This window comes from Lepidochelys olivacea (assembly GCF_965140295.1).
Source record: "Lepidochelys olivacea isolate rLepOli2 genome assembly, chromosome: 21".
Classification (NCBI taxonomy): domain Eukaryota; kingdom Metazoa; phylum Chordata; order Testudines; family Cheloniidae; genus Lepidochelys; species Lepidochelys olivacea.
This window is the reverse complement of record NC_140431.1, coordinates 16147785-16208732: the sequence shown is the minus strand read 5'-3', so window position 1 is coordinate 16208732 and position 60948 is coordinate 16147785. Positions and strand designations below refer to the sequence as shown.

General features: G+C 52.7%; 3 protein-coding genes across 4 annotated transcripts; 1 reads left to right on the top strand and 2 right to left on the bottom strand.

Annotated features, from left to right (window-relative positions):
• The first annotated feature begins 288 nt into the window (after positions 1–288).
• EPS8L3 (EPS8 signaling adaptor L3) lies at positions 289–29908 on the top strand. 2 transcript variants are annotated; one of them, XM_084611535.1, is made up of 20 exons: positions 291–529; positions 2213–2274; positions 2730–2803; positions 11100–11164; positions 11541–11699; positions 11986–12135; positions 12513–12589; positions 13103–13284; positions 13653–13738; positions 15492–15606; positions 16590–16654; positions 18066–18143; positions 19346–19494; positions 20193–20301; positions 21323–21357; positions 22572–22668; positions 24523–24642; positions 24993–25078; positions 25784–25916; positions 27173–29908. In XM_084611535.1, exons 2-20 carry the CDS (start codon positions 2237–2239, stop codon positions 27188–27190), a joined length of 1836 nt encoding a protein of 611 aa, XP_084467661.1. In that variant the 5' UTR covers positions 291–529; positions 2213–2236; the 3' UTR covers positions 27191–29908. The 2 variants fall into 2 exon arrangements, with proteins under 2 accessions (XP_084467662.1, XP_084467661.1); XM_084611536.1 differs by lacking the exon at positions 11100–11164 and having other exon boundaries at positions 289–529.
• A 4164-nt stretch (positions 29909–34072) lies between these two features.
• Positions 34073–42558, bottom strand: LOC311511003 (glutathione S-transferase Mu 1-like). Its single transcript, XM_084611210.1, has 8 exons — positions 42386–42558; positions 39151–39226; positions 37275–37339; positions 36956–37037; positions 36754–36854; positions 35962–36057; positions 35769–35879; positions 34073–34384 (listed from the first exon to the last, which is right to left on the bottom strand). Exons 1-8 carry the CDS (start codon positions 42419–42421, stop codon positions 34289–34291), a joined length of 663 nt encoding a protein of 220 aa, XP_084467336.1. The 5' UTR covers positions 42422–42558; the 3' UTR covers positions 34073–34288.
• Positions 42559–44661: 2103 nt separating this feature from the next.
• LOC311511192 (glutathione S-transferase 2-like) lies at positions 44662–56798 on the bottom strand (the record flags this gene model as incomplete). The annotated part of the gene is made up of 8 exons (XM_084611589.1): positions 44662–44980; positions 46141–46251; positions 46375–46470; positions 47110–47210; positions 47450–47531; positions 48005–48069; positions 53231–53309; positions 56481–56798. 8 exons carry the CDS (start codon positions 56796–56798, stop codon positions 44885–44887), a joined length of 948 nt encoding a protein of 315 aa, XP_084467715.1. The 3' UTR covers positions 44662–44884.
• Positions 56799–60948: the final 4150 nt, after the last annotated feature.

Here is a 60948-nt window from a genome sequence, read left to right as displayed (position 1 = left end):
AAAGCGATGCCGGGAGCTCAGCGCTGTGCGAGGAGGAAGCGCTGGAGGGCAGGATGTTCACAGGAGGGGGGCCGGCAGAGCTGTGCATGAGGGTCATGGCATTGTGGGAGGGGAGGGTCTGCTGTGTAGGGATCTCCGGAGCTGGGTTAGTCAGGGTGCTGACAATGAGGGTGGAGGTGCCCGGACAGAGCTGGGTGAGGGTCCGCTCTGAAGCTGCTGTAGCCTAGGATTACTATGCATCGGCAGGGGCCTGCAAGGTTGATGATTTCCCTATGCGAGAGAGCAAAGAGCAGCAGGCGTGGTCCCTGCGTCAGAAGCCAGACGAGATTATTATGATTCACTCCCTCTGGGTCCAGTTACCAAGAGAGTGAGTCCAGAGCTGGGGAGATCAAAGTCTGCAGTCGGAGCTGTAGATTGTCCAAGCCGCAGCTCCTGGCCCCCTCCTCTTCCCCTGAGTTTCTCCAGGAGAGAATGCCCCTGTGATCGCCCACTGGGAACTGGTAGGAGCCATCGCCCGACAACCTGCCAGGTAACCAACTTGCAGTATTCCCTGGACGCCAGCTTCCGGCTCCAAGCCTTAGCGAGGGAGGAGTAAGCAGCAGGCAGGTCCAGGTGATGATGGCTCCCCAGGGAGAAGACTCTGTGAGGAGCAGCTAAAATTGCTCGGGGAAAGGCCCTGCTCTCTGGGTCCGGCGGGCAGGCAGTGGTGGTGTGCTGCAACGTGCGGCTCTGGAAGGGGATCGATGTGAGCTGGGGTTAACCAGCAGCAACTCAGACACATGGTTACTAAGGGGGATCTCCCTCTCAAGCCAGGCGAGTTGCCCTCCCTCCAGCATTTCAAGCCCTGCAGGGAAAATGCCTGACCTGGGGCTTCTTAAAAGCAAGATGGCTGTCAAGGCCGTGACGCCACAAACTTCCTGGTGCTCTTCACCAGAGCCAGGGCGGTGGGGAGGCGGCTGGCCAGGAAGGGCTTGGATTGATCACAGCGCTTGTCTGATAAGTGGCATTGGTGGCTGTGAGGAGACAGGGCGGGCGAGAATGGAAGCCTGATTAGCCACAGGGCTCAGTCGAGACCAAGATTTGTGACACAGGAGCACAGGGATCAGAGCAGGGGCCCATCTAGCCTAGTCTCATGGCTCTGGCCCTGCCCAGCGCCAGCTACTTCAGAGGAAGGTGCAAGAAAACCCCCCTCCCCAGTGGACAATTGTGAAATAGCCTGACCCCGTTTGTTAAAGGGTAGCTCATGCCCTGAGGCAGGAGAGTTTATAGTCCCTCCAAACATCCAGGGGATCTATTTTCAGGAGGGGAGGCATTTGGGGTAATTGCGGGAGCTGGCCTCGTATTGTCCCTGCCCCTGCGGGGCCGATCCAGCCCGCAATGCAGCAGGTAAGAGTTTGAGGCGTGGAGGCTGGGGAAGAAGACAGGGAGAGAGTTTAGCTGAAGCCCTTTAGTGAAGGCTAAATCATAAGCTTGCCTCCCTGGGCTCCCCCACTGGAAAATGGTGGTTCCAGCCTCCAACCCTCCCGGAGTCCCCAAACCTCACTCTTTGGAAGCCCCTTATTCCCTGCAGCAGGGCTGCATGACTGGGCAGGATCAGGGTGTGCCCATGTACTGAGGGAGGTGATCAGTGATTCGTGTGCATTGGAGCCGAGGGGACAGGGGGTGGGGGGGAAGGAAAGCCGTGCAATTAGGGCTCTGACACTGGAACCAGCACCCCTACTGTGTAGATGACCATATTTCCCAACGGCAAAATGGGTCACCCTGTGGGGCTAGCCCGAGTCCTCTTGTGGCCCGAGCCACTTGCCCGAGACCCCCTCCCTGCATGGGGCTGGCGTCACTGCTCGCTGGAGCCCTGCCTGCCCCACATCCGAGGCTGGGACTGGTGTCACTGCTCACTCTCCCCCTGCCTCTCCCCCTGCGTGGGGCTGGCCTCACCACTCACCGCCAGGCACGTTCCTCCGCACCCACGCTTTTGACAGAAGTGGGCATTTGGCCCATTTGCTCTTGCCAACTGATCGGCTTTGCAAGAGCAATTGAGACAAATGCCCACCCTGGCCAGAAAAGTCAGGACGGCTGGGACAGGGCTTAAAAAAGGGGCTGTCCTGGCCACAATGGGACATATGATCATCCTACTACTTTCAGCTCCCTCTGCCTTGCCCTCCGGCAGCTGATCCCACCCTTGGGCATGGGCTCTGATGTTTCTGTTTTGCAGGGCCTGCCCTCTGGGACAACGGTGATGGAGCCCTTTGGCCACAGGACCGAGTCTGAGTACAAGTGAGTGCCCGTCTCTCTTAGGGCTCTGGGGGTGCCCCCTACCCTGCTGCGGTGAGCTCTGGGGGCTGTACTCCCCCACCCCACAGGCATACAGTACAATCAATGCTCCATCTGACAACTGCTTCTCTGACCATCCCCAGGGCTCTTGGGCAGAGCAGCCTACCTGGGAGACAGGGAGCATCTTCCAAACAGGGCCCAGGGACTGCTCTCTCTGCATCTCCCCATCTGGGTGAGGAGGCACCCCCTGAGATTCCTCACGGGCCAGTGGGGGCCAGGCAAAGGCCGACTGTCGTCAAACCCCACTCACCCAGCTCCGGAGCACAACCTGGCATGTGCCAGCAGGTCCCTGCACTGGGGAGCAAGGGCCCAAGCTCAGGGGGGAGGGAGGAGGGTCCTTGGGATCCTGGCAGATCTTATGACCCAGGTGTCTGTATGTTTGTCTGTCCTCTCTACAGTGAGTTCAGCAATGGCAGCCCAGACCTCATCAGAGCCAACAGCACATCCAGGCCCAGCAGCAAAGCCATTTACCGTAAGAACAGCGTCCCCCTCCCTTCAGCCTACCCATCCCCTTCCCCTCCCCCTCCCTCATGTCTCCACACCTCCCATCTAGGAGTGCAAGTAGGGTGGTACGCTCCAGTATGCTAGCAAGACTTTTAGCGGGTACGGGGTACCGGAAAGACTTAGCTAGCTAGCCTTAAAGGAGCAGAACGCAGCTAGGGAGAGCATTCATTCTTTATATGGGTTTAACAGCACAATACATATGCTAACAAACTTAAACAAAAGAAAAGGAGTACTTGTGGCAACTTAGAGACTAACCAATTTATTTGAGCGTAAGCTTTCGTGAGCTACAGCTCACTTCATCGGATGCCTACTGTGGAAAATACAGAAGATTGTTTTTATACACACAAATCATAAAAAAAATGGGTGTTTATCACTACAAAAGGTTTTCTCTCCTCTCACCCCACTCTCCTGCTGGTAATAGCTTATGTAAAGTGATCACTCTCCTTACAATGTGTATGATAATCAAGGTGGGCCATTTCTAGCACAAATCCAGGGTTTAACAAGAACTTCTGGGGGGGCAGGGCTTAGAAAAACAAGGGGAAATAGGTTACCTTGCATAATGACTTAGCCACTCCCAGTCTCTATTCAAGCCTAAGTTAATTGTATCCAATTTGCAAATGAATTCCAATTCAGCAGTCTCTCACTGGAGTCTGGATTTGAAGCCGTGACATTATCGGGGATAGTGTTCTTGACGGCTTGTAGTCCATCTTTGGGTGGAATGTTGGTGTAGAGGGGTTCTACATCCATCGTGGCCAGGATAATGTCACGGCTAACCTGGTGGCTGAAATTTGTGACTTTGTCCTTACCCATAACTATTTTACATTTGGGGACAATGTATACCTTTAAACCAGCGGCACTGCTATGGGTACCCGCATGGCCCCACAGTATGCCAACATTTTTATGGCTGACTAAGAACAACGCTTCCTCAGCTCTCGTCCCCTAACGCCCCTCCTCTACTTGCGAGATATTGATGACATCTTCATCATCTGGACCCATGGAAAAGAAGCTCTTGAGGAATTCCACCATGATTTCAACAATTTCCATCCCACCATCAACCTCAGCCTGGTCCAGTCCACACAAGAGATCCACTTCCTGGACACTACAGTGCTGATAAATGATGGTCACATAAACACCACCCTATACCAGAAACCTACTGACCGCTATTCCTACCTACATGCCTCCAGCTTTCACCCTGACCACACCACACGATCCATTGTCTACAGCCAAGCTCTGCGATACAACCGCATTTGCTCCAACCCCTCAGACAGAGACAAACACCTACAAGATCTCTGTCAAGCATTCTCACGACTACAATACCCACCTGCAGAAGTGAAAAAACAGATTGATAGAGCCAGAAGAGCTCCCAGAAGTCACCTACTACAGGACAGGCCTAACAAAGAAAATAACAGAACGCCACTAGCCGTCACCTTCAGCCCCCAACTAAAACCCCTCCAACGCATTATCAAGGATCTACAACCTATCCTGAAGGATGACCCAACACTCTCACAAATCTTGGGAGACAAACCAGTCCTTGCCTACAGACAGCCCCCCAACCTGAAGCGAATACTCACCAGCAACCACATACCACACAACAGAACCACTCACCCAGGAACCTATCCTTGCAACAAAGCCCGTTGCCAACTGTGTCCACGTATCTATTCAGGGGACACCATCACAGGGCCTAATCACATCAGCCACACTATCAGAGGCTCGTTCACCTGCACATCTACCAATGTGATATATGCCATCATGTGCCAGCAATGCCCCTCTGCCATATACATTGGTCAAACTGGACAGTCTCTACGTAAAAGAATAAATGGACACAAATCAGATGTCAAGAATTATAACATTCATAAACCAGTTGGAGAACACTTCAATCTCTCTGGTCACGTGATTACAGACATAGAATCATAGAATATCAGGGTTGGAAGGGACCTCAGGAGGTCATCTAGTCCAACCCCCTGCTCAAAAGCAGGACCAATCCCCAATTAAATCATCCCAGCCAGGGCTTTGTCAAGCCTGACCTTAAAAACTTCTAAGGAAGGAGATTCCACCACCTCCCTAGGTAACGCATTCCAGTGTTTCGCCACCCTCCTAGTGAAAAAGTTTTTCCTAATATCCAACCTAAACCTCCCCCACTGCAACTTGAGACCATTAATCCTTGTCCTGTCCTCTTCTAACACTGAGAACAGTCTAGAGCCATCCTCTCTGGAACCACCTTTCAGGTAGTTGAAAGCAGCTATCAAATCCCCCCTCATTCTTCTCTTCTGCAGACTAAACAATCCCAGTTTCCTCAGCCTCTCCTCATAAGTCATGTGTTCCAGACCCCTAATCATTTTTGTTGCCCTTCGCTGGACTCTTTCCAATTTATCCACATCCTTCTTGCAGTGTGGGGCCCAAAACTGGACACAGTACTCCAGATGAGGCCTCACCAATGTCGAATAGAGGGGGACGATCACGTCCCTCGATCTGCTGGCTATGCCCCTACTTATACATCCCAAAATGCCATTGGCCTTCTTGGCAACAAGGGCACACTGCTGACTCATATCCAGCTTCTCGTCCACTGTCACCCCTAGGTCCTTTTCCGCAGAACTGCTGCCTAGCCATTCGGTCCCTAGTCTGTAGCTGTGCATTGGGTTCTTCCGTCCTAAGTGCAGGACCCTGTACTTATCCTTATTGAACCTCATCAGATTTCTTTTGGCCTAATCCTCCAATTTGTCCAGGTCCCTCTGTATCCGGTCCCTCCCCTCCAGCGTATCTACCACTCCTCCCAGTTTAGTATCATCCGCAAATTTGCTGAGAGTGCAATCCACACCATCCTCCAGATCATTTATGAAGATATTGAACAAAACCGGCCCCAGGACCAACCCCTGGGGCACTGCACTTGACACCGGCTGCCAACTAGACATGGAGCCATTGATCACTACCCGTTGAGCCCGACAATCTAGCCAACTTTCTACCCACCTTATAGTGCATTCATCCAGCCCATACTTCTTTAACTTGCTGACAAGAATACTGTGGGAGACAGTGTCAAAAGCTTTGCTAAAGTCAAGAAACAATACATCCACTGCTTTCCCTTCATCCACAGAACCAGTAATCTCATCATAGAAGGCGATTAGATTAGTCAGGCATGACCTTCCCTTGGTGAATCCATGCTGACTGTTCCTGATCACTCTCCTCTCATGTAAGTGCTTCAGGATTGATTCTTTGAGGACCTGCTCCATGATTTTTCCGGGGACTGAAGTGAGGCTGACTGGCCTGTAGTTCCCAGGATCTTCCTTCTTCCCTTTTTTAAAGATTGGCACTACATTAGCCTTTTTCCAGTCACCTGAGACTTCCCCCGTTCGCCACGAGTTTTCAAAGATAATGGCCAATGGCTCTGCACTCACAGCCGCCAGTTCCTTTAGCACTCTCGGATGCAACTCGTCCGGCCCCATGGACTTGTGCACGTCCAGCTTTTCTAAATAGTCCCTAACCACCTCTTTCTCCACAGAGGGCTGGCCATCTATTCCCCATACTGTGCTGCCCAGTGCAGCAGTCTGGTAGCTGACCTTGTTAGTGAAGACCGAGGCAAAAAAAGCATTGAGTACATTAGCTTTTTCCACCTCCTCTGTCACTAGGTTGCCTCCCTCATTCAGTAAGGGGCCCACACTTTCCTTGGCTTTCTTCTTGTTGCCAACATACCTGAAGAAACCCTTCTTGTTACTCTTAACATCTCTCGCTAGCTGCAGCTCCAGGTGCGATTTGGCCCTCCTGATTTCATTCCTACATGCCCGAGCAATATTTTTATACTCTTCCCTGGTCATATGTCCAACCTTCCACTTCTTGTAAGCTTCTTTTTTATGTTTAAGATCCGCTAGGATTTCACTGTTAAGCCAAGCTGGTCACCTGCCATATTTACTATTCTTTCAACACATCAGGATGGTTTGTCCCTGTAACCTCAACAGGGATTCCTTGAAATACAGCCAGCTCTCCTGGACTCCTTTCCCCTTCATGTTAATCCCCCAGGGGATCCTACCCATCTGTTCCCTGAGGGAGTCGAAGTCTGCTTTCCTGAAGTCCAGGGTCCGTATCCTGCTGCTTACCTTTCTTCCCTGTGTCAGGATCCTGACCTCAGCCAACTCATGGTCACTGCCTCCCAGATTCCCATCCACTTTTGCTTTCCCCACTAATTCTACCCGGTTTGTGAGCAGGAGGTCAAGAAAAGCGCCCCCACAGTTGGCTCCTCTAGCACTTGCGCCAGGAAATTGTCCCCTACGCTTTCCAAAAACTTCCTGGATTGTCTATGCACCGCTGTATTGCTCTCCCAGCAGATATCAGGAAAATTAAAGTCACCCATGAGAACCAGGGCGTGCGATCTAGTAGCTTCCGCGAGCTGCTTGAAGAAAGCCTCATCCACCTCATCCCCCTGGTCCGGTGGTCTATAGCAGACTCCCACCACTACATCACTCTTGTTGCTCACACTTCTAAACTTAATCCAGAGACACTCAGGTTTTTCTGCAGTTTCATACCAGAGCTCTGAGCAGTCATACTGCTCCCTTACATACATTGCTACTCCCCCACCTTTTCCGCCCTTCCTGAACAGTTTATAACCATCCATGACAGTACTCCAGTCATGTGAGTTATCCCACCAAGTCTCTGTTATTCCAATCACGTCATAATTCCTTGACATCACCAGGACCTCCAGTTCTCCCTGCTTGTTTCCAAGGCTTTGTGCATTCGTATATAAGCGCTTGAGATAACCTGCTGATCGCCCCTCATTCTCAGTATGAGGCAGGAGCCCTCCCCTCACAGACATTCCTGCCTGTGCTTCCTCCTGGTATCCTGCTTTCCCACTTACCTCAGGAAAGTTGCGATATTACAACAGAAAAACTTCAAATCCAGACTCCAGCGAGGGACTGCTGAATTGGAATTCATTTGCAAATTGGATACAATTAACTTAGGCTTGAATAGAGACTGGGAGTGGCTAAGTCATTATACAAGGTAACCTATTTCCCCTTGTTTTCCTAACCCCCCCCCCCCCCCCGCTCAGACGTTCTTGTTAAACCCTGGATTTGTGCTGGAAATGGCCCACCTTGATTATCATACACATTGTAAGGAGAGTGATCACTTTACATAAGCTAATACCAGCAGAAGAGTGGAGTGGGGGAGAGAAAACCTTTTGTAGTGATAAACACCCATTTTTTCATGATTTGTGTGTATAAAAACAAACATTTTCTGTATTTTCCACAGTATGCATCCGATGAAGTGAGCTGTAGCTCATGAAAGCTCATGCTCAAATAAATTGGTTAGTCTCTAAGGTGCCACAAGTACTCCTTTTCTTTTTGCGAATACAGACTAACAGGGCTGTTACTCTGAAACCTGTCATTAAACAAAAGCTTTGTTTAAGTTTGTTAGCATATGTATTGTGCTGTTAAGTTGGTCAGGAGTCATAGAATCATAGAATATCAGGGCTGGAAGGGACCCCAGAAGGTCATCTAGTCCAACACCCTGCTCAAAGCAGGACCGATCCCCAATTAAATCATCCCAGCCAGGGCTTTGTCAAGCCTGACCTTAAAAACTTCTAAGGAAGGAGATTCCACCACCTCCCTAGGTAACGCATTCCAGTGTTTCACCACCCTCCTAGTGAAAAGGTTTTTCCTAATATCCAACCTAAATCTCCCCCACTGCAACTTGAGACCATTACTCCTTATTCTGTCATCAGCTACCACTGAGAACAGTCTAGATCCATCCTCTTTGGAACCCCCTTCCAGGTAGATAAAAGCAGCTATCAAATCCCCACTCATTCTTCTTTTCCGTAGACTAAACATCCCCAGTTCCCTCAGCCTCTCCTCATAACTTATGTGTTCCAGTCCCCTCATCATTTTTGTTGCCCTCCACTGGACTCTCTCCAATTTCTCCACATCCTTCTTGTAGTGTGGGCCCCAAAACTGGACACAGTACTCCAGATGAGGCCTCCCCAGTGTCGAATAGAGCGGAATGATCACGTCTCTCAATCTGCTGGCAATGCCCCTACGTATACATCCCAAAATGCCATTGGCCTTCTTGGCAACAAGGGCACACTGCTGACTCATATCCAGCTTCTCGTCCACTGTAACCCCTAGGTCCTTTTCTGCAGAACTGCTGCCGAGCCTTTCGGTCCCTAGTCTGTAGCGGTGCATGGGATTCTTCCGTCCTAAGTGCAGGACTCTGCACTTGTCCTTGTTGAACCTCATCAGATTTCTTTTGCCCCAATCCTCCAATATGTCTAGGTCCCTCTGTATCCTATCCCTGCCCTCCAGCGTATCTACCTCTCCTCCCAGTTTAGTGTCATCTGCAAACTTGCTGAGAGTGCAATCCACACCATCCTCCAGATCATTTATGAAGATATTGAACAAAACCGGCCCGAGGACCGACCCTTGGGGCACTCCACTTGATACTGGCTGCCAACTAGACATGGAGCCATTGATCACTACCCGCTGAGCCCGACAATCTAGCCAGCTTTCTATCCACCTTATAGTCCATTCATCCAGCCCATACTTCTTTAACTTGCTGGCAAGAATACTGTGGGAGACGGTGTCAAAAGCTTTGCTAAAGTCAAGGAACAATATGTTCACTGTTTTCCCTTCATCCACAGAACCAGTTATCTCGTCATAGAAGGCAATTAGATTAGTCAGGCATGACTTGCCCTTGGTGAATCCATGCTGACTGTTCCTGATCACTTTCCTCTCCTCTAAGTGCTTCAGAATTGATTCCTTGAGGACCTGCTCTATGATTTTTCCAGGGACTGAGTTGAGGCTGACTGGCCTGTAATTCCCAGGATCCTCCTCCTTCTCTTTTTTAAAGATGGGCACTACATTAGCCTTTTTCCAGTCGTCCGGGACTTCCCCCGATCGCCATGAGTTTTCAAAGATAATGGCCAATGGCTCTGCAATCACAACCGCCAACTCCTTTAGCACTCTCAGATGCAGCCCATCCGGCCCCATGGACTTGTGCACGTCCAGCTTTTCTAAATAGTCCCGAACCACTTCTTTCTCCACAGAGGGCTGGTCACCTCCTCCCCATGCTGTGCTGCCCAGTGCAGTAGTCTGGGAGCTGAGGGGAAAGGTGAGGGGACGGAAGGTGTTTAGACAGTGTTTTTGATTCCTGCTCCAGCCTCTGGACTATGAACATATACTGATGGGAGCATTCTAACCAAGGGACTGAAGACTTTAAGGTAATCTGGAGCCTTCATATTTCCTTGATCCTTTGCAGATGGACTTATGAGTTGGATATGGTACAGAGACTGTTCTAGCCTCATTGATTGCTGATTTCTCCCTTGCAATGGACAAAGATCAGATCTCTGCTGACTTTCTCACATGAGTCAGCAGCCTTTGACAGCTGTGATATAAGCAACATAGCCCTTGCTTGAGTGATTTTGTTCTTTCCTCTCCAAATGTCAAAGCCTGTTCCCATTGAACTCAATAGCAAAACTCCTTTTGATTTCAGTGGGAACAGGATTTGGTCCCAAGAGATTAGAGAATGTACTTTTGATCAATTGCTTATCTGTCCAGAGATAGTTCTCATGCACGTCCTGCCAGGCTGATTTTGATTGCCCATCCTGTACGTCATGCTGAGGAAAATAATAAAACAATTTGGGCTGTAGCTCTATCAAGATGTACGTGGCACACAGAGTTCTGTGCCTCTTTTGCATCACACCCAGATGGTGCAGCATCTTTGCTTGCCTAGTGCCTGGCAGAGAGCAATACTTAGGCCTTGTCTACGCTGCCACTTTACAGCGCTGAAAATTTCTCACTCGGGAGTGTGAAAAAACACCCCCCACGAGCGATGTAACGTAGACAGTGCACCAGCGCTGGAAGCTACTCCCCCGCAACTACCCAGCCACGTTAAAGTCACATTAAAGGGAAAGTGGGTGATTGTCCTTCCTATCCTTCTTTCATTAAAAAAGTTTTCAGTTTGGGGTGCTGCTGGAAGTACAGGGGGCACCAGCGGCCCAAAGCATCATTTTACAATCGCATCTGTTTAATGGAGTTGTAAAATTTTAGACAAGTAAGGGGGGTGTCGGAGGGGACGGGGAGAGCGTGGGGGCCCCGGGCTGGGGGTGGGGTGGGGAGGAGTCACATGGAGGGTGTTACGTGGGGAGGTCACGTGACACCCCCGTTGTGTCCCTCCCATGAGTGCAAGAAATGCTTTCTCCTTGCACCACGTCTCCTGTCAGCCAGCCCCTTCTTCTCCCCAGATTTCTGCCTCACCCTTTCATTCCTCTTGCCCCTCTCCGCCTGCAGGCCAGCGCAAACATTACACCCTCTCCACACTGAAGCAGCAAAGCAATTTCCAGCACCGCGTGGAGGTAGGAGAAGCCCAAGCGGCCTGTTTTCCCTCCCTGGAGAAAATGCCCCGTGCACCCCTGCTCATCAGAGCCCGACCAGCTGCCCCCGCGCTGTCACCTCCCCTCAGCGGGGAAGGGCCTTCCCAGCATGCTCCGGTGCGCCAGGATGGGCAATGCAGCTGCATGCTGCTTCCTCTGGGCTTGCACCGTGGCTGGGTTCCCCACCGCCCAGCAAAACCCTGATTGCCGACGAGACATCCCAGCCTCGTGCTCTGCACGGGCCAGTACCACCCACCGCCACCTCGGTCAGCCACGTCACGTGGTCCCCTCTCCTGTGGTCAGGGGCCGGGGTCGGGGGCACTGGGGAAGGCCTGGACTCTGTACTGTGTGTCCCCAGCACCTGCTCACCGCCCACGTGGACTCCAAGGACATCTGTGGCGTGGACGACTGTGTGGCACAGCTGAAGATGATGGATGCGCAGGGACGGGTCTGGGGACAGGACATGGTCCTGCAAGTGAAGGGCCCCGAGCTGCTGTTGAGCGACATCGAGACCAAGGTGCATGGGGGTCTCCCAGCCCATCTCAGCCTCCCATCCTCCCAGCAGGGCCCCGCCCCACCCTGCAGCATGCACTCTCTTTAGGGTCCTGGGGGAGATAGCAGAGTGCATCGGGGGGCTTGCTCTTTTCCTGCAAGCCCTATGGGAGGGGATATGCTGCCTCTGGCCCATTGGGTTCCCCTCACACCCCATGTTCATGGGAGAGGAGCTTGGATCCCCAGCAGAGCAGAGACACCCACTGTCCTGCTGATCGGCCCCTGTTTCCTCCCCCTCCCCTCCGCTGCAGGAGGAGTTGGAGAGCTACCCCCTTGAGAGCGTCCAGGCGTGCGCTGCCATACTCAGCCCCTGTGTCTACAACTCCATCCTGGCCGTCACCGTGAGGGAGCAGAGCCAGCATGGGAGCAGCATCCTCCTCTTCCAGTGCGAGCAGCTTGGGGTGAGCAGCATGGGCCGGCTACACAGAACCACCTCGGGGGGGCGGCGGAATGGCCTAAGGACGGCTTCAGCCAGCGGCTTGGCCCCCTCCTCGCAGCACGGGAATGGGAGACTCGTTAGCATGGGGTGCCATGTGACACTGCAGCCCTGTGCTGGATGGAATCAGGACGGCGTTTCATTGTCCCCACACTGCTAGGGAGAGTCTCCTATAGCTCCAGTAGCCGTTGCTTTCAGAACTGGATGCTCTGGGGTCTAATCCCCACTATTGGCAGGAAGTTCTGCGTGGCTGCGGCATGCAGCGTAGGGACTGCAGCTCTCGACTGCAGGGCTGTGGAGGGGAACTCACGGTTCTGCTGTTTCCTCTTCCCTTCCCACCAGGCAGAGCTGATGAAAGCCAACCTGGAGAAGGCCATCAAGGAGTGGAAAGGGGAACGGGAGAGTCAGGACATGCTCAGGTAATGGGGTGCAGAGAGCCTGTCTCCAGCAGGGTAAGTTAGGTGCAACCCTCCAACCACTGTCTCTTGATGGGGCACTTCCAGGTCTGACACAGTCCCACAACCCTGGATTCCCAGGAGCCCCCCTCTCCCCTTCCACACACCCCTGGATTTCCAGTAAGGATCCCCCCATAAAGGTACAAAAAAATTCCCCACCTTCTGAGGTCCCCAAGGGATACAGCCCACACCCCAGCTCTAGACAGGGGCCCTCAGTCCTTCCATAGAGTTGGGGTGCTCCTAGGGTTGAGCCACACAGAGCCCTCGTGGATGGGATGTATCCCCCCCCCCCACCCCTCTTCCTCGGGGACACCAGGGATTTCTCTTCCAGTGTCCCCAGGGGGTGTAATGCAGTCCCTTCTCTATGGCAGAAGAAGCCTTCTCCCAGCCCCCAGTGACCTGATCCCCCACCCCGTCTGCAGGGATAGCACTCAGTGCTGCATGACTAGAAGACGCCCTCCTTGTTCCCTTTCTCAGGAGCAGTTTGGAGACCATGCTGTCCCAGCAGAGCCGAGGGTCCTTCCACAGCAGCCTCCCACAGATCAGCCAGGATAGGTGGGCTGGACTGTCAGACCCAAACCCCGTTATTCCTCCCACACCACAGGAGTGGCAGAGCCAAGACCAGGTGCCCCGGAATCCTCCAGCCTTCATGGATTATGGTAAACAGGCTCAGGTGTGGCAGGGAGGGGGTGGTGAGTGGGGGAGGGTTGGCGTGGAGGAGGGGCAGGCCAGGGAGGTATAGGTTCGGAGCAGGATTTGGACTCAGGACTCCTGGATTCCCTTCCCAGCTCTGCCACTGACTCTCTGTAACATGGGGCTCCTGATACTGGCTCCCCTTAGCCAAGCTGTATTCACTGATGTCTGCAGAGCGCTGGAGGTGCTGTGGGAGGGTGCAGAGGGCAATGGAGGGGGACAGGGTTGGGGGAGGAGCTGTAAGTCTGAGCCCTGACGGAGGGGGCCATGGAATGGAAACCCCACCACAAACCCCTGCCTGCTGTGACTGACCTCAGCCTCCTGGGTATTGCAGGGCCTGGCCAGCCGCAGCCCCCAAAGCCGAGAGATGAGTGGACGGATCCCAGCTTGCAGGCAATGCAGGACTTGGACAAAGACACTGTAAGTGCCCCAGGACTGCTCCAGCTGCTTCCCTGACACCAGCTTTTCCTGGGACTGCTGCAGCCCCCCTCATCGCCTGGTGGAGCCTGCCCCCAAGGATAGGCTTGGCCCCTGGTGCATCACCAGGCAAACGTGCAGTAGGGCAGAGCTTGTTTGGGTTTGGTATTGACACGCTTCTGACCCTCTCGGGGGCTGCGGTGTTGGGCTGGGACCTGCATGGGAAGGAACTCTCCAAGCGCCCTGCCAGACCCGAGAAGAATGGCCTCTGCCTTAGAAAGGCCTAGAGAGCAGCTGGCAGAAGAGGGAGAGGAAGTAGCTGCCAGGGGGTAGCTGGGTGGATTTTTAGCCTCTGCAGTTCTGCTAGCTGGCTTAGGGGACAAGATGTGTCCCAGCCCTGCCCAGAAGGAGCTGTGGGCCGGCCAGCGAGTGGAAGTGGGGATACAGCCAAAGGAGGAGCTGGGGAGATCAGGTTTGCTCGCCTCAGAGGTTCACAGCAGCCCTCAGTTTGGCCACTTTTGCTAGTGGCTCAAACCTGCCATTCACTCAGCTAACCTCATCACTGGCCAGCATAGGGAAACAGAAGGAGAACAATCCCCACAGTCTCTGCTGATCCACCTAGTAGGTTGGGGGACAGGCCAGGGACCTTCCCCTCTGGTGGGACCCACAGTCCAGGAGAACTCCTCCTCTATCCAATAGGGGGAAGGGGGGAACCCAGGCCCACCCTCTACTCCGGGTTCCAGCCCAGGGCCCTGTGGATCACAGATATCTACAGTGTTTCTTGTAACAGCTGTGTGACAGCTACAACTCCCTGGGCTACTTCCCCATGGCCTTCCCCCCAACACCTTCTGTATCCTCACTGCAGGAACTTCCTCCTGACGCCAGATAGCGTTTGTACTCCTCAGTCCTCCAGCAGCACGCCCTCTCACTCTCAGCTCCTTGCGTGCCCCTCACTGGCTGGGGTGAGATCCTTTTCAAACCAGATGCCCTGATTAGTCTGCCTGTCTTAATTGATTCTAGCAATCTCCTGATTGTTCTGGAACCGCCCCTGTTACCTTATCCAGGGAAAAAGGACCTGCTTAACCTGGAGCTAATATATCTCCCTCTGTCACTCTCCTGTAGCCATCTGGCCTGACCCTGTCACAAGCTGATCACTCTTGGCTATGGGTGGTGTTCCGTCCAGGGAGCTCACAATGCAATTAGACTGCTTCAGTATTTTGGATATCAATCAAGGACTTATTACTAGAATTGGTCTGATAATTGCTGAGCTGGATGTGTGCAGGCATGGGTTCATTAACATCTGGAGCAGAGATCCCCCAGGATGCAGTGCTTCCCTGCTTTTCTGGTCCCAGAGTTCAGTGCAATTCTTGTCTTGGAATCTCCGTTCTCCATTCTGTATGCTAATGAGGATGCCTCCCTGTCCCATCTTTGATGCAGATGAGGCTGGGGGAGTTGCCTTAATCTTGTCACCCTTGTCAGGAGGGGTCTAGGTGTGTCTCCCACCGCCCTTCACTGCTCTCTGTAAGTCTTTTCTCTGATCGGTTTTGGTTCCAGCAGAGGCTTGGGGGGGGGTGTCCTTTCATGAGTCAGATAGGCTGGATACTGTGCCCTGGTTCCCCAAGAACACAGAGCAGACTGGTATCACCTTGCTCTGTGCTCTGGCTGCAGTTAGGCCTGGGCGTTCTCCCCAGAGATAGAGGCTGGCCTGGGGCCCTGCCATGGCTCAGATACATCCCGGCTGCTTCTGTGTCGGCAGGAAATCCTGAACCATGTGCTGAGTGACATCGAGCTCTTTGTGGGGAAGCTGAAGGAGACGAGCGGCTCGGTGAGCAGCAAGAAGAAGTCGAAGAAAAAGGACAAGGAGAGAGGAGGTGAGGGAGGGAGGGAGAAAGGTTCTGTGGAAAGAAGGGGGCCTGGGACTCCTAGGAGAAGCAGGGTCAGTCTCTGCGTGGTCCCTCCAGGGGAAAGGTGACCTGGGGAGGTCTCTGAGGGGACATCTCCGCAGCTGTGGAGTGAGCCTCCCAGCCTCGGTAGGCAGATGCACGAGCTCTGCTTCAGCGAATGCGCTTCAGAGTAGCCATGTGCATGTTGTGGCATGAGCATGGCACAGGTTGCTCACCCTATCGTGGAGCCAGGGGCTCGGGCAGGCTTGGACTCCATGTCCCGCCTGTGCTGAGCATCCACAATGCTATTCATGTGGTATGTGTCCGTCTACCCGGGGTGGGACACTCACTCCCAGCTGTAGTGAGTGTAGACACACCCTGTGATGGGAGAGGAGGGTCTGGGGGACAGGTCTCTGTGGGGGCCCCCAGGGGAAGGAAGTGTCTCATGAGGCTAGGATCTGTGCCCCTGGCTAGCATATCCATATCTCCAGCCTGCGGTGGGCAGCGGAGAGCATGCGGCTTTCATGACATTGGGGCGGGCGAGGAATTACCCCATGAACAGAGCTCCGTGCCCTTTAGCACAGTCTCTGCCCCTTCCGAATGGCTAGGTGGGGTCCCGAGGCCTGGGCTGCTCCTGCCCTGGCTCAGTCCCCAGGCCTGTTCTGCCTCTCTGAGAGCCAGTTCCAAAGCTGGGGCTGGGGCCCATCTCTTGAGGCTCTCTGCTGTTCTCAGCTGTTAGGAGGTGGGATGGGGAGGGAGGCGGGACAGTGGATGGATGGATGGATGGATGGACAGGGCCCACTCCTGAGAGCAAAGCTGCCTGCCCTGAGAGGCGTGGGTGGAGAGGCTGATCTGTCTCTGGGCATCTGGCTGTCTGCTTGCTGTGGTGTGGGAGAGATGGGCGAAGCGCCCAGCTACCAGGCTGACAGCTCCCTCCTGTCTCTCCCGTCTCTCCCTCCCATCTCTCCCAGTGCTGCCCCCAGAGCCTGAGTGGGAGGCCTGCTTCCAGAAGATCAAATACGCCTTAAACCTGCTGGTAGGTCAGGGCTACTGGCTGGGTGGGCAGAGCTGGCTGGGGGTTGAAGAGGGGTGCCCATGGCAGCACCACACAGGGCCCATTGACACCGCCCGGCCCAATCAGCAGAGGGCACAAAGCCAGCGGGGGGACCTATCCCCTCCCCGCAAGAGGCTGAGCACTGGGATACAGTGGAGATGAGCATGGTATAAATGCCTGGATGCAGAGACCCTGTGCACCCAACCCCCTGTGGCCCACTCCCCTCAGCGCCGCCAGGGAATCACGTTAGTTATTGAAACAAAACAGGATCTGGGATGGAGGGATCTGGGGGTGGAGGGTGGAGTCAGAGGGCCTATAACGCCGGGATAAATCTATGGCTACTTGGCAGCCTCCTGGAGCCAGGAAATCCCTGGCGCTGCTCGGGCCCTATCGCTTGAGTCGAAGAAGTTTCTGTCAGCCGCCATGGGACTAGCGGGGTCATTGGTCTGACCTGGCACAAGCAGTGAGGGCCAGGGGACTGGTCTGGTCTTGCAAGGCAGTTCCCGTGGGGTTCCTCTGCTGAGGCGCTCAGAAACGTTGGTGATGAGTGTGGCATGAGAACCGATATAGAGAAGAGTATCTGGAGCTGACTGTGTTGTATGTCCCTGGCTGTCCCTCCTGCAGGATCGTAAGCCAGGGCGGTGGGGGTATGGTCGGGGGGTGCATATGTAGGCTTGGCAGAATTCAGGTTTTATTGTCTCTAATTTTGAAGATTAATAATGATTTTTTTCTATTTTTAGTTATTTTAATTGTTACGGTTGCTGTAAATTAAGTGGGGGGCCTGGCTGGAGCTAGGGCTAGGGTAGTGCTGGCAGTGGGGCTGCAGGGGGCTCCCCACACAGCCAAGGGGCCCAAGACGCCAGAGCACAAGGGGCTGGAGAGGCTGCAGTCATCTTGGCCTGGAGGGGCAGAGATCCCCAGCCAGGCCTACAAGGAGGAAGAAGAGTCCCCAGCCGTAGGGCAGGCCATCTGGTTGCTGAATGGCTCCTACCTGGGACAGACCATTGGGTGGACTCCCCCATGGCTGGGGTACTCCTCCTCTAGTCCTCACAGTCCTGGCCAGGCCTCTCTGCTCTGCCCTGCCAAGATCGCAGCCTCCCCCACACTTTGCACCTGCAGGGGTCAGGTGTCTCAAAGAACACTGCATATGGCATAGGTACGGGTTTGTCCTATCCATGCAGCAGGGAGATCCTGGGTGCTGGGGGCTCTGCGGCCAACTCCCCTGCTCTACCAGGGCCAGCCACACTTGTTACAGAGCACATGCTGCAGCCAAGTTTGCAACCCCTCTGCATTGCTCCTCCTTGCGTTAGCCGCCCAGGGTGCAGCTACCTCCCTGGCGGTGGGGCCAAGGCAGAGAGGTGAAAAGCTTCACCTGTGTTTTGTCTCTGCCCAGGGGAAGCTGAGACCTAAGCTGCAGCAGCAGCCCAGTGCCCCGGAACTGGTTCGACTCGTCTTCTCCACCCTCTCCTTTGTGAGTATCCCAGACCGTTCGGATCCATCTCATTGACCCCCTTTGTATCCATGCAGCCAATGGGCTGGCAGGCTGGGCAATACCAGGATGCGAATTGTAGTCTCCGAATGACACCATTGTTCCAAACTGATCCTGCTCTCCTTGGGAAGTGCCTACGGGAATGCAGGCCAGATCCGCAACTGGTGTCAGCTGGTAGAGCTTCATCAGCTTTGGGGGAGCTGCCTCCATCTCCACGACTTCAACGGCACTAAACCAGCTCATCCCAGGTGAAGAACTGCCCCCGAAACTCCTACTCTGGGAGTTGGATTGAGGGCTCCAGAAAACCTGATCGTTGGCTGAGCCCAAAGCCCAGGTCTCTGAGCCTCACCAAATAAGGAAAGCTCATACGCACAGTGCTTTCCTCAGCTGCAAACCTCCACAAAGGGAAGGATCTGTTTTCTCTTTGCTGTATCCCACATGCGCATTGCAGCAGCAAAGAGAAACCTTGGGAGACAGAGTGCCAAACACTCAGCCTAGGGGACGATCAGATCCTTCAGCAAGCAGCAGCATTCTTCAGGGGTAGGTGTAACGACTGCCATTGTGGCTTCTGCCAGAAATTCCAGATCTAAGCCCCTTTGTCCTATGTGGGCACAGAGTGGGATCGGCTCACAGTGGACAATGGGTTGCAGGCAGATTTTTCCCCACCACAGGAATCTGAGAGACCCCAGATTTTCTCTGGCAGTAAAATTCTCAGGACATAGCCTTGTGGCTACCAGGAGAGGGCATGGGCTAGTGATTCAAGCACAGGCCTGGGAGTCAGGACTCCTGGCTTTTGTTCCCACCTTTGCCACTGGCTCGCTTTGTGACCTTGAGCAAGTCACTTCCCCTCTCTGTGGTTCCATGTCCTGACCTGTAAAACTGGCATCCGCCCGCCACCCCCAAGGGCTGTGTGGATGGGCTCTGTTCATAGAGCACTTTGGAGCTCCGCTGCACAGTGATCGTGTGAATCGTTCTCCTGCACCCAGCGCTGTGCGCTTCAGAGTTGCAGATCCCCCTGCAAACATCTGACCACCAGTGACTTATCACCCCCAGCTGCACCCAAAGCTGGTGTGAGCAGGGCACCCTGACAACGCAGCTGCCCTCGGACATGACCGCCAGAGCGGGGAGGTACTGGGCTGACCTGACTTATCACTGTCATTCCTCCCCATCTGCCCAATATCCAGATTTTGTCCAACTGTCCCTGGCCCAGCCTGGCCTCCTCCATTGTTTCCCCTCTGCTGACCGAGGCAGCCATCGACCTGGTGGACGAGTCTTTGGAGAAAAAGGATTATGACACCTGGAAGAGTCTGGGCAAGGCTTGGCACACCACGAGGTGAGGAGAATCCCTCGGCCATCCAGGCTATTCCCTCTGCCAAGCCGGCAGGGCGTGGAGCAGCCGCTTGGAACGTGCACCGTCCGTTGCTGTTAATGGGGAGGATCTTAAGCCGGTGAATGTGGAAAGAACTTGAACTGGGATCCAGTGGAGCCATCTCCCCCTTTAGCGTTAATCCAGATTGTGGTTGCTGGTCTGAAGTCTACTCTTTAGCCCCAGGCAGCAGCTTCCCCGCATTACCCAGCCCTGTCTGGATCTGAGAGGAGATCTCGAGCCCCATTGGGCTGAGATGGGGAGAGAAGCTGTGCTGAGGGCTTCTGTGTCAGCTCCTCCCAGACGGACATCAGACACCCAGGAATGCTGTCTGTCTCGCTTCCAGCCCGAGCCGGATCCGAACCAGCAGCCTCCACTGGGGTTGTAAGAGACTGTTCTCCCCTTACCAAGTCACTGAGCTTTCCATCGTCCCCTCCACCCCCACATGTACCTTCCCGCAGGGCTATGACTGGTACCTCCCTTCCCAGCCTGAGCCCCTTGACCTGTTCTTTGCTCGCTGCAGCCATTGCTTGTTGTCAGAGCTATGGATCCCCCTTCGAGTCGCTTCTACCCACCCTGTGCAGCTGCCGGTGGTTAGAGAGACGTGTTTATGGTCCTGTCTGGAGACCAGCATTGCAAAGTCTTCTCTTTCTTCCCCACCCCAGGGCAGAGTACCCAGACAGACAGTTCATCCCTCCCTACATCCCCATCTTCTCAGATGGGTGGGTGCCCCCCCTGCCGACCCAGAGGGCGACTGCCACTCATGTGGAGAGGGTGAGTCTTGACTGCCAGTCTGTTCGTGGCGGCACAAATTAAAATTTGAGCTGGGTGGCTGAGGGGCGCACTTTAAATACTGTCTTCCCAAAGCTGCTGCTCCCTGATTATGATTGATTCCCCTCACATCACTAAGACCACTTTAAGCACTATCACTGGGAATGGGGAATAGCACAAGGGACATCTAATGGGCTCATCTCACAGAAGCAAAGCTAATGAGGCAGTTTGGCCCCAGACCCCTTGTAAGAGAGGGAGGGTTGTCTAGTGGTTAGAGCACTAGCCTGGGCCCTGGGAGACCCAGGTTCAAGCTTCTGCTCTGCCACTGACTGCCCATATGATCTTGGGCAAGTTACTTAGGCACAGAGGCTCAAAGGTATTCAGGTACTTAACTTCCATAGGTGTTAGGTGCCTAAATACCTTTGAGGACCTGAGTCTTCATTTTCCATCTGCAAAATGGGATAGTAGCACTGCTCGGTCTCACCATGGGAGTCTTAGGACAGCCTCATTAATGGGCATCAGGCACTCAGATGTTATAGGGATGGGTGCCATAGACAGACATCGGAACTCCGAGTCCAGGGGAGGGGAAGATGATTTGCACTGCTGTAAGCCCATCCTTCCCTTGAAACACTGAACAGTTGGTTGTAGCCAGGCCGTGACTTGGCCCTTTGTGCAATCTGGGAAAGGATTACGTCCCCTACCAGGGGATTTAGTGCATGCAGACTTTGCTGTGTGTGGACTGCTTCCTCCTGCCTCCCCCAGGGTCTAGCAGTGATAAAAGCCCTACCATTGCTAACAGGTGAGGGAGATTCTTCTGTAACTTGGAAAGACAGGCTTATGTTTGCAGAGCAGAAGCTGCTGGGGTCACACGTGCTGCGTCGCCTCTCCAGGGTGTCTCTCTGGCTCTGGGGGTTATCACCCGTCTGTTCAGTGGGAGCCATGAAGGGCTCTTGTGCCACCCTCAGCTTCCCTGGAATGCCCCCCTCGGATGTAACTAAAGCATGTTTGTCTTCTCTCCATGCAGCAGCCCCTGGGAAGCCAGAACCATGCCACGTCCAGGTACGTGCTCCTGTCTCCAGGCTGGCCTGGCTTCCTACTGGGGTTCTGAGAAATGTCCCAATGCGCTGTATGCAGGGAGGCCCCTTGGACTTCAGTGTGCATGAATGAACATGGGCAGCACAGGGTCCGTGGCTATGAGGGGCAAATAACTCCTGCTCAGAACTTGCTGGGATCCCCTCTTGAGACCGCACGTGCTCAACACAGTCCCTGTTCCCCAAATCCTACACACGCTACACACATACTCCCACTGCTGTTGCTACACACACAAGGTTCTTTCTGACCTACCAGCAGAAGAATCTGCCACAGCTGACTGGTTTCAGCCTGCCAGCAGAGCCGGGCTTCCATTCTGGGATGTCTCTGAGCCCGTGGGTGGGGGCAAGGGCAGCTCATTACAAAGGGGCCCTGTTGTCAGCCCTGCTGGCACAGGCTGCAGTGATGCCAGGGAGAGAAACCCAAGGTGGGGGCTTTGGCCACCATTGGGTTCAGCAGTTCACACTGTGTCAGAAGTGGGGGAAGCATCCCTGGAACAAAAGGGGGTCTGTGTGAGACAGGAAGGTCAAACCCGCTGGAGACAGCAAATGAGTAGCTCATTTGGCTCCCTTGTCAAGTATCTTAATTGCTCACTGCATTATTGCCTCTGAAAGTGGGTCACCCTGTCCTGTCCCCCACATATGGTCTGAGAGCTCTCTCCATGCCAGCCTGCCACTCCTGACTGCTGTCTATGCCATCTCTGTGGGCACAGCCCCTCCCAAGCCCCTGCTGTTCACCTTTGGGCCACCTGGCCCCAGCCGGTTGCTCTTTCCCCTTGAGTGTGTCAGGGTAGCCGAGTGGCTCTGTTCTCCCAACAGTAACAGACTATGGGCCTGACCCTGCAAGGCGCTGAGCACTTCCTGGGGGCGGGTGGGGGCAGCACCCGCAACTCCCATGGCGAGAGTGACGAGAGCTGAGGGTGCTCAGCGCCCTTCAGGATCAGGCCCTCTCGCTGTGTCTAGACAAAAATCCTATGGGACTAGACCTGCTCTTGGTGACTGGAGTAGTACTGAAATCAACAGTTACCTGCCCTGCAGAGCTTTGTGAGAGAGGTCAGGATGGGGTTCTCTTTTTGTAAGCAGCAGCTGGATCTCTTAGCTGGGTCCCTAGGGATCTAGGACTGAGATGGTCACAGATCTCCATTCTCCTGGGCTCTAACTCCATACATGGTCTCCTCCTTCCAGAGCTCCTTCTAGTCCCCCGCAGCTCATGCAAGCCATGTACGAATTCCAGGCCAGGAACAACAAGGAGCTGACTGTCATGAAAGGGGAATTGCTGGAGGTAAGGCAGGAACTGTCCTATGAAGCCAGGGAATTGTTCACAGTCTCTGCTAGGCGATCTCAGCACCAAAACTTAGATACCTTTGGGAGGAAACTGGGTCTCCATTCTCTCTATAAAGCACAGTGCATTCCTCTGGGACTATTTACAGATATAGAGGGAGGGCGGCTACTAGGGACTGGTGGATCAAGGTGAATGGAGATTGGACAACAGGCAGAGAGGGCTAAAAGCACCAAGGCACAGAAGGACCTTTGATTGCTGACTATGGCTAAATGCCACCAGCCCAGAGGCTGCACAGTGATCAAAGCACAGCAGTGGCATATGGCTGGGAACAAGGACTAAATATCATGCACAGGATCGGCCTGTGGGGGGTTGCTTCTACCGACGGTACTGTGCCCAGTAGAAGAGTTGGGTTTTCAGACATCTACTAAAATGAAGCCCGCTAATAATGCCCATACTGTAATGATGCATGCTCAGGTCTCACGAGAGTGGAAGTTAGATGTCACAGATTTTGGGAAGGTAGGCAGGGGATAGGAAGGAAATGTCGCCCCCTCGCTGGGCACGTCTGGCTAGATGCAATCTTGGGGGAGGCTCTTTGTTTTCATCTGGAAACAGAACACTGGACTTGATGGCTGTGACGAAGTGGGACTGTTCTTAATGTTTCCTCTGAATAGTGTGGGGGTGCCTCAGTTTCCCCTATGCAGTTCTTAAGTATCTAGGTGGGGGGATAAGGGTGTATGATCATTGCAGAGCCCTAGAGGGCAGGTGTGTGCAGGGGTCGGGACATAGAGAATGGCCGACACCCTGTTTCCTGGCAACTGATGGCCTGGGCCTTCCCCCCTGCAAGGTGAGAGCTAAAGGGTTGGAGAACAAAGGAATCAGGTGACCTCCTGGCCCGGGAAAGGGACAAAGCCCAGAGGAGGAGGGGCTGGAGGGTGAGTCAGTTTGGGGCGGGCCGGGGACGAGAAGTGACGTGCAGATGTGGTTGTCTGGCTCACTGCCCCCCAAAATGGACCCAGCTGAGGGGTCCTGTTCTCTGCACCTGCAAGCTCTGTGTTAGACCATGTTCCTGTCGTCTAATAAACCTCTGTTTTACTGGCTGGCTGAGAGTCATGTCTGACTGCGAAGTTGGGGTGCAGGACCCTCTGGCTTCCCTAGGAGCCCGCCTGAGTGGACGCGCTGTGGGAAGCGCACGGAGGGGCAGAGGATGCTGAATGCTCCGAGGTCAGACCCAGGAAGGTGGAAGCTGTGTGAGCCGTGTGTCCTGCAGACAGGCTGCTCCCAGAAAGGCGACTGCCCCAGAGTCCTGACTGGCTTCATGGGGAGCAGTTCCAGAGCCCAGGGACTCCATGACAATGGCCCAGTAGTGTGACACATTACAGCAGGGACTAGACACTGTGCACAATTCTCTGGGCTGGGCTACGAAGGAGGTCAGACGATGGTGAGAGGGGGCCTTTCTGGCCTTCGGATTGATGGATCTATATAGCACACAGTGTCATGTGTGGGACGATAGCACTGCATTACACAGCAGGCACCTGGAGTCGTCTCCCCAGGAACCCAGTCCAATCAGTCCAGAATCTTGTGTGATATTTATTTAATTTGATCCTCAGCTGGTGTCAGCCAGGAATCAGGGGGTGACCCTCTCTGGCCTGTGCTCTGCAGGAGATCAGATTGGGTGATCAGAATGGTCCTGTCTGGCCTTAGTCTCTAGGACTCTAATTGCCAAGAGATGCCCTAGACAGTCCCCGTGCCATGAGGGTGATCCCCTGCTCTGGTAGCCAGAGTGATGGCTTTCACACATTTCACCTCCTCAGCTTCTGGGGGCGGATTTGAATTATGCTGTGTCCTTTGGCTCAGATTCTAGACCAGCGGAAGAAGTGGTGGCTTGCTAGAAACAGAGCAGGTGAGAGGGGCTATATCCCGAACAACATCGTGGGGCCAGTGGATCAGAAGCCTGCAGAGAACAGCATGAACCAAGTAGGTCACCCTGTTCCACTCCAAGATGCAGCAACGCACTGACCTGGCTGGGCCTTTGCCCCCCCTGAGCTGGGGATGGGGTTATGGGAACTAGCTTGCTCTCAGTTCAGCGCATGCCGGCTGTAGAATAAAGGTTTACTGATCTCATCCCCTGCACTGAGCTAACGGCTCCTGATCTCCCAGACACCAGCTCTGAGATGAAAGCTTGTCCCCTGCAGGCAGTGGCTTGCGGGGTGGCTGGGAGGGGGAAGAGGGAAGTGTTCCCTTGTCTGTTTTGGGGGATCGGTGGTTTGATTAGCGCTCTCATTTGCCGTGAGACGCCTCAGTCCCCTCCTCTCTTTTGGATCTAGGCGCCAAGCAGCTCCCCTGGTCTCCAGCAGAAGTCCACGCCGGCGGAGGTGACGGCCTGGCTGAGGAACATGGGCTTCTCCAAGATGTAGGTCACCTCAGTCGTTAACCCTGGAAACTGGCCTCTCTCTGAGAAAGGCCCTTCCCTGCCATCACCCCCTGGTCTCCCTGAGTCACATCGGCCCAATCCTGAAGCCCTGGGGGCTGATCCTGTGCCCATGGACTACAATGGCACAGAATTGGTAAAGCCACCGTTGGGCAGTTTGGAGTTAGGCCCAGAGCTGTGTGGGTCAAGGACACTGATACCTAGCCAGGGCGGGGGGGGGGGAGGAGGAACAAACCCCCCCCCCCTTCCAACCCAGGGGAAGGAAGCACGATCAAAGAAAATATTCTCTTCTTATGCCCTAGAAGGGGCAGGTGGCCACTCCCAGGCATGAAACTGACTAGTGCCTCTTGCCCCAATGAGTGCTTCCCTGTGGTCCTGGTACCAGCTCGCCACATCTTGGATCGTACATTTCAGCAAACGCCCCCTCCCCCCACACCGTCAATCTGCATCTCCCCTGGTGCAGATCTGCCTGTGTCCAGCTCCAGCTGCTGCTAAAACAGAGACCGCGCCCACCAGGCCAGTCTCCCCTGCTGATGGTCTGACTGGGGAGCAGATGCCATTTCTTCAGTCCATGGTTTTTCTTTGCAATCCCGCCCTTCACCAGGGAGCTGATCTCCAGGGGTTACTTCCCCTGAGCACCCATTGACCCCTCCCTCACCATCTGTCTGTCTGTCTGTCTCCCCGCAGCACCGTGAAGTGCCTTGGCGTGCTCAGTGGCAACCAGCTGCTGGGGATGAGCCAGGAGGACATGAAAACTGTCTGCCCGGAAGAGGGGAGACGTGTCTTCTTCAAGCTCTCTGCTGTTAAATCGTCCCTGGGGGTGAGTCTGCTACAGGCTTGCTAGATACATAGCCAGCATCCCAGGGCCCTGCCTGGGCCATCACTGAACACTCTGTAGGGGTCTCCCCAAACATACAGAGGGCTAGTGTGCGGGGGAGAGATGAGCATAGGGGGGCCTAGCTCAGGTATTCATATCTGACTTATGGGAAGGCCACAGTCTTCCAAGGTTGGGTGCTTTGGGGTTCCTTTTGAGACCCTTCAGCCCAGATCATAGAATCATAGAAGGTTAGGGTTGGAAGGGACCTCAGGAGGTCATCTAGTCCAACCCCCTGCTTGAAGCAGGACCAATCCCCAATTTTTGCCCCAGATCCCTAAATGGCCCCCTCAAGGATTGAACTCACAACCCTGGGTTTAGCAGGCCAATGCTCAAACCACTGAGCTATCCCTCCCCCCCAAAGGTACTTATTGCCCAGATCCACAAAGGTACTTATTGCCCAGTTTTAGGCACCACTGCACTTTACAAAACCCTGCTTGGCAGCCACCGAACCCCATAGGCACCTAAACTCAGAGCCTAAATTTTTGCTGTAAAAGTTCCCTAGGCCTTTAAGTTTCTGCCTCTGGGCATATGCACTGGTGTCTCCCTCTAAGCTCTGGCCTAGCTCCTGCCTGCACCCCGGTGCCATCTGCAGACCCGGGGAAGGCAGGCAGAGGAGTACCTAGCATAGGGGGCGGTGAGGATACTCTAAGGAGTGCGAGGTGCTTAGAGTCTCTGCTGCTAGGGGCTAGGGAAGTACCAGAGCTAGCTGCCTGAAAGCTACTGAAGATCAGCAGCATGGAACTGAGCAAAAATGTTCAAACACTATTTGTCAGAAAAGGGCTTTTCAAACCCCTGAACAAGTTTCCATTTAGAAAATTAATTTTGATAAACTAGAAAAAAAACGAGCAGCTTTTCCAGTTGTTTGAAATGGGGGAGGGGGAAATCCAGTGGTAAAATGCAGTTGGTGGGGGGGACGGAAAACCAAAAAAAGAGACAAAACTGGGGAGCGGGGTGAAGGAAGTTTCCCAAAATGTGCAGGGGAGGAGAGGGGCACATCCGTGAAAGGTTCCCCCTGAAAACTGGAGAGTAGCACCGACTGACCTTTTCTTCCCACTCTGCTAGCTCTGCGGGGACCAGTCCCGCTGCGCGGAGCGCTAGCCTGGCCCCTGGGCTCCGCAGGGCACAGCCTGAGGCCCAAGGTTTGTCCATCCAGCCGCCTCTGGAACCTCAGCACCCTGCACTTCTCTTCCTTGTTGCAGATTGGCCCTCATGATTAGCTGGCTCCCTTCCACACCATCTCCGATCTGGCAGAAGCAGCACAGGGACCAGAGACTGAACAGTGGGACAGCAGGTCTCTCCCAGCATTAGCCCTCCTGCTCTTCTGGGAGTCTTCTGAGTCTCTTCCCCTGCCTCTTGTGCCCAGTGCAGAGAGTGGGTGCAGTGATCCCCGAAAGCCATGTGTCACCTACTTGTCATGGACTGTTTTTGTTCAGTGTTTGTACAGCACCTCACACAGAGGGGTCCTGGTCCATGACTGGGGCTCCTAGATACTCCTGCACTACAAATCATGCTATTTATTCTTAGAGCTACATACGCTCCAACTAAGCATGGACTTCAGCAGTCTGGTCAAAGGCAGATAAGTTTAGCTCCCCAACAGGCTTTGTCCGATTCTCCCAGTTGTACAGCATCTGCACTAGAGTTTAAATCATATCACCCCAGAAGATACACCCCCTAGCATGCTTGGCTTTCTTTCCCTACTATTCTTCCTTTGCAAGTCTCACGTAGAAAGTTTTTCTTGTAGGTGCAATAAGATCAAGCCTGCAGAGCCAAGATGCTCCCCAAAAGCATGTACTGTTCTCCCAGGTTCTTCTAGCCAGGAGCAATGTAAGCAGTTATTAGGTAAAGGTTGTTTAATGGTCTGTAAAGAAAGTTCTTGACTACAAATAAAGTGATTGAATCAACAGCTCTTTCCTAGCCCCTTTTAGGAGCTGACTTTGGAAGAGTCTTGGGACTAGGGGACAGCCTCTTACCCTCCCTCTTCCACGGACACTGGGGATGGTAAAATGGTTTTGATGCAGTGGAGATTACGATGAGGAAGGGGAGATGGGCATGTGTGCGTCAAGTTGTTTGGCACCCATCAAGCTGAACATTTCAGTTTGGGGAAAATTCACAACCTAGTGAAGTGACTGACACTGAGCTAGCCACTAAAGAACTGGGTTATGAACTGCACAGAACCAGAAGTCCTCAAGCCTTGAGTAGCTTACGCTCTACATTGTATGTGAAGCACTTTGTATTGGATGAGTGACCTCCCTCCCCGTTGGCTCTGTGTGTATGGTGGCTGGTGGACAGCAGCCTCTTTAAAGAGGGCATTTGTCTGTGCAACCTTAATCCATGCAGCTACTTAGGGTATGTCTACACTATGAAATTAGGTTGAATTTATAGAAGTCGTTTTTTTAGAAATCGTTTTTATATAGTCAATTGTGTGTCCCCACACAAAATGCTCTAAGTGCATTAACTTGGTTGAGTGCTTCCACAGGACCGAGGTTAGCGTTGACTTCTGGAGCATTGCATTGTGGGTAGCTATCCCACAGTTCCCGCAGTCTCCGCTGCCCATTGGTGCTAATGGGGCAGGTTCATGTGGTGGAACGCTGATTCTGTGCCTGGGAAACAAGCACAGACTGGTGGGACCGCATAATGTTGTAGGTCTGGGACGATTCCCAGTGGCTGCAAAACTTTCACATGTGTAAGGGCACTTTCATGGAACTTTGTGACTTGCTTTCCCCTGCCCTGAAGCACCAGAATACCAAGATGAGAGCAGCCCTCACAGTTGAGAAGCGAGTAGCGATAGCCCTGTGGAAGCTTGCAATGCCAAACAGCTACCTGGTCAGTCAGGAATCAGTTTGGAGTGGGCAAATCAACTGTGGGGCTGCTGTGATGCAAGTAGCCCATGCAATCAAAGATCTGCTGCTATCAAGGGTAGTGACCCTGGGAAATGTGCAGGTCACAGTGGATGGCTTTGCTGCAATGGGATTCCCTAACCGTGGTGGGGCCATAGATAGAACCCATATCCCTGTCTTGGCACCGGAGCACCAAGCTGGCGAGTACATAAACCGCAAGGGGTACTTTCCAGTAGTGCTGCAGGCTCTGGTGGAGCACCAGGGACGTTTCACCAACATCAACGTGGGATGGCCGGGAAAGGTGCATGACGCTCAGGGCTTGAGGAACTCTGGTCTGTTTCAAAAGCTGCAGCAAGGGACTTTCTTCCCAGACCAGAAAATAACCATTGGGGATGTTGAAATGCCTATAGTTCCCCTTAGGGACCCAGCCTACCCCTTAATGCCATGGCTCATGAAGCCGTACACAGGCAGCCTGGACAGTAGTCAGGAGCTGTTCAACTACAGGCCTAGCAAGTGCAGATTGGTGGTAGAATGTGCATTTGGATGTTTAAAAGCACGCTGGCACAGTTTACTGACTCGCTTAGACCTCAGCGAAACCAATATTCCCACTGTTATTACTGCTTGCTGTGCGCTCCACAATATCCACACCTAGGGAGGTGGTGGAATCTCCTTCCTTAGAAGTTTTTAAGGTCAGGCTTGACAAAGCCCTGGCTGGGAAGATTTAATTGGGGGTGGGTCCTGCTTTTGAGCAGGGGGTTGGACTAGATGACCTCCTGAGATTTCTTCCAACCCTGATATTCTATGATCTGTGAGAGTAAGGGGGAGATGTTTATGGCGGGGTGGGAGGTTGAGGCAAATCGCCTGGCCACTAGTTACGTGCAGCCAGACACGAGGGTGGTTAGAGGGCACAGTGCACATCAGAGAAGCTTTGAAAACCAGTTTCATGACTGGCCAGGCTACGGTGTGAAAGTTCAGTTTGTTTCTCCTTGATTAACCCCCCCGCCCCTTGGTTCACTCTACTTCCCTGTAAGCTAGCCACCCTCCCCTCCCCCCTTCGATCACCGCTTGCAGAGGCAATAAAGTCATTGTTGCTTCACATTCATGCATCCTTTATTAATTCATCACACAAATAGGGGGATAACTGCCAAGGTAGCCAGGGAGGGGTGGTGAAGGAGGGAAGCACCGGGTGGGGTGGTGGAGGAGAGAAGGACAAGGCCACACAGCACTTTAAAAACTTATTGAATGCCAGCCTTCTCTTGCTTAGGCAATCCTCTGGGGTGGAGTGGCTGGGTGGTCGGCAGCCCCCCCCCCACTGCATTCTTGGGCATCTGGGTGAGGAGGCTATGGAACTTGGGGAGGAGGGTGGTTGGTTACACAGGGGCTGTACAAGCGGTCTGTGCTCTAGCTGCCTTTCCTGCAGCTCAACCATACACTGGAGCATATTAGTTTGATCCTCCAGCAGCCTCAGCATTGAATCCTGCCTCCTCTCATCACACTGCAGCTGCCTATCATCTTCAGCCCACCACCTCTCCTCTCGTTCATTTTGTGCTTTCCTGCACTCTGACGTCTGCCTCCATGCATTCCTCTGTGCTCAGTATGGGAGGACAGCATGAGGTCAGAGAATATTTCATCACGAGTGCGGTTTTTTTGCCTTCTAATCTTTGCTAGCCTCTGGGAAGGAGAAGATCCTGTGATCCTTGAAACACATGCAGCTGGTGGAGAAAAAAAAAGGGACAGTGGTATTTAAAAAGACATTTTATAGAACAATGGGTACACTTTCACAGTAAACCTGGCTGTTAACATTACATACATAGCACATGTGCTTTCGTTCCAAGGTCACATTTTGCCTCCCCACACCACATGGCTAACCCCTCCCACCACTGCGTGGCTAACAGCGGTGAACATTTCTGTTCAGCCACAGGCAAACAGCCCAGAAGGAACAGGCACCTCTGAATGTCCCCTTAAGCAAAGCACCCTATTTCAACCAGGTGACCATGAATGATATCACTCTCCTGAGGATAGAGAGATAAAGAATGGATGTTGTTTGAACGCCAGCAAACATACACTGCAATGCTTTGTTCTGCAATGATTCCTGACTACGTGGAACTGGCCTGGCATGGTAAAAAGTGTCCTACCATCGTGGACGGAATAAGGCTGCCCTCCCCAGAAACCTTTTGCAAAGGCTTTGGGAGTACTCCATGAAGCTCTCCTGGATGATGTCCGCTCCATCCCCAGACATGTTAACAGACTTTTCCAGTAGCTGTACTGGCCGTGAATGCCAGGGCAAATTAATCATTAAACATGCTTGCTTTTAAACCATGTATACTATTTAAAAAGGTACACTCACCAGAGGTCCCTTTTCTGCCTGGCAGGTCTGGGAGGCAGTCTTGGGTGGGTTCGAGGGGTACTGGCTCCAGGTCCAGGATGAGAAACAGTTCCTGGCTGTCCGGAAAACTGGTTTCTCTGCTTGCTTGCTGTGAGCTATCATCTTCCTCGTCCCCAAAACCTGCTTCCATGTTGCCTCCCCCTCCATTGACAGAGTAAAAGCACATGGCTGGGGTAGTGGTGGCTGAACCCCCTAAAATGGCATGCAGTTCATCATAGAAGCGGCATGTTTGGGGCTTTGACCTGGAGTGGCCGTTTGCCTCTCTGGTAGGCTTCCCTCAGCTCCTTAAGTTTCATGCAGCACTGCTTTGGGTCCCTGTTATGGCCTCTGTCCTTCATGCCCTGGGAGATTTTGACAAATGTTTTGGCATTTCGAAAACTGGAACATAGTTCTGATAGCACGGATTCCTCTCCCCATACAGCGATCAGATCCTGTACCTCCCATTGGGTCCATGCTGGACCTCTTTTGCAATTCTGGGACTCCATCATGGTCACCTCTGCTGATGAACTCCGCACTCACCTGCAGCTTGCCATGCTGGCCAAACAGGAAATGAGATTCAAAAGTTCACGGGCCTTTTCCTGTCTACCTGGACAAAGCATCTGAGTTGAGAGTGCTGTCCAGAGTGGTCACAATGGAGCACTCTGGGTTAGCTCCCGGAGGCCAATACCATCGAATTGCATCCACATTACCCAAAAGTCGACCCAGCAAGGCCAATTTCAGTGCTAATCCCCTTGTCGGGGGTGGAGTAAAGAAATCGATTTTAAGAGCCCTTTAAGTTGAAAAAAATGGCTGTGTCATGTGGACGGGTGCAGGGTTAAATCGATCTAATGCTGCTAAATTCAACCTCAACTCCTAGTGTAGACCAGGGCTTAGAGCCTTGATGCAAAACAAGGCCATGCCCAATGCCTTATCTCTGGCTGCTTGTTAAGCCAGTTGCATGATTCTAGAGAATTAGGGTGAAGCTATGTAATCAGGCCACTTGATGTTTCCTAGACAGGGTGGATAAAAATCAATGATTAAAAAAACCTTTTGATTTAAATCAGCTTTTTTTTGATAAAATGCTTTTTTTTGAGGGGGAGGGGGCGGAAACTATCTCAAGATAGTATTAACTAAGATACATTAGAGTTCATATCTCATCATGGAAGAGGGATTATAAATTCTAATTCTAGAGTATGAGACAATATATTCATGTAATGTTTAAGAAGAGTTTTGTAAATGAGTTCCAATAGATCGTGGATTAGAGACCCAATTTTATGGGGTTCCAGGAGCTTCTGTATAGAAAGATTAACCTAAATCATTTATCAACCCAATGGGACTCAGTGCTCAGTCTAGAAGATACCATCAGAGATGCTTAGTTTTGCAGTTCTCAAACTGGATTTGTGTCTCCAGAGGTAACATGCTTTTTAACAGCAAAAATGTTTTTAAATAGAGAGGTGAGAAATAACAGACCTCAACTCTATTTGTCCCTCTGCAAATTTGTGTACAAAGAGTCAGTCCTTTACCTATCTCTAAAAGGTGCAAAGTTTCAAAAAGTTCAATGAATAGAAGATTGTTGGGGGCAGAATAGATCTGGACAAGGAGAAGAAGTCTGGATATAAATGTGAGAAGCGAGGGACTTATGCTTGTTTTGTTAAATTATATATCTGCTGTTGAAGAAAAAATCCAGAATACTTAATGTTGTTTTAGTTAAATAAAACAATTTAAATGTCTGGTGATGTTCTCCTCCTAATACAGCATGGCAAGAAAATCCTCCAAATATTAATAATTAACCTGTTGAATTGGAGATATTTATGAAGTCATTGGGAGGTGAACTATCTGCTTCAATTACTTTTGGTAAAGGAAATAACCAAACAATCGTTCGTTTTCTGACCCAGTATAGCTGTAAAAAACTAATCTGAAAAGTTTTCAAAATAAATTACTGTTTAAAAATGTAAACATTTTTACCTTCTAAAAATGAAACCACAAGTCAGATTGTAGAAGAATATGTATGAAGGTTATAACCACCAACAAGAATGCACTTATGTAGAAAACCATGATTAAATCAAGCCTTCCTGACTAGTGGTTTAAATCAAATCCACCCTGTTCCTAGACCAGTTCATCTACACCCAGGCTAGACATAGCTTCCCTTCTTCCAGAACATTAAAGCAGATCTAGATCACTGGGGCCTTGACAACCTGTTTACTATGTAGTATTAAGTCTTTCACCAACAGCTGGACTTTCCCAAACCCCCAGTTTACTAAAGCTACCTAATGCTATTTAAACTAAGTATCTGCAGAGGAATTGATGGGGCACAGGAAACCTCCCCTGCAAGTTCAGATGATGCTGGTCCTTGAGTTGCCAGAGCCATGGCAACCCAGCCTGCGGCATCACTCCCCCACATAACCTCTAAGGCCAGGGACATCAGGGTAGAGTACCGCAGGAAAGTGGTTGGTTGCCAGGAGACAAGGCTTTTAAGCACCAACAAGGATGGAATGGGAAACAGGCCAGAGCCTCTTCCCTTGGAGAGGATCTACAGTAACAGCAGCCCCCTAAATCCACTAAGCAACACGGATCAGCACCAAATGAGTCTCAGGCGGTTAGCTTGGTTCAGACACCTCTCGGCCTAAAGTTCACCCTTGCCACCCAGGCAGGTGTATCACCAACACAATTCTCCCATGAGCAGGGGTTGGAGGAAATGGGGTCGTGTTCCACCTCTGCCACTCCACTGACAACTGCAGAAGCATAAAAGCCAAGGCAGAATTTGGTCTTAATGCCCTGTAGGAGACGTGATGGGGTGCTGGGTACGTGGCTATTCCCAGCTGTGTTAACTGAACAGACACGGGGAAGAGGCTGGTTTCCTCCCAGGGAGGCTACAGCAGTTCAGCAAGAGGGAGCCATTGTGCAATTACTAAACATTTTATTGGCTGGGCGTTTCAGAGTAGGGTTACTACACACGTTTAGAGATGGTTCTACTGAGAGCAATTCACTAAAGCTGCCACTTAACAGAGTCAACCGTTCACCCCCTCACAACATCCGATCTGAGGGAGTCCATACACAAACAGCAAGTGGGGGCTCTGGATTATTCCTCTCCAGCCCCTCCCCTCCACACAAATCTACTTCTTCTGGTTGCTCCATTTGGCCATCCTGTTGTTGATGGGAGTCTTCATGAAGCGGCTAGAGCTCATATAGACTGCAATCTTCTCCAGGGCCTGGGGGGGAGGAGAGAGCAGAGGAAGAGCCCTGAGCAGAGGGAAGACACAGTCTGCTTCCCAGACCACCTCACAACACAGCCTCAACCCCCTGAAACATGAACATGAAGCCTAAGCCTCTTCTGGGCCACACCAAAGGAGGTTCCCTTTGCCCCCGGGTCAGGAGTCTGATCAGTGTTATGTCTAGCAAGCCTCTGAGGAACCAGTTATACCTGATGGCATGGTTGGACATTTTCTGCCCTACTCCCTTTGTGCTGCTCAAGGAGTGACCACACGCCTAACTAGATAGGGTTTCCTCCAGCACTGAAGAGTGGTGAACCTCTGAGTGCAAAGTTGGCTCCTGTACTTCCCCCCTACAGTCCCCAGGGCAGGAGTGGCCAGAGCACGTCCTCTGTTTTAAGATAACCTTTTAGGGACTATTGCCTCCTGCCACAGGTTAGAGAAGCCCCAGTGCTGCTCTCTGCTCTGGCCAGGCCAAAGGTAGGAATCCATAACCAGCTCCTGGATACTGCCTTGTACCTTGGCAGGCTGGAGGCTGGCCCATTGCTCCTGATCCACATACGAGGACTCTCTTGCTTCACCAAAGCTATGGCTGAAGTCAGGCAGGAATAATACAGCAAACTACTAATGGCAGGTATGGACTTTCTGTCCCAGCGCCTATTTCCCCCTGGAGCCAGTGCCTGCCACTTCAGCCATTTCTAGAGCAGCTCATGACCAACAACCTACGGAGCAAGGGCTAAGCAGAACAGGAGCAAGTGCGCTTTGGGAATCCCACGAGACATTGCTTAGGAGAGCTCACAGGGTAGGAGTGTCCTGTCCCAGCTTGCCAGTGCCACCTGAAGAGTGTCTGCCAAGATCACCAAGCAAGCAGGGCACCAAGAAGTGGCTACCTCTCCATTAGAGAAGGAGGTAGCCAGTCCTCAGAGGCCAGCAGAGAGGCCAGCAGATACATGGCCAAGGAGAGAGACTCCCTTTCTCTCAGAGGAAGGCCTCAGAGTCAGGGCTGAAGCACATCTATAGAGCACTGGGGAGGGGGAGAAACCTGTGTGGCTACAGAGCAGAGGGGACTTCACTCTCTCCAGAGTTGTCAGACTGCCCCTCTCTGGCACCAATAGAGCAGACATCTCGATTACCACCAGAAGCACTAACAAGTACTTGATAGCAATAACTCCGGCAGCTGCTGTATCTGTTAGAGAATGAACTCTTTGCCTGTTGCTAGAAGCTTGGGAGGCCAAGTTCTCTGCAAAGGAGTTAATGTTTGCAGCTGGAATGGAGAAACTGGTCACACCAAGCGGAATGGGTCACAGCCCCATGCCCCCGCGGCAAGCTGGGCGTTCCCTGGGTAACCAGAGTCGTGCATTACAGGAGTCAGGGCAAACCTCACCTCAAAGCGGTCTAGAAAATCCTTCAGGTTTTGGAACTGATCCAGGCACTTGGGCTCAAGCATGCGGTTCTGGTCCAGGACGTCGTACATGAGAAAGTCAACAAAAGTGATCTGGAGACAGAGAGACAGAGGTGATACAGGGCAGTAGAGTTTGTTCCCATGCCCCTCCCCCAATCACACCCCCACCATGTACCTTCTCCCCAGCAAACCACTTCCTCTTCCCCAGGAACTGGGAGAACAGCTTCAGCTTCCCGGGCAGCTGCTCCAAGTAGCCAGGCTTCAGTTTCTCCTGCAGAGAGGAAGAGGGAAAGATTTCAGAGACAGCTGTGGATTAGACCAAGGCAACCCTGTGCCCACCCAAGCTACAGTAAATTCTTCTAGTGGGAAGGGCACCTAGAGTTTGCCATTGTCATAATAGGAATCTAAGGCCCGGTCTACACTGGGGGGGGATCGACCTAAGATACGCAACTTCAGCTACGAGAATAGCGTAGCTGAAGTCGACGCATCTTAGGTCGACTTCCCTCGTGTCCTCCCAGCGCAGGGTCGACGGGCCGTCTCTCCCCCGTCGACTCTGCTTCCGCCTCTCGCCGCGGTGGAGTACAGGAGTCCACGGCAGAGCAATCAGGGATTGATTTATCGTGTCTACACTAGACGCGATAAATAGATCCCCGATAGATCGATCACTACCTGCCGATCCAACGGCTAGTGTAGACGTACCCTAAGGGTGAGCAGCATCAAGCTTCAGGGCAGGTCACCTGGGAGGGCCAGGAAGGAATCCTCCAGGTACAGCATTATGCAAGTGACAGAGACCATTATTCACTTTCCCTGAAGGATTAAGTATTGGACCAGAAAAAGAATACCAGCTAAAGGGACCCGATCTAGTAAGGAAAACCCTGTGGTGCCAATAGCATTGTGCTGGAGTGGGATTTGCGTGGCATCAACAGGGTCTTGTTGCAGCCCCCCAGGACACCATGGATGAACTCACAAAGTCGGGATTGTAGCAGATCATTACGAGGCTCATACGGAAATCCATAGCCTGGTTCTCCAGCATGTCCACTCGCAGCATCTCCTCCTCTGTCTCGCCACCTGTGAGACGAAACAAATGTCAGTGCTCACTGGCAGCTACCCAGCCAAATCCCAGCCCCTTGATCATTAGTGAGGTCCAGACCTCCCCCACTGATACTCACACAACTTGTGCTTGCGGGCAATGTACCGGAGGATGGCATTGCTCTGCGTAAGCTTGTTCTTGCCATCAATGAGGTAGGGCAGCTGGAAGGGCAGTCAGAGGCAGGGTTAGTAAGCAACCTCTTCCCACTTCTCCGGCTTCCACACTCCCCATCTGGACACACTCCCTGACTCTTCATTGCCTCCCTGCTACAGCTGCACAAGAACCCCACTGATACCCCGGCATTGGTCCCCACCCAGAATCCATCTTGATCAGTGAAATCCCCAAACCCACCACACCCCCAGGGTGCCTGCCCACCCACCCAGAGCAATTCTACATACATTTGGGAAATCCAGTCCCAGCTTCTCCTTCTCATTAATCCACTGGCTTTTGTCATAGTCTGGAGCTGGAAGGAGAACAGAAGGTCGATCACAGGCCACTGCCAAAATATCCACCTAATTCCTTCCCCTGGCATCTTAGGGCAGCATGCCACACACTTGTGGTGCAGATTCTTTGTGGTGCTGAGCAACATCAGCTCACTGAAGGTGGAGAACATACCAGGGGCTCAGCACTCCTGAAAGTCAGGTCCTAAGTCAAAGATGGCCTGAGCCTGAATCCTTCCAGGCCAGCTCTCTTCTAGCCACTTGCGGTTTAACCTGGTGTAGGTTAAACTGGTGCAAAAAGCTGCGTGGCTCCCCTTTACTTTGGTTTAAGTCAGGTATATTTCATTTTAGCATAACTATAAGCCTGGTCTGAACTGAAGTCAGAAGGTCTACATAGCCCTTTGCACCAGTTTAGCTAAGCCAGTTTAAAAAAATTGCACCCTAAGACAGATACAGTTTTCTTTAGAACAGGTGCACAGTTTCAGGACCTGTTGTAATTTGAACCGGCTGCCAATTAACTTGAGTCCACCCTGTTTATTATTTACAACTCTGTCAATAACTTAACTCAAAGTCCACTGTCAGCCAAACTCAACTTGCAGTGCATCCAAAAACTCTGGCCTGGATAACAAGCGTGGAACTACACCTGCTGGGAATACAGGTTAAAAGAGCCTACACCAGATAAGAGGAAATAAGCCTTCTCGGTTTCTAGAGGGCAATGTTGAGTACAAAACCTCACAGCCAATTGGGGCTTTATTTGGCAGATAAGAGCACTCATCCATGCACACTTACTGCCCCTAGCGTGAGATGGGGCAGCCCCATGAGCTCTCCACAACCCTATGCAACATGTTAGAGCACAATGCAGGGCATTCTCCATCTAGTTGGTTGTCCTCTGCGGTTTCAGCTTGGTAGAATGTGGAGACGAGTTAGAATTTGGCCAGGGCAAGAGGAGAACACGAAAGGTGTTTTCACACCAAGAGAAAGTGTTCTTACCACAAGTTAAAATCCTAGTGACGACAGACATGGCAGTTGTAGTTTTAACTCAACCTGTCGACCAATGGTAAAGACTAGAGGGGAGTCTGGTGTTTAAGTCTATTTGTTACTTTACATTAGGACGACAACTGCCTTAACTAGGAAGTGAAGGCAACTAGAGTTAGCCAACCCAGACAAACACTTTTTGCAGGGTGACATGCCCAAATCACTACTGGCACTCAGTGGAGCACTTGGGATTTGCTGAGAGCTAGGAGTAGGTGTTTGAGCAGAATGGTAAAACAGGACGCAGTCCTGAAATTAATGAATTAAGAGTCATCTCTAATGACCTAGCCACTAGGAAACACCAGGCTAGACATCAGAGGATTAGCAGCTCTACGCTGGCTCAGGCCTCATTGGTACATTGGTTAATCCAGCCCTGACTACATGGTTTGTCAGATACCAATCCAACAGCCAAGGACTGTGGGATCCACTCCCTACTTCCTTAGCGTAAACATTACCCCATCAAACACCAGGTCAGCATGTTGCAGCACACGACCCTCTGGAATGCATGGCACGCCACGGAAGGAGATTCATGCTAAGAATTTCTTGTGGGACCAGGAAGCCCCTTTACTCTCTGGAAACTCAGACTGCACAGAGCTGGGACTAGTCCAAGTCAGCCTGGCAAAAAGCCCTCAAAGCTACCAGCAGGCTCACTACAGCCTTTTGCCTAGGCAAGGGAAAGGGGTGCCTCTGTAGAGCCAGGAACAGAACTCCTACACAAACCAGCAATTCCTGGCCCCTTCGCCTGCTTTCCACTCAGTGAGCCAGGGGAGGGCTAGCTTTGCTCCCTGCCTGCAGCACTCACCTTCCCCACAGCTGTACATCTTGTCCTCATATGCTGTGCCCGTGTATTCCAGCAGCAGTCGGATGGAGTGAGCAAGCTGCAGGGAGAAGACCATGGCAACGTGAGAGCCTGCATGTATCCGTGTTAGAGCAGGGAGGTTCTGACCTCAGGGGTCCAGGAGTCAAGTTAGCCATCAGCTTTACCCAGAAGAGCCACAGGGGTGTGAATGCATGATTTCATATACTACAGTACTAGAGAGTCATACTGAGACAGTGTGACAGGAAACATCTCGTGACTATATTAGTCTCACAGCAAAATGACGGTGCAAGTATTAATTTATCGACTACAATCGGCTACCATAGCAGGAGCACCCTGATTGGTTAATAATTAAATCGGTGTTTTAATAATGTGCTGCAAAGAGCCACAGAAGACACGACAAAGAGTCACTGGCAGCCTGCAAGCCTGAGTCTGAGTCTTACTGGTCTAAAGTAATTAGACTAATAGAAGATTAGGGTTGGAAGAGGCCTGAAGAGGTCATCTAGGCCACCATCCCCACAGGCTCAGATCTGGCTCCCTGAGCTAGGGTCTCTGCAGCTTATAACATCCCACCACTTTCATCAAAGGAATCTCTTGGGGTTGAATTTCCAAGCTTTTTGGGGGGTGGGGTACAGGAGGCAAGGACCCATCACAGAGGGCAGCACTCATGTCACCCCTTGGTTTGTCTTTCAGGAGCCAGGTCACTGTGGTTGCAGCAACGAACGGGGAGCAGTGACTTCTCCTCTTTAACCTGTCAGTACCCTCCCTGGTGACAGTCACTACAGCTCTTGTCCTCAAGTGCCTTAGACACCTCTTAGCCCATACAAAAGGCAGGTCAGTCTCACACACCCTTTACAGAAAGGAAAACTGAGGCACAGATTAAGATCTAGTGTCTAAAGAATGGTCTCTAATTTTGGGTGCCCAACGGGCATCACCTGAAGACCAGACCCCAGCCGTCACAAATCGGGAACTCAAACAATGGGAAAAACCCTGCATGAAGCCAACATTCCTGCCTGAGGACATGTCGTCAGTGAGAGGAGCCAGATTAGAACTCAGCACCCTGAGCAGCACCCTGCCCGCAGAGACAGGCTGCTCCACATTCCTGTCAGCTGCCCAGAAACATTACACCAGTTCCACCAACACTGAAGAGGCTGCATAACTCGCGGAGCTGTAGTAAGATGAAGCCCTGAAACAGAAACCCTTGGTATCAGAGGCCCAGTGGGAGGCCTAAAGCCTGAGCTAAAGGAATGGTCAAGACTCTGCTGACATACAGCAAAGTTAAGCTGGGAGCCAGAGGCGGGCCCTGCTCACAGATGCTGGCAAGGAAAGGGCTGATGCTGCAAGAAGATACAGACCTAGAACGTCCTGGAGGCTAGATACCAGAACACTCTGATACTTGCACGTTCCACACACATAACAAGGAACAGGCCGACCCATCCTACAGACAGGGGCAAAAGGGTACTATGATGGATGGGGTTATTTTGTTCAAACCAACATGTACAAGGTGAGAGGCGGCACCTTGCTACGTAGAGGGGATGCACCTCAATACGTCAGGAATTATGTATAACTTGTTTGTACCTATGTATAAGATGCATCCCTGGGGCAGTGTCTTTGTCTGGCCTAGGGGGCAGTGGAGAGTCCCACCACTGACTGAGCCGGTCCACTGTCAGGGGGCACATATTCATAGTATGTCCTGTAGAGTCTACGGGGAACTATTACTGTGCTTTGTTTGACAATAAACCTGGCTAGGTGCCTTCGTACCTTATTGGAGTCTGTGGTCATTGGGGGTTCTCTCGGGGTCTGCTGGGTCAGCTATCTGCAGAGCCAGGGCAGCACACAGAGGGAACACACGCATGCAGCCAACTGTTATCAACACTGAACAGAGCAGAACACCACACCGGTGGTGTCTGACAACACAAGGCAGGCTCAAACAAGCCCAGGCAGAGCAGTTTGGTGCCCAGTGCCAACCAAGCCTCAAAACCTACCACCCCCAGCTGCACGCAGGGCTTGTACGTGTAACAGTTTTGCAATCCAGCCCTTCCCACATGGACACCGTGCAAGGCACGAGGGCTACAGCGCACGGCGCCACGTGCATGGGAGCAGGAGATGGCATGCTCAGGGGTAAGGCCGTTTCTGCCTTCCAGTGGCGTGGAACAGCTTGAGACCATCCCTGTTGTGAGCAGCCAGTTGTCCCCTTGGGGTGGGAAGGGAAATAGATAATGGCGCGAGATCTACCCAACCTCCAATCTTGAGTCAGGTGCTTTGGCCCTCTACTTGCCCCTTCCTCACTCTTCACTGTGGCGAGCGAACAGAGGCCACTTCCCCAACACCTGTCTCACTGCTCTGAAGCCGCCTATAGATCCCGAGAGACCCCTGGGCCAAAAGTGCGGGGCAACCTTATTTGGTTTTTCTGGGTGCTCATCTACAGAGACTCTTGCAAAAGCAGAGGGCTCTGTTGAAAGCCATGCAGGAAAGCAGTGGGGCCCACAGGCTGCGTTCGCTGCAAGGAGGGGCAGGCGGGCTTCAGGGCATAATTCACAAGCAGGGGCAGCATCAGCTCCATCAAGAGGGCCCAGCCAAATTCACAGCCCATTTTGGTCAATTTCACAGTGCTAGGATTTTTAAAAACTGCAAGTTTCATGATTCCAGCTGTTTAAATCTGAAATGTCACAATGTTGTAGGGGTCCTGATCCAACAAGGGGGGGGGGCAGTGGCCGTCACAAGGTTATGGGGGGGGGGTGGTACTACTTCTTCAGAGCTAGACAGCAGCCCAGAAGTAAGCATGGCACAGTAGGGCATGGCCACCCCTCGGTCTGCACCGCTGCTGGCAGGGGGCTGCCTTCAGAGCAGGGTGCCCAGCAAACAGCCCCCGCTCTCCGGCCACCCAGCTCTGCAGGCGGCTCAGAAGCAAGGGTGGCCATACCGTAACCCCTAAAGTTCCCTTGTGACCCCCCCTGCAACTCCCCATTGGGTCGGGGCCCCCAGGTTGAGACGCGCTGGTCTCCCAGCGAGATCTGTGGCGTGCAGGGGAACAGCAAGCGCACACAGTGACACGCTTTTCCTGGCGGTGAATTTGGCGGGGCCCCACGCAGAGACAGGACCCGGAGAGTCAGGCCCGGGGGGCCCATGGTTGCCCAGGGGAGGGAGAAGTGAAATCAGCAGCTTTTGCTAGACAGCCCCCCCGGAGCCGGAGCCTGGGCTGCGGCACGGACTGACTCACCCCGCGGATGTCCCAGTACCCGAGAACCGCCGGCATCCTGCGCTGCACTGCGCTGCCCTCCCTGGCGCTTCACGCTGCTGCGCCGGCGGCTGCACCTGGCAGAGAACCGCTCACACGGGCGCCGCGGCACGTTTAGAGCCTGCCCAGCAAGGGGCGCGGCTGCGGAGCAAAACCGAATTGGGCGGAAGGAGGGGGAGGGGTTTAAAGGGGACGCGCCGCCCGAATCGTTCTCGCCCGGCTTTTGTTTTACACGGGGCAGTACCTTTTTAAATGAACCAACTCCCGGCAGGGGAGGAGCCTGGGCAGAAAGGGAGGAGGAGGGAGCGGCTGGAAAACGGCTCGAGCCGCTGGCAGAGGAGATGGGGCTCGAAGCAAGGGGACTGCACGGAGAGTTAATCCGAAGCCGAGCTCGCGCTCAGCCTCCCGGAAAACAGCGGGCCCGAGTCTCCTCTTGTTCACCCAGTTTAGCACCAAGGCAGCTCCCCTGACCTAAATGGAGTTACTCCTGGCTTCCCCCTGGGTGAGTGAGAGGGGAATGGGGCCCAGCGGGGTTACTCCTGGCTTCCCCCTGGGTGAGTGAGAGGGGAATGGGGCCCAGCGGGGTTACTCCTGGCTTCCCCCTGGGTCTGATCAGAATCAGGCCCCTGCTTCCCAGCTAGGGGAGATGTCTCTACTGTGTGCTGCAAGCGTGAGAAGCAAGAGGAAGAAAATAAGCACCCCTGAAATTGAGAGGGGCACGGCCCGTGGCACCAGCGGACCTCAGCCATGGCTGCACTGAGCATCAACTGCCAGGGCAAAGAGGGGATTGGGCCGAGCTGGCATCCTTCCAATGCAGTACTCCAGGAACAGAACTCTGGGCAGGCAATCGATACCTCCCCCTCCCCACGCAGGGGTTTCCAAAAGGCCCAGGCCCCACTTACGTCCCCCAAGGTTTTTTTCTCCTCCCCCCAGCATCACTTCTTCCCTGCTGCTCCCCCTCTCCTTCCCTATTGGCACCTCACCCTCTGCCCCCCTGGGGTCACCATTTCTCCATGCTAGTGTCAGGGTAGCTGGCCCTTGTGTTTAGGCACAGGGGAGAGCCATGTTGTGTGATCATTGCAGGGAACAAAGGGCGTACGCTCCTAGTTTGCTAGAGATTGGAGGAAGAAACACAGGGACCCCCTGGCTCACACGGTGCTCAGCAAGGGAGTTATAGTCACAAACGTTGCCATGAACACTGGCGCTCACTGTGTAAGGTACTGGCTCTGTGTACCCAGGAGCAAGTGTGTGATGGTGTCCTCGAGTAGCTGAGCCCAAAGGAAGATAAAGGACCTATTACATCTGCCAGCCAGGGGAGATCTCCTTTAGCTTAAGCAGCAGAGGCCTGTGGCTTTGGAGGTTGAAAGGTCTGGGATTTACATTAGTCTCAAACCCTCCACCTGATTGGAATGACTGGGTCCCTCTCTGCTACTCCCCACAAATTCCCTGTGCGTTCTTTGCAGTTGCACAAATCCAGACTTCTTCCTAACCCTGCTCACAACTGTGGCTCCCAGTACATACAAGCATTGCATTACTTGTTCTCACAGCTGTGTGCAAGCCGGCAGCAGTTCAGTGCTTTGGACCCCAGCTTCCAGACAGCTCAGCTCTGTTGCAGGCACCTAAAGGAGGGCCCAGACTGAGTTCTCTTGGGGATCTGGCCCTCTGTGTCAGACAGGGGCTGCAGCACACTTAGAAACCTGATTGGGTGCGTCCCGCTTTCTCTCCCCTCTACCTGGCTGAGCTGTCCTGTCAGAGGGGAGGATCATGATTTAATTAGTACCTTGATTATGCATTGGATATGACAACAGGGCTTTCTCACAATGGCCCCCAGGAACTAGCCAACTTTTTATACGTCTCTAGTCACAAAAGGGACTGAAGATTTCCCCTTTGGAACATCATGTTCTTTCTGTGTGTGTGATCACAAGCCGGCGTGTGTAGGGTGGCTCCAGGAGAGAGCAGGTGTAAGGGGATGGGAGAATTATCCTTCTATTTATATTTTCAAATGCTCATGGGCTCAAAGGAGTGATGGGTGTTCAACACCTCTGAAATTCAAAGCCCTTTGTCAGAGAGCCACTTGGCCATCTGGAGAGCACCAGTGGAAGCAGGAATTGGCCTGCATGCTGGGATAAATGCTGAAACTCAGAAGAGGTTCAAAAGTAGAACTAAGGCTTGATGAGTACCTGCTAATCAGAACTCCCGAGAGAGCTACTTGTTTTTAAAAAATAGAAACCAGGAGAGTCAATAAGCGGAGACGACTCTACAGTCACCAAAATGTTTTCATTAGCCAGTAACTGGGAAGTCGCACAGCTAGCTTAGCGGGAAGGATTACGACAGGGCTTGGGGATTTCAGCTATTGCTGATTTGCTGTTCAATGGGACTTTGCAAGCTAGAGGGATTCCAGGGGTCTCCAGCTCCTTCTCAGATGCTGCAGTGGGTCCATGCCAAGAGACTTGTTTGACATTTGCTGAGCTCCAGTTGAGCCTACTCCTTTCTGTTGCTCCACTGGGCAGTTCTCCAGAAAACGGGAGCCTTCATGTACCGGCCAGAACTCATGTAGGCAGCGATCTTCTCCAGGGCCTACAGGGAAAGCAAAAGAAGATCCATCAACGTAGAGAGACATCATCAGCGCCTCACGTGCCCCCTACCTGTCGTCACAGCCAGAAATACAGCAAAGGCCGCAGCCAAACAGCTCCTTGGGAATCGCTCCCCATGGCAAACCAGAAAGGCATGCAGCCACGGCTTGTCAGACATGTCCCTATGGCCCAGTTCAAAGAATCATACAATATCAGGGTTGGAAGGGACCTCAGGAGGTCATCTAGTCCAACCCCCTGCTCAAAGCAGGGCCAATCCCCAACTAAATCATCCCAGCCAGGGCTTTGTCAAGCCTGACCTTAAAAATATCTAAGGAAGGAGATTCCACCACCTCCCTAGGTAATGCATTCCAGTGTTTCGCCACCCTCCTAGTGGAAAAGTTTTTCCTAATTTTCCTCCCCCACTGCAACAGTTCTTCTGGAGGACCAAGGGCCTGAGCCAAAGGGTGCTGAAATCAATGGGAGTCTTGACACAGACTTCACAAGGCTTTGGATCAGGTCCCGAGCATGTGGTTTTTCAAAGCTGTTGACCATTCACATCTCCGATTGATTTCACTCGGAACTTCTAAAAGCCAGGCCCTTATGTTGCTGAGCTGCTCTAGGTTTAGGAGCCCATAAAGCACTTTCTAAGAGCAGGAAGTCCTGTAACTTCTCAAAGCTCCATCTCTCAAAAACAGTTTGTCTGGTTCCAACCTCACTCTGCTCTTCAAAATCTCCTCTGCCCAAGATCCAAGCTTGAGAAATTCAGGACTGTAAATGATGTGCACTTGCAATATATTATTCAGCTATTAGCTGTTCACCAGTTCCCTGTCTGGAGTGCTTCACAAGGGAGACAATGCTGGAATTTGAGCTGTGTGGAAACTTGTTTATGTGTCTTTAGTGCGTGATTGTCTTCTATCGTGAACACCTCCTTTTTAAGGTGAACTCTGATTCCATATATTGTGAAAAGGACCAAGAGGTGGGTTATTGTTTTGACAAGACAAAGGGTGCAGAAGGCTTAGAATGGAAACCGTTTATTAATCTTAATTGGGAAAAGTAACTTGACCAAAGGGCACGTGCTGCAGACACTGCAGACCTGGAACTAGCTTGGCCAGCCCTGGAGATCCAGAGAGCAGCATGTCACAGGGGAGTCAGGGCCAAGCTCACCTCAAATCGGTCAAGAAAATCCTTCAGGTTCTTCAGCTGATCCAGGCACTTGGGCGCAAACATGCAGTGCTGATCCAGGACGTCGTACGCAAGGAAGTCGACGTAGGTGAGCTGGGAAATTAGAATGAAAATAAGCAGAGCGTCAGATCAGAACCATCCAGATCTGCACTTCCCATCTCTGGCCTCTCTCTAACACGGAGCAGCTCCGTCCTCAGTCCCTCTGTAGCCACATACCTTCTCCCCAGCAAACCACTTCCTGTCCCCCAGGAACTGGGAGAACAGCTTCAGCTTCCCGGGCAGCTCCTCCAAGTACTCCAGCTTCAGTTTCTCCTGCCAAAGGGAAAATAGAAGCAAGGGAGCTGTGGGTCAAATCCTCACAATCCCCACCACCCTGGAGCAACTCAGAGTTTCGGCTTCCTAGTGCGGCCGAAGGCAGCGACAAGGGTAATTCAGTCCCAGCCATTGGGGCATAAACTGATCATCTGAAGGGATCTCCCATCCCAGACGCTCTCTTCCCTCCCATGTCAGTATCGGGTAACTAGTCAGGTGCACGATAGAAATTATTCACCTTCCTTTAAAGGAAGAGGCTGTGGCTAAAGATGGGCCGCGGGTAATAGACTTCCCAGACTGGTCTGCTCTGACACAATCCCTGTGACCAGCAATCCCACCTCTCTTGGTCTGTGAAGCACCGTGGGTTGGGGGAACAGGCAGTGTTGAATCTAGGGAGGTCTCAAATTCTAATCCTACCTCTGCTACTGGTTTACTGTGGGACCTCAGGCAAGTCACGTCACCTCTCTCTCTCCCCCGCCTCTGTAAAATGGGGATAACAACACTTCTTCCCAGGTAATTAATGGAGGCTTGTAAAGCTCTGGATTATATCTACACCTGTTATCCCCATGTGACCCTCCAGAGCCATTTGTTGCACTCCAGCTCTGACCCACACCCCCAGGGGAGCAGGGATGCACTCACAAAGTCAGGGTTGTAGCACACCCTTGCAAAGGCCAGGCGGAAATCCATCACCTGGTTCTCCAGCATGTCCACTCTCTGTATCTCCTCCTCGCTCTCGCCAGCTGGGAGTCAGAAAACACACAGGGGCAGAGAGGCTCAGCAACCCTGGTTTAAATCCCAACTAGCCTCTAAGGGCTTGTCTTCACCAGAGGGAATTGTCCAGCACAGCTATTCTGGAATGACCTAGGTCTTCTAGAATAATGGCCCATCACTTTTACTCTGGACTAGGGACCTATTCCAGAAGAGCTGGTCCTGTCAACTTCCCCGTGCAGACAAGCCTTCGACTCGCAGCGATACTCACCCATCTTGTGTTTGCGCGCTATGTAACGGAGGATAGCATTGCTCTGCGTGAGCTTTGTCTGGCCATCAAAGAGATAGGGGAGCTGGGAGGGCAAAGACAGGGTGTCAGGGGATAAGTTCTCCCCACCCATTTATCCTGCTCTCGGAGGGCACTGCAGCCACCAAGTTACTTGTGCCGCCTAGTCGGCAGGAGGTCAAAGAGCAGAGCCAAGTGTCTCATGAGCAGGCCCTGCACATTGCTGGAGTCCACCTGTGCTCAGAGACAGCCTCTCCCTGCCCCTTTTTACCCTGCTTGGGAGAGCAGGTGGACACCAGGGCCCCAGATTCCCTGTTCAGTGCCTCACGGCCATGCACAACCACTGATCCCACTGAGGCTGGGCACGGCTGCCGCCGCGAAGACCGCAAGGCCTGAGACTCCTGCGCCAGCCAAGGGGGTACTGGAGAGCCGGGAGCTCTTCTCCAGCCAAGAGCCTGGCTCTAGTCTCCAACCACGTCCCCCTCTGACCCTGTCCTCCCTGGTGACACACGGGTGAGGGCAGAGGAGGCTGCTACATACGTTCGGGAAATCCAGCCCCAGCTTCTCTTTCTCGTTAGTCCACTGGCTTATATCATAATCAGGACCTGGAGGTAAAGAACAGGATGGTAAGTCCTATGGCACGGAGACCTGCGTGCCCCCCCCCCACACACACACTGCATCTCCCTCACCACCAACCCCCCGCCCCACTGCATCTCCTAATCAACATCACCTCCCCACCACTGCATCTCCCACCCCACTCCCCACACCCACTCACTGCATCTTCACCCAGCACTGCCACCCCACAAACACCCTCACCACTGCATCTCTCCCCTGCCAGCCACCCACTCACTGTATTCCTTTCCCTCCCATCCTCTTCACCCCGACCCTCCATCTTCCCTTCCCCTCGTCTCCTTCCCTCCCCATCCCCCACCGCGGCTGTAGGCCGAGAGTCCTCACTTTTAGTCAGATGGGCAATTGGAGATTGAGTCTTTCTTCCAGTGCAGAGCTTCCCTGCTCTCTCCCTCTCCCCACACCCCAGGAGCGGAGGGGAGAAGGCCCTGGCCCATGACTCGCCTCTAACCAACACTTCTCCAAGTCCAGGGCTAGAAAAAGACTTAGGTCCCCAAGCTGGCCCCTTTTCACCACTTGAGCAGCAGAAAAGGGCCAGAACCCAGACAGAGCTTCCCACCAGGGAAACCCCTGGACAGCTCTATGCTTGGGACAGCAGGTTTGTATAATTTTTGGTGGTGCCCAGAATGGGTCCAAGTCCCACCCCCACCCTACCCCTACCTAAGGCTCTGGGAGGGAGTTTGGGTGCGGGAGGGGTGCTGGCTCCGGGAGGGGGTTTGGGTGCGGGCTCTGGGCTGGGGCAAGGGTGCAGGAGAGGGTGAGGGGTCTGGCCAATGGGAGGTGCCGAGTCTGCGCTCGGGGCCGGGGCAGCGCACGGAGACACCATCCCTCCCCTCCCAGGATCATAGGGCCATGCCAGCCGCTTCCAGGAGTGCAAGGAGCGAGGCCGGGCAGGAAGCCCCACTGCACGGCTGATGGTGGTGGCAGCAGCCGCCAGGGTCCCCCAGACCCTTTTAAACCGTCCGGGGGCAGCAGGCAGGGCCAGGGGAGAGACCCGGCCCCAAACATTGGTGGAGCACAGCCACCATGGGCCCTGAATATTCCTGGAGCCCGGGCACCACGGGCCCACACAACTCATCACCCCTGCCCTATACCACACTTCTGCTCAGCTCCTGGCACGGGGCATGCCTGTTCTGACATAACAGAGCAGCCACTCAAGGCTGTGGCAGATCAGAGCACCCTCTGGGCTGCTCTAACACTGTGGGCCAGGCCACTTTGAAAGTCACCTGTGTTCCCCCTCCCATTCCTGAGCTGTGCCATTCCAGACATGCAGCTTGGCATCTGGGCCTAGAAAAAACAGGGAAAAGCCCCAGGACATCTAAGCATGAAGGAGCAGTGCTGCAGCGATAGATACTTAACGGCCACAATTTTCACCACTGGCCTCTGATTTTCAGAAGTACTGAGCACCCCTTGCTCCCATCGAAATCCCAGGGAGTTGCAGCTGCTCTGAGAAAAGTCACGCTCCTCATTTACGTGCCTAACATCAAGCCCCACATCTGATCCTTTCGGCCAACACTCCCGCCCACGCTGGCCTCTCGTTCCCTGACAGTGCCATTTACCAACCTTCCAGAAACAGAATGAAATGGCTCAGTGCCAAGGCTAGACACCATGATCACAATATGGTGCTTCTTACTTGAGTGTCTGAGGCTAGCTGAGAATGGAGGTGGTGGGGGAGTGGTTCCATACAAACACAGAACCAAAGCCCTTCTCTAATAAGATGGTCCAGTAGTTAACAGCATGAGCCTGGGGAGACTGAAGTTCAAATCTCTGCTCTGCTCCAGACTCCCTGGGTTCCCTTGGGGAAATCACAAAGCCGCTCTGAGCCTGAGTTCTCCATCTGTAACACACAGATCCAAGACTTGCCGCAGTTCCCTACCACACTGGGGGATTGTGAGGCTAAATACGGTCAAAACTGTGAGGTACTCAGATACTGTGATTCTGGGGGCCATATAGGCCCCCAGGATAGGTGGTATTAACAGGGATTTTCTATGGATCCTACAGAAACCTCAGCTGTATTTGGATCCCATAGAAACCTTGCTCTAGGCCGCCTTAAAACTGCACTTTCCTCCTAGGACTTGGCAGCTAGTATGAATAGTCCAGCTCACCGTGCTCTGCTCTGCGTCTGGATTTAACCGCTTCCCTGCTGGCTCAGGTCCCCTTTAAAATCAGGCAGGGTGCCCGCAAGCCCGAATGATATGAAACCCTCACCACTTAGTCTGACATGGGGCGATAAGTAAAGCATAACTGGCCACATGCAATCCAGCTTTGCTTATCAGTGCTCAAAGGTCTATTTACCTGCAGGTGCCAGCTATGAAATAAAACACGCAGCAAATCCATCCCTACCAGTGCAGCCTGAACTGGGATATAAGCTGGCTGTCCTCCAACCCCTGGGACATAGGGTCTGTCTGGAGCGCAATCTAGGGCTGTAACTGCAACACATGTAGACACAGCCGAACTAGCTCTGATCTAGATAGTGCGGGTACCGATAGCGGAAAAGCTGTGTCAGCATGGGCCAGCTGCCCAAGTACCTACCCAGGGTCCCAGGGGAGCCTCTATAGCTGGCACTGCTATTGGCATGCAAGCTAGCCAGAGGCACATGCTGCAGTTACACCTCAGACTGCAGCGTAGACAGACCCTGAGAGGATTTACTGGGAGGGCAGGGGGAGCATAAGACCAGCCGAATCAGAGGGGAGAGGCAAGGCACGAGTTCCTGAGAATACTCATAGGGCCCCATGGGCCACTTACCCTGATACAAACCTACGGTCTTACCCTCAGCTTCTGTAAATCCATGCAGATTCGTTTACACCAGCTGAGAATCTCCCTCTCCCCAGCCATGAAAGGCAGGTATTGTAATTCTTACGGTCGTGAATCAAGACAAATGATGCTTGTGCTTGTGACAAGCCCCTCCTGGTACAGGTTCCAGCCAGGGTCCCGCGTCCCAGCCAGAGGATGGGCTCTGTGATTGTTCTTATACTGAGGACTATCTGCAAGAACTGGATTTCCCTGTCCAGTGCACAGCTAGTTCTCTTCCAAAAAGAGAGCACAGTCTAGTGGTTAGAGCACAGACTTGGAGTGAGGACACCTGGGTTCCATGCCCAGCTCTGTCACTCACTCACTGTGGCTTGGTCTTCACTGCAAGAAAGGGTGTTTTTACACAGCGATAGCTGTCTTGATGCAATATTCTGGTGGAGCCAAGGCACTGCGGTTCTTACCTGGATGGAGCTCAGTGGTTCTCAACCTGTGGCTCAATCAGCACAGAGCTGCGGCCCATGTGCCATCCTCAGGGCCATACAGGTAGCTTTGGGATGTGGCCCACCATGGTAAACAGGGTGAGAACGGCTGATTGAGGCCTAGGTGGACTACAGGGCAGACCTTAACTAGCTGCATCAAGGTAAAAACTCCAGGCTCTTGTCTCCGCCCTGAGTTTACAGCGAGTGAAATAACTATGTAAAAACCACACCTTTTTGTAGTGAGGACAAAGCCGCGATGACCTTAACGCAAAGTCACTCGCCCTTTCTGAGTCTCAGTTGAAAGGGGAATTTTACTTTCATGGTGCCCCGGGAAGTTGTGAGGGGGAATTTTATCGTGGTTCTAAAGGGTCAGAAATGTGGAATGTCATTGTAATAAAGCATCCGTGCCCAAAAGTAACCTGACTTCATCACTCCTCACCTCGCCACTCCCTGCCCCTGCACTAAGCCAGCTCGGGGAGAACATGTGGCTTTGACACAACTGGGGTTTCTTATCGCTCACTGTGACAAAGAGCAGCCCTGTGACCTTCAGAATTATATAACCAAATCTGGGGATGCGTGACTCAGCAAAAAAAAAAAAAGGTGGGAACTTAGTCCAAGCCAGGAGAGTCACAGACTCTCTCTGAAGCCACCTAAGAGTTAACCCAAGCCCATGGGAGAGCGGAGATAGGAAGTGGCTCTTACAAAGCTGCCTTCTAGAAACAGGCTGGTGAAGGTTGAGCAACACCCCCAGCTCCCATTGACTCCAGCTGGCATTGGGCCCCTCAAAGTCCGTCCCTTACAGCGGCACAAAGGCCAGCTCGGAGAGAGGGCACTGTCCCAATACAGGGCAGATCCCTGCTCTCGCTGAAAGCAAGGGGAGTTCTCCTATCAACTGCCGCAGGAGCAGGACGGGGCCCTATAAGCAACAGCAAATAGAAGCCGATACAGGCCAGGCCGAACCAGACTTTGGAGGAGGAGCGACCTAAGGCAGGAGGGAGAAGAGGGTCTGACCCTCCTCCCCATTAATGCACCTCCCTTCCAGCCATCCTGCCCCACTCCGCATCATTCCCCCACCCCCACTGCACGCGCACACGCCACCTTCTTGAGTCTAACAGCCCAAGAGCCAAATACTTCACCCAGTCCCCCCAGTGCTGACTGTAAAAGTGGCACTGGGGTAATCCCGGAGGGGCTGTACAGACGGGCCTCCAGAACTGACCTCGCTAGCTGACAAATCCTCACCTCCCATTCCCAGCTAGAGAGTAAAAGGCAGTTTCTAACACAGCTGCTGAAACCTGAGCACCTCCAGGGAGCTCATTGCTAACAAGTCTAAGGATACAGCCTGCTCAGAACTGGTTTCTACCCCTAGCCCAGCAGAGTTCTCCTGCTTAACTTCAGAGGTGGCAGCAAAAGCTGCTGTTCTCCTGCCTGGTGCGATCTGCAAACTGCAACTTGATCGATTTTTGCCATGGAAAAAATCTGGCCTGTGTCAATGATTTCCTTGCAATTTCCAGCAGCGATCTGGGCTTGATCCAGCATCAGCCTCTCTATTGCCTTCAACAAGTTTAGACCCCAAGTCAAGGGCCTGCTCAAAGGTGACTCGGGATCCAAGATGGCATCATTCAGTGCTGTTAAAGGACCTGGACACTTATTGCTATTTAACACTGTTCAGCATGGATCTTAAAGCATTCCCTAGCCCTAACGATAACAGCGCACCCCTCTCTCACAGTGTGATCTCCAGTGCACTGATACAGACCCAACTACTTCTGTATCCTTCCCCAACACCAGTTCTGATCTCCACACAGGTTCCCTGCCAAGACTGCAAAAGACAATGCACGTTGCAAGTGCCCGTCTCACACACCACAGGCCAAGGCAGCCCGGGGTGTGATCTCCACCCATGACACCTTACCTTCCCCGCTGGCGCAGTATTTCTTGTCCTCATAGGGAGTGTTCGTGTATTCCAACAGCAGTCGGATGGCGTGAGCAAGCTGCAGAGAGGAGCAAGAGAGCATTTACATCCCAGGACCCCTCCAGTTCCATTGGGTGAGCCCAGAGCTTGCCCCTCTCCAAGAAAGCAAGATAAATTGACCTTCCTCCCAATTCTGCTCACAGCTGCTGGAGCCTAGAACTATAACAGATCGAGCATGACGGCTTCTATCTTAGCCAATGCACCAAACAGGATTGAACCAGGGAACCTCCTTTGCTCAGACTTGAAGACCAGAAGGGACCATCACGATTATCTAGTCTGACCTCCTGCACATCGCAGGCCACAGAACCTCACCCACCCACTCCTGTAACAGACCCCTAACCTCTGGCTGAGTAACTGAAGTCCTCAAATCATGATTTAAAGACTTCAAGTTACTGAGAATCCACCATTGATACTAGTTTAAACTTGCAAGTGACCCATGCCCCATGCTGCAGAGGAAGGTAAAAAGAACCACAGGGTCTCTGCTAATCTGACCTGGGGGGAAATTCCTTCTTGCCCCCCAAATATGGTGATCTGTTGAACCCTGAGTATGTGGCAAGACCCACCAGCCAGTCACCTGGGAAAGAATCCGCTGGAGTAACTCACAGCCCTCTGCATCTAGTGTCCCATCTCCAGCCATTGTGGATTTTTGCTACTAGCAGTTTCAGATGGGCCACTGTAGTCAGCCTCATCACATCATCCCCTCCATAAACTCATCAGGCTCAGTCTTGAAGTCAGTTCGGTGTTTTGCCCCCACTGCTCCCCTTGGGAGGCTGCTCCAGAACTTCACTCCTCTGATGGTCAGAAACCTCCATCTAGTTTCAAGGCTCAGCTTGTTGATGGGCAATTTATAGCCATTTCTTCTTGTGTCCACATTGGCGCTTAACTTAAATAACTCCTCTCCCTCCCCAAATGTATTAATAGAGAACGATCCTATCTCCCCTCAGCCTTCGTTTGGTCAGACTCAACAAGCCACGATCCTTGAGTCGCCTCTTGTACAGTGAGTTTTCCATTTCTCTGATTATCCTAGTAGCCCTTCTCTGCCCCTATTTCAGTTTGAATTTATCCTTCTTAACCACGGGAGACCAGACCTGCACAGTGTTCCAGGGGAGGTCTCCCCAGTGCCGTGTCGAATGGCACTGAGACTTCCCTGTCTCTACGGGGAATACCTCACCTGATGCATCCTAGGACTGCACTAGCCTTTTTCACAGCCACGTCACATCGGGGGGCTCATAGTCATCCTGGGATCAAGCAATATACTCAGGACTTTTAGTTCCTCTGTTGCTTCCAGCAGATAAACATCCCCAGCTTATAGCAAATATTCTTCTTGTTAGTCCCTAAATTCATGACCTTGCACTATTAAATTTCATCCCGTTTCTATTCCTTCAGTTTTCAAGGTCCTCCAGATCTTCTTGTGCGATATTCCGGTCCGCCTCCATATTGGCGATACCTCCCAGCTTTGTGTCGCTCACACATTTTATTAGCACACTCCCGCTTTTTGTGCCAAGGTCATGAATGAAAATGTTAAATAAGATCAGTCCCAAGACCGATCCCTGAGTGGGACACCCCTAGTCACCTCCTGGCAGTTCACCTTTCAGTATGGCCAGTTCTAGACTCCCCTTTAACCAGTTTTTTATCCACCTTTCAATTAATCCCCATCTTCTCCAATTTAATGAATAATGTTCCCATGTGGACCTGTAAAAGCACAAGCGGCTGTAGCTTGAGCTAAAGCTCTATCAGACTCAAATCCACCATGGAGCGCATATGTATGTGTGAGGGGAGACTGACAACACACCTGCCCCACGGCGTTAACATGCTCCGGGGAGTTTCAGTTGCCTGAATTTGTTTCTATTCATTGGCTCTGGGGTTTCAGGAGCCTGCGTTAGGTGCTGCCAAGCTTGGAACCCTGCGTTGCACTGTGGACCCCAAGAGGGACTTTTTTGATGAGACCATGTGGCAACTAATGCAAAATTGCAATGGGGCTCCTTTCCTCAAGCCCCTGGGGGGACTACACCCACCAGTGACGTTCCTCCCCTCCCCCAAGACACCTGCTACTCAGAAACAAAACTTTTTGGGAAACAAAAAACAAAACAAAAAATTCTCAAACCAATTTATCTGAGCATAAGCTTTCGTGAGCTACATCCGATGAAGTGAGCTGTAGCTCACGAAAGCTGATGCTCAAATAAATTTGTTTGTCTCTAAGGTGCCACAAGGCCTCCTGTTCTTTCTGCAGATACAGACTAACACGGCTGCTACTCTGAAAACTTTGAAAGACTGTTAGAAATGAAGCGCGCAGTCAGGGCCTGGCAGTGGTACGGGTCCATCAGGGTTTCCCTGCAGAGAGGGGCAGGAATGTGAAGGGCTTTCTGCAGGGACGCACATAGGCACTGGCTGGGGCAGTGTCCCCAGCCTTGCTGTGGGAATAGCATATTCCTATTCCCAGGAGACTGTGGTGGATGCCAGACACCCCGCTGCAGAGAAAGGGCAACGCATTCCAGCGGGCGGTTCTGCGGGGGCCGCGCCCGGTGGCAGCCTTGCGGTGTCCTGCTGGCTCACACAACGGCCCCAGCGACCACCTTGGGGACCCCTGGGCTGGCGTGACCAGACAGCAAATGTGAAAAATAGGGATGGGGGTGGGGGGTAATAGGAACCTATACAAGACAAAGACCCAGAAATTGGGACATCTGGTCACCCTAGCACTGGCTGCCCTGCAGGGACGACTCTCCCCCAGCCCCACCCTTGGGGAGGGGATGAGGGTGGGGGAGGGACCGGTTCACAGGATGGAGCCCTGCTCTGCTAGGGCTCACAGCAAAAAGTCAACTGACCTGCTTGCCAGAGCCCATTCCCCTCTCCCAGGGAAATCTTGGCTACCATGACATGTGACCCCAAGGAAACCTGATAGAGCCAACCCATACATTCCCCTACAGAGACCTCCCCCATAGCTAGGGGGCTGCCTGCCCCACTCCTGCAGCCCCACCCCTCCCGCATAACTAGGGCCGCCTGCCCCACTCCTGCACCCTCACCACTCCCCCATAGCTAGGGCTGCCTGCCCCAGTCCTTTACCCTTCCTCCATAGCTGGGGGGCTACTTGCCCCGCTCCGGCACCCCAGCTTCTCCCCCATAGCTGGAGGGCCGCCCGCCCCACTCCTGCACCCGCGCCCCTCCCCAGGGCTTGGGGGCCGCCCGCGCTCACCCCGCGGATGTCCCAGTAGCCCAGCGTGACCCCCAAGCTGCCCCTGCTCCGCTCCCGCTGCGGCTGCCTCGACGCGATGCGCTCGGGTGGGGACGCGGGGGCAGGGATCCGAGTCCAGCCCCGGAACCCGGTTACTTGCCCGTCCGGCCAAACTCGCTTTCCCAAGCCCCAGCCGGTCGCGGGGGGGGAGGGGGGGCGGATCCTGAATCCTGCGGACCCCGTTAACCTTCCTCTGGCAGCCTGCACTCCGGGCAGTCCCCCAGACCCCTCCTCTGGCCCCCCAAGCTCCCTGCCCCCCAGGGGGACCAACTCCCCCATCTCTGGGGGGCTGGGGTTAATTTAGCTGGTCGCTGAGCTGGCGGCTCCCTGCAGTGTTATGCCCTGGTGCTGGCCAACCTGCGGAGCTCCCTGCAGCAGGATGGCGCTCTCTCCATCGCGTCCTGATTGTCAGTGGGGCAGTGTGTGTGTTGTGGGGGAGGGGTTGACTTGGCAGGACTCTGAGCTGGGTTACTGACCCTTCCTTCCCTGGTCACCTGGGCCCCTTCATTCGCACCCTGCCCATCCAGCTTCGGGCAGTCGCTTTGCTCAGCTCCGCTGGGTGCAGAAAATAGAGCCCAGGAGACAGCGGAGGTGGCTCTGGCATCCATAACCACTGTCCCCTCCTGTCGCAGATAGGGGGACAGTGGTGAGACTGGGACCAGAGAAGAGGGGGCACCGGAGGTACTAGGTCCTTACCTCCTGCTGAAAAGGGCCTGAGTGTAGCCGTTGAAGGGATCTGGTGGTCTGGAGCCCCTGAGAGGGACTTTTTGTTACTTTACTTGTTCATTTCTGTTGGGTCCATATTGAAGGTGTGGGTGTACCATGGATTTATACAGAGGCATTATGATATTTACTGTTTTATTATCTATCCCTTTCCTAATGGTTCCCGACATTGTGTTAGCTTTTTGGACTGCTGCTGCACACTGAGTGGATGTTTGCAGAGAACTATCCACAGTGACTCCAAGATCTCTTTCTCGCATGGTAACAGCTAATTTAGACCCCGTCATTTTATATGTATCGTTGGGATTATGGTTTCCAATGTGCCTTACTTTGCATTTATCAACCCAGTCCTTTCGCCAGGGATGCATGGAAGAACATGCAGCCTCTGGGCCAGGGCCAGAAGACGCTTTTTTCTGCTTTAAATGAAATGGAGACAGAACATGTAGAAAATCCAAGGGTATTTGACGTGGAGCCTGGACTCTCTGTGGACATGGATGAATGAAGGGGACCCCTGCTTACCCCTTCCTGAGGTTAGAACTTCATCTGTTTGGCTTTGACTCAGTTTCTGCCGTGAGAAATGTAAGGCCTTGCTATGTCCACTGAGCCCCGACACTGGTGTCTGTCCTAGCCAGCCATCAGCGGAAGATGTCACAATAATCAGATTTGCCCCAGTGCCAACTACATCTGAAATAATACAGGTTTCCCTAATACTCACCTTCTAGGGTTTTAAAATCTCATTCCCCCTCCCCACTTTCTGCCTAAAACTCCTACCCCCCTGTCACGGAGTGTGGGGGAGTCCAGGCCCTGCACCCCTCTTCCTGGGATTCACTGAGACTCTCAGCCAGCCAGTAAAACAGAAGGTTTATTGGACAACAGGAACACAGTCCAAAACAGAGCTTGTGGGTACAACCAGGACCACTCAGTCACGTCCTTCTGGGGGAGCAGGGAGCTTAGACCCCAGCCCTGGGGTTCCCTGTGTTCCTCCACCCAGCCCCAAACTGAAAACTAAACCCACCCAGCAGGTTCCCTGCTGCAGCCTCCCTCCACATTCCTGGGCAGAGGTGTTACCTCCCCCTCCTGGCTCAGGTGACAGGCTCTCAGGTCTCCCATCTCTAGTCTCATATTCTCTGTGTATATATAAAGTCTGCTGTAGTTTCCACGATATGCATCTGATGAAGTGAGCTGTAGCTCACGAAAGCTTATGCTCTAATAAATTGGTTAGTCTCTAAGGTGCCACAAGTCCTCCTGTTCTTTTTGCGAATACAGACTAACACGGCTGTTACTCTGAAACATCTCTAGTCTGCAGAAGAGAAGAATGAGGGGGGATTTGATAGCTGCTTTCAACTACCTGAAAGGGGGTTCCAAAGAGGATGGATCTAGACTGTTCTCAATGGTAGCAGATGACAGAACGAGGAGTAATGGTCTCAAGTTGCAGTGGGGGAGGTTTAGATTGGATATTAGGAAAAACTTTTTCACTATGAGGGCGGTGAAACACTGGAATGCGTTACTTAGGGAGGTGGTAGAATCTCCTTCCTTAGAGGTTTTTAAGGTCAGGCTTGACAAAGCCCTGGCTGGGATGATTTAACTGGGAATTGGTCCTGCTTCGAGCAGGGGGTTGGACTAGATGACCTTCTGGGGTCCCTTCCAACCCTGATATTCTATGATTCTATGATCTCCAGGGCACATTCCCAGGTCAACACTCCCCCCTCCGTGCTGCGTCACATCGTCACCCCCCCCACCCACACTTTTTAAAATGATTATTGAAAGGCATGAAATGTAAAACTGAGTGAAGGAAATAGTCTTTTTACACTGTGCATAATGAGACCCTGCAACTCATTGCCACAATATGCAATTGAGGCCAAGACTGCAGAAGGACCCAAACCAGGATTATCCGTTTTTGTGGCTAGTGAGACCATCCACAGTTACATTACACAGGGTGACTACCTCTTGCTTCTGGGCACAGACCATCCTCTGACTGAGGGGGTTTAGGAAGGAGAAGCTGCCTCTAGAGCAATTCTGGAACTGCTCAGCTCAGGATTCTCTCCCCTTTGCTCGGAAATGTCTGGTGTTGGCTAGCGTCACAGACAGGACACTAGCTCAGATGGCTCACGGGTCTGATCCTGCCCGCTGGACAATCCCTACACTAGAAGCCCTTCTGGGGAAGTGGTAGAAAACCCCACATCCTAGTGCACCCTTCTGCCCTGACCCAGGATTTCCAAGGCAAGGAGTGGAAGGGTCCTGAGAACAACAACAACTATAAAACCAAGAGCCAGGGGAACACTGGAGAACTCGGACTTTCATCCAAAGGGTGCTTCTATTGTATATGGAAAGGAAATCAAATAGTACAACCTCCAAAGCCAAGGATCTTTGACCTGGAGTCCGGGTTCCGTAGATGGCAGTGAGCTTCCTATTCCAAACTCTAGAGCTCTAACTAACTCTGCTCAGACTCTAAAACTCTGCAGACTTGAAGGTATTTAGTTCACGCCAAGCTCTCTGGGACTCAATTCCTTGGCTCAGCTTCCTCCAGAGACAAATCCAAGCCCCCTGCTCTGTCAGAGTCAAACCTGACACAGACATTGTTGCCACACGAAGCCCCTGTCGTGGGTCGTACTGTAATAGACGGCTTGCTACAGCTGACCTGAAAACTAGCTAATGATTCTCCCAAGGGAGAAGAATTGACCGAGTTTGGAGTAAATCAAGTTTCCCTAATACTGAATTTTACTGGATGGTTCAAATCCCATAGGTGCTGGAAGTAGGGGTGCTGGGGGTGCTGCAGCGCCCCTGATTTTAAGTGGTTTCCATTCTATCCAGGGTTTACAGTTTGGTTCAATGACTCTCAGCGTCCACACTATAAAAAACGTGCCAGTACCACTGTCAGATCCTGTCCTACCCTAGGGCAGCCTTCTAAGACCTTCAGGGGTCACAGGAAGCCCTTTTATTCCCAGCGGTTTCTCTGGTTCCCATTTGCAGTGCTGCTGACAGGGTTAGTAGGACTGTCAGAGGATCCTATTGATTCACATTCCTCCATCTTTTGCAAGGGTAGAGCAGGGGTTCCCAAACTGTCTCCATGTGTGATCCCAGAACCATCCAATAGTGAGGATTCCATGGCCCACAATCCTCTGCACCCTTACTCCAAAGTTTCTCACACATCCAGAGAACATTAATGCACTTCACCCTCCACCTCTTCCTCTCTTTCCTCTTCTGCATGAAGGAAAGTTCAAAGGTGTAGTCGCAGACCCCAAAATGCCTGTAGAAAGGGACCCAAGAGAGCTTACTGCAATAAGTGTCAGAATAGGCTGAGTCAGTGTTGATGGGGTGGAACCAGACCAGGATGCTGGGTCAAAGCTGGGCTGAAGGAAGATGTGAATGGCCATGAGAAGGGGAAATTACCAGTTGCATGCAGCAGTGGGTAGCCATTGTCCTCCTGTTGACCAGTGCTCTGCAGCAGCTGCTGCTCATGGTTGGCTAAACAAATCTTGCTTCTCAACTTGGCTGAGTGATCCCGAGCAGTAACCAACCTCCAGCAGCAATCCCAGCTCCCTGAGGTGTGGACAGCTAGATGGTACTCCCGTTGATTGCTTCCAAGCCTCTTGTATCGGCCTGGAGTTAAAGAGGAGTGGAAACAGAACCCAGCTCTCCAGACTCCGCCCTCTCCACTGGCCTGCATGGCGTCTTGTTATCCTGAGCTACTTCGTCATTGTAGCCAAGC

What these genes read in the sequence shown, in the direction of transcription:
- EPS8L3 (XM_084611535.1), top strand. Translation starts at nt 2,237, where the DNA reads ATGGAGCCCTTTGGCCACAGGACCGAGTCTGAGTACAA. An exon ending in TCCAGTGCGAGCAGCTTGGG is followed by an intron (nt 12,136 to 12,512) that starts GTGAGCAGCATG and finishes CCTTCCCACCAG; the next exon opens with GCAGAGCTGATGAAAGCCAA. An exon ending in AATACGCCTTAAACCTGCTG is followed by an intron (nt 16,655 to 18,065) that starts GTAGGTCAGGGC and finishes GTCTCTGCCCAG; the next exon opens with GGGAAGCTGAGACCTAAGCT.
- LOC311511003 (XM_084611210.1), bottom strand. Translation starts at nt 42,421, where the DNA reads ATGCCGGCGGTTCTCGGGTACTGGGACATCCGCGGG. An exon ending in TCTGCTACAATCCCGACTTT is followed by an intron (nt 36,058 to 36,753) that starts GTGAGTTCATCC and finishes TCCTCTCTGCAG; the next exon opens with GAGAAACTGAAGCCTGGCTA. An exon ending in AGTGGTTTGCTGGGGAGAAG is followed by an intron (nt 35,880 to 35,961) that starts GTACATGGTGGG and finishes CTCTGTCTCCAG; the next exon opens with ATCACTTTTGTTGACTTTCT.